This window comes from Vicia villosa, unplaced genomic scaffold (assembly GCF_029867415.1).
Source record: "Vicia villosa cultivar HV-30 ecotype Madison, WI unplaced genomic scaffold, Vvil1.0 ctg.000853F_1_1_1, whole genome shotgun sequence".
In the NCBI taxonomy this organism is placed as follows: Eukaryota; Viridiplantae; Streptophyta; class Magnoliopsida; order Fabales; family Fabaceae; genus Vicia; species Vicia villosa.
Genome location: NW_026705381.1, coordinates 81,565 through 153,653, shown reverse-complemented (window position 1 = coordinate 153,653; position 72,089 = coordinate 81,565). Strand labels below are relative to the sequence as shown.

At 36.1% G+C, this 72,089-nt stretch overlaps 2 protein-coding genes and 1 non-coding gene across 3 annotated transcripts; 1 reads left to right on the top strand and 2 right to left on the bottom strand.

The window, feature by feature from the left end:
- Nucleotides 1–46,796: 46,796 nt before the first annotated feature.
- LOC131631645 (uncharacterized) lies at nucleotides 46,797–48,176 on the bottom strand. The gene is made up of 4 exons (XM_058902418.1): nucleotides 47,780–48,176; nucleotides 47,516–47,698; nucleotides 47,291–47,368; nucleotides 46,797–47,149 (listed from the first exon to the last, which is right to left on the bottom strand). Exons 1-4 carry the CDS (start codon nucleotides 48,174–48,176, stop codon nucleotides 46,797–46,799), a joined length of 1,011 nt encoding a protein of 336 aa, XP_058758401.1.
- A 9,623-nt stretch (nucleotides 48,177–57,799) lies between these two features.
- Nucleotides 57,800–57,906, bottom strand: LOC131631646 (small nucleolar RNA R71). The gene has a single exon (XR_009292770.1). It is a non-coding gene; the product is annotated as a small nucleolar RNA R71 (small nucleolar RNA).
- Nucleotides 57,907–58,599: 693 nt separating this feature from the next.
- LOC131631644 (uncharacterized) lies at nucleotides 58,600–60,252 on the top strand. The gene has a single exon (XM_058902417.1). The coding sequence runs from the start codon at nucleotides 58,600–58,602 to the stop codon at nucleotides 60,250–60,252; it is 1,653 nt and encodes a 550-aa protein (XP_058758400.1).
- The last annotated feature ends 11,837 nt before the right edge of the window (nucleotides 60,253–72,089 follow it).

Sequence of the window (72,089 nt, the reverse complement as noted above, 5' to 3'; positions counted from 1 at the left end):
TAGGGTTACGTGTTGTAGCCTTTGGAGTTCATCTGAAGAAGCTCACTCCGTCTCCTCATTCATGCGAACGAACACCGCCGCTCTCCTCTCACGACGGCGCTCCGGCTTCACCTTCTCCGATCAGACCCTCGCCCTTTCCGATTGTTCTCTCTTCCTATCATACCAACCGGAGACAAATCTAATGCCTCTTTCAATTTGATGAAGATGAAGCGAAGTCCAGATGCTGTTCGAGAGCTCAGGTAAGGTTCGTCCGTTCCTCTTCGATCTACTCCCTCTATCTTCCGTGAATTCATCTTCTCCTCTTCTGATTCAATTTTCTTCTCTGCGTTATTGATGATTCACTCGCGGTGTGGTTGCTGCCGTTTGATGAAATTTGCGTTGTTATTGTTGAATGTTGTTCTTGCCGGTGAATTTGATGGAGAATTGAATATTGTAATGAAGATGATTGAGATTGGTGAGGATGATTGAAGAGCGAATCGAGGAAGAAGAGAATTTTGTATCGCACTGTTGAGGAGATTGGAGCGGTGGTGAACGATGCAGGTTTTCTTGAATTTTAGTGATGAAGGTGATGAAGATAGAAACTGATACGTGAAGCTTGTCACCGAGAAAGATGAAGATCATGAAGTATTCTGCAGATTGAAGGTATAGGATGAAGATGACTGTTGAATTGATAGAGGGCGATTGAAGAGATTCCCGAATGAATGTGGTGGAAATCGAGAGAATGAAAAAGGTCCTCTGAAAAAGTCTGTTCCCGATTCGTTTACAAGTTCCTGTTAGAGTTTGTTGAAGATTCCTCTGAGTGAATTCTGTTACGATTTTCTGCAGGTTATCAATGGAGAGTGAAGACTAACGAATCCACGATGATGATGATGTTGAAGGTTCAGTTTTGTCGATGAAGATTGGTTGGAGCTTGAAGAAGAAGATCGAGGGAGAGAAAAAAGTTTGTTACCATTTTTTTTCACTGATTTTTCTGTTACATTCTGTTATGCCCCTTCTTTCTGTTATGTTGATTCTTCTCTCCTTTCTGTTACATCTTTGTGAGAAGTTCTTCCTTCTAAACTCCTTGCTGAACCGGTTTTCTTGTTGGATGAAGGGTTGCTTCGACTTTTTCAGTTGCAGGACTTGTGAACCGGCTTGGATTATTGATGACCTGGTTCCTTTTCAAGTTGGATTCAATTTGTGCAGCAGGGCGGTTTTGGTTTAATGTGCAGGATTTTTGTGCTAAGCTGATTTTTGATGAAGACTTATCTTTTGTAATTTTTGTAATGGATATTTGAATAGGCTTCTGATTTGTCATGGGCTTTGTACTGAATTTGAATGTATATTTGCATGGATTTTGTACTTGGAATTTTTGTATCTTGTAACCATATGAATACACCTTCCATCCTTGTATGCCTAAAACTATTTTGATCCAATCTTGAATTGTGAAGTATTTTTGAATTTAAATCATCACTTGAACGAACTTCACTTTGATGCAATCCTAACTCGATCAATGACAAACAAAATCTTTGACTGCCATCTTACTTCAACATAGCAATAACGCCTTAATGATCCTTGAAGAAGATAAGAGTTGAGGCACCTAAGAACATCTCGACACTGAAATCCAATGAATCTCAGGGTGAATTAACGATTGCTGCCACCATGTATAAGAAGCTCTTTGTTATTTTCTTTGATTTTTGAACGACGAAATAAACGTCATCCATAACTTATAGCACGGAGAAAGAGGGCAAATTTTGGGGTGCAACAGTATGCCCCTTGTAGCGCGGTGGCTAGAAGAGTTGTGTGGAGAAGCTTGTTGGATAGGAAGACTAAAAGTGGGAACGAAGAAGGGTGTATTGGAGGAGGTTTTAATGAAGTTGTTTGCAGAGAAGAAAAAGTAGGTGAAAGGGATTTTCATAATAGAAGAGGCATGAAGGAGTTCAAATCTTTCATAGAGGACATGGGGTTGGTTGATATCCCATGTGTGGGAGGTAGATTCACTTGGTACAAAGGCAATGGCAAGGCTATGAGTAGACTTGATCGGTTCTTGGTATCAAGGAAGTTGATTGATGAATAGGGAGTGGTTGATCAAAGGGTAGGGTGTAGAGATATATCGTACCATACTCCAATTAGGCTCAAAATCGAGAAGGTCGATTGGGGTCCTAAGCCTTTTAGGTTTAACAATGTTTGGTTCAAACATGAAGGCTTCAATTCTTTTATTAAAGAGGACTGGGCAAAGTTGAAGATAGAGGGTATAGGAGACTTTATTTTGTATGAGAAGCTTAAAAGGTTGAAGTATTGATTAGAGAATGGAATCGTGATGTCTTTGGTCAGATAGACTTGAAAGTTAGTGAGAAGGTGGAAAATATTAACGAGTTAGATATGTTATTGGTGAAATTTTTTGAAGGTAATGTCGACCCTTTAGTTAGCCTTAGAAGGGAAGCTACCAAAGAGTTATGGAATTGGCTAAATGTAAAAGAAAGCATGCTTAGGTTGAAATCTAGACAACTTAGCTTGAAGGATGGAGATAAGAACACTCGTTTCTTTCATAATTCGATGAAGGAGAGATATAGACGGAACACTATCACTTTATTGGAAGGGGAGAACATAAGGGTGGAAGGAGTTGAAGAAATTAAGGATACGGTCAAGTTGCATTTTGACAGGGTTTTTTATTAAAGAAGACACTGGAAGAGCTTTACCTGAGGGTCTTGATTTCAAGTGCTTGAGCGAGAACGAAAGAGTGTGCATGGAGAGAGAGTTTTCGGAAGAGGAGGTGAAAAAGGCGGTTTGGTCGTGTGATGGTAACAAAAGTGCCGGCCCGGATGGATATTCTCTTGAGTTTTTTCAATGTAATTAGGAGGTTTTTAAGGAGGATGTGATTAGACTAGTGGTGGATTTTCATGATAAGGCTAGACTTGCGAAAGCGTGCACCTCCTCTTTTATCACCCTAATTCCAAAAATAAAAAATCCTCAGTATTTGTCTGATTATAGCTAAATTATTGGTAGCAAGGTTGAGAAGTGTCATAGGGAAGTTGGTAACGAATAGCCAAATGACTTTTGTCCCGGGTAGAAATATTGCGGATGGAGTTCTCGTGGTTAACGAAGTCTTGAACCTCGCCAAAAGAGAAAAAAGGAGTTGTGTAGTGCTTAAAGTATACTTTGAAAAAGCCTACGATTGTGTGAGTTGGAACTTTTTAAGGTATGTTTTAGTAAAGATGGGTTTTGGCGGAAGGTGGATGAACTGGATGGAAGGATGTATCTTTACTAGCAATATGTAACGGTAGCACTACGAAGGATTTCAAGGTGGAGAAAGGTCCCCGTCAAGGAGATCCTTTGTCTCCTTTCTTATTTGTGTTGGTCATGGAGGTTCTTACAACTCTAACGCGGAAATCTATGGCAATTGGAAATTTTTTGGGGTTCAAGATAAATAAAGATGAGGAAGTGAATATGTTCCAATTTGCAGATGACACGATTATCTTGGCGGCGGGAGACAGCGCGAATCTATGGAGTTGAAAGCAATCATGAGGGGTTTCGAAATGATGTCGGGTTTGAGGATAAATTTTCATAAAATCAAACTTTATGGTTTAAATGTGGGAGATTGGTTTCTTGATGCGGCGTCGTCCTTCCTTTCTTGCAAAGTTGATAGCCTTTCTTTCAAATTTCTAGGTGTCAAGGTGGGAGATAGCCCTCGAAATTATCAATGTGGAGGGATTTAATAATTCATTTGAAGAGGAGGTTGGCCGTGTAGAGAGGAAAACATCTCAACATTGCGGGTCGGGCGGTGATGTTAAATTCGGTTCTTAATTCAATTCTTGTTTATTCATTATCCTTCTACAAAGCACCGTCCAAAGTTTTAAATGAGATTCATACTATACAAAGCAATTTTCTGTGGAACGGTTGTGATCTCAAAAGGTCGATTCATTGGGTGTGTTGGGATATCGTTTGTAAATCCTATGAGGAAGGCGGCCTCGGGGTAAAAAATGTAGAGATTTTGAATGTGACTCTTCTTAGTAAATGGAAATGGAGGATTCTATCGGAGCACGACACAGTTTGGCACATCATTCTCTCATCAAGATATGGTAATTTGAAGCTAAAAGTTCTAATTGGTGAAAAAGTGTAGTGAACAATCGCGACTCTATTTGGGGAGGGATCTTTTGTTATCGGATAATTATGCAAATGTGTTGGAAAATCATTTTGTAGGGGTTGTCTCGTGTAGTGTTGGGAATGGCTTGGAAACTCCCTTTTGGTATTCTTGTTGGACAACCGTTGATGGAAGCTTTCCCCAAATTGTTCGCGCTCGCGGAAGATGATGCAATGATAGTGGCTTCCGCTGGTACGCATTCTGCTACTGGTTGGTCTTAGAACAGAAGCAAGCTGTTCGGTAACAACAACATTCCTCTGTTTTTGTGGCAGGAACTTTTGCCATTTTGCAACAGACGGCTACGACGATGCATGGTTCAGATACTTTCGAATGGAGCAAGAATCCAGATGGTTGTTTTACTGTCAAATCTTTCTATGAAAGATTTAAGGCTAAGTTATCCGACCCTCCACTCATTCTGAAAGTAGTAAACGCAATCAACCATCTTTTGAAGGTAAAAGCTCCGTCAAAAATCTTTTTTTTTGGATGGCGTCTATTACACAAAAGAATAGCTACAAAAGATCAATTGCACAAAAGAGGAATTTTGGTGGAGAGTAGAGATTTAACTTGCGTGTTGTTTTTGTTGAAGGAGGAAACTATATCGCATCTTTTAGGGGGTTGCGTCATTACAGCAAAAATTTGGAAAAAAATTTATGAGTGGATTGGTTACTTTGAAGAGCTTTATTTGGAGGAGTTTGGGGGATTCTTCGCTAATTATGATAAGGTGAAGGTTTTGTCAAAGAGGTCCATCATAGCGGTCATTTGGTTAGCTACGGCTTGGAGCATTTGGTTAAAGCGTAATGCGGGTGTTTCCAAGAATGAGGTGTTTAGTTTTACCGAGTGTATGACGGAGATTATCCTTAATTCTTGGAAGTGGATTTGTTCCGCTTACAAACTTGTAAACCATTGTAACTTTCATATTTGGAATATTCTATCGCTCTTTTGTTTTGAGCAGTAGAAGTTTTCTGTGTTGTTCTTGTCGCTACCGCGAAAAATAGATCAGAGTCGCCACTAATATATTTATCCCATAGAGGGAAAGGAATACCAGGGAACATAACTCGAATAAGAACAAGGTCTTTCGACCAGAGAGTAGGGTACGGGAGTCGGTTATGCAAGGGGAAGGTGCTAGCACCCCTCACGCCCATCGTACTCGATGGTATCCACCTATGTTTGTTTCTATCTAAAGGGTGTATCTATGTCTAAAAACTAAATGCGAATGAATGCAAAAGAAATACGGGGAAAAGAAGGAATTATTTACAAGTGTGCTCGCTTAGGTCCCGCGACCCAATGCCTACGTATCCTTTTCAGGAATCAGATCAACCGTAGTTCGGCTCAAAAATTTCCATTAGTTTTGTGTTTTTTAGTTGAACCGAGGTTAAGGTCGCAATCCACGATGCTCGACCTTTGGAGACTTACACACCTACTTTTGGAAAGGACTTAACTTGTTCTTAGGTGCCTAACAAGGCAAAAGAAAAGCAAGGACTTGGTTGGTGTGTTTTATGGTAATTCCATGATGACAAAACCCACTACAAGGCTTCGCATCACTTCCTTACTTTGTTTTAAATCTGAACATTTATTAAGTGTTTTATGTATTTTTGGTTTGGTGTTTTTTAAGGGAATTTATTTGTGACTTAGATCTTACCAAAAAAAGAGTTTTTTTTTTTAATATTTAGAGAATGCACATCAAGGCTTACACCTCAATCGTTTCTCTAAATAGCGGTTAAGAAATACACCGAGGCCTACGCCTCAATCATTTCTCTTCCGCTAAGTAGAAAAGAAATACACCGGGGCCTACGCCCCAATCATTTCTTTCCTACTACGAAAAATAGTTGTAGCGGTATGATCCTCGTCGGTATTTATTAGGTTTTTTTAAGATTGAAAAGAAAAAAGAATGAGAAAGGGGAACTAACCTATTTTCTAATCTAATTGTTATTGTTGTTTTGTACAAAGGGAATCTAAATCTAATGTTAGCATACTAATGGGATATATTCTAAAAGGAGCATACAAGTGATATCAACAAAATAGGCCAAAATATGGCCCAAAAACAAGCAACAAAATCACACAACATTTACACGAAAATAACATGAAAATGGTATAAAAAGAATTCAAGCACTTGTACAAAATTAACCTAAAAATACTACCATTTTTATGAGTTTTTTAATTGTTAAGGGAATTCTAATTCAAACCTAAATTGTACTAAAAATCTATTAAGCCTAAAACTATTATTTTTATTGTTTTCTATGTCATTTATTATCAACAAAACTAGAACAAAAATATGTCAAAATATCTAAATGCTAACAAGAAAAATAATACGTGTTTTTATTCTTTTAATCATGTAAAAATCTAACAAAACTATTGTGATTTTATGTCATTTTATTCACTAAAGAAAATATGCTCAAAAAACTAATTCTAACATGAGTTAAGATGGGCTCAGGGGGTTTTATGCTGAAATATGGTGCTGACTAGCAGTTTGGGCGCAGGGCCACTGGAATTAGGCCCAACAGCTATGTTTTGTTCAGAATTTGTGTCAAATGGCCAAAAACGTGTGATTGGGCTCTCAAAGGGGGGGGGTATGGTAGCAATCTGTGAGCCCAAGGAGATTCTATCCAAAACTATTCAGATTTCTAATCAGTTTTTTACTAAGCTTCAATTGAGTTTCAGTTAATTACCAGATTCCACTTAATTAACCATGTTCAGAATGTTAAACATGTAATTGAAATTGAAAAAGGGCTAGGGTTAGATTGTGACTCACGTTCACCTCTCTCCATGCTCATAAACTCGCGGCGGTACGTTGCAAACGGGTGAATGGCTGGTAGGAACAGAAGTGTTTGTCGCAGCAGGTATGATCAAGTGGCTTCAATGTGAATGACTTGTATGGGATATTATTGGTATAGTGTTGATTGTTTGGAATCACTCAAAATTCTTTTACATCACAGGTTTGGACGAGCTTGGTTGCAGGCTCGGAACTCAACTCATAGGCACTGGCAGGATGTGGTTTTCTTTTAGAACTGATTTGGAATTCAATTGTTAGGGTGGATTCAGTTTGAATTGAAGTGGTGTGGAAGGTTTAAACTTCTGTATGGTAAATGATTGCATGGTAATTGGCCACTGTTTGTATGCATGAATGAATTTCAAATTGAAGCATGGTTGGCCCACCTTAGGCATAGCTTGGATGAATCTCAAGAAGTACACATGGCTGGAATACCGAGATAGCATGAAGACAGTGTAGTTTAGTATTTTCAAAGCCAATAGTCCCGGATATGTTGATCAAAAGTCAATATTTTGGCTTTGACTTCCTTTTGCATTTCTAGCTTTTTTTTTTTTGTAATGAAATTTTGACTCTCGAAGTTGTAATGAAGTGTGAATATCTTATTTTTTCAACCAACATTTGAATCCTTTATTTCCCTTCATTTGCACTTAATTTGAATTTCCAATCTCTTCCATTTGCATCTTTGAAAATGATCTATGTTGTTCCAAGATTCCATTTTCCACACTCTGCGCTTTAATATTCCGAACAACATCAAACAATAACTTGCAACGGAAATGAGACCCTTTAATCACGACTTGTAGCACTATCCACTTAGACGAATTAAGTCAATAACATGTGAAGGAAGAAACCTCAAATTGATCCCTACTCCAGACCATAGTGCCATGAATGTCGTCTGGTGGTGAAGTGCATATGAAACCCACCAACCTTGATGTGAAAGAAGATCATGAAATTACCCGGTCACCAAAAGCCTCAGGGCATAAACCTTAATCCAAAGAATCTTGATCCAATAGAAATAGAGAAATACATTCTAGGTCAAGAAACCCATACACATATAAACCATATGATCAAATGCCTTTCAGAAAACCCGTACCAGTCACGTACTTGATTAAGTGTCAAACATCCTTTTTCTTTGAGGAAATGAATAACCTTTTGCCAAGATCTATGTGAAACTCCAGCTTGTTTCATGACCCTTGATCCCTTGCTAGATTATTGATTAATGAATGCATGAATTATGTTAAATGTCCTAATGGGAGGATGATGCATATGAAATGAGAAGTCTAAGCCAGTTAGGAATAAATATGTGGACAAATTTTGGGGTGCAACAGTTCTTCAGTTGGAGTATTTATTATACTCCTTTTCAATACATTTGCCTATTAAAAAATATATATAAGTTTTTGCTGCACTTTTAATTTGTTTCAAGAATTTCCTATTTTCATAGTCTAAATAATGATGAGAGGAGTATAGAGGAGAGAGAACGAAGAATATATAAATTTGTGCAGAAAATTGTAAGAAAAGGTAGCATAAAAAGATAATGTGTGGATGAATGTCATTTTTACACGAAAAATATATGGTGAAAATTTTGTGTCATTCTTTTTTCCTCTCTCTCATCTATCATTTATTTTAATAATGAAGGAGAGATAAAAAAAATAATGATACATAATCTCCACTATTTATTTTAAAATCTAATAATTCATATTTTAATAGAAAGAAAAAAAAGAGAACACCTATATATATACGCAGATAATTTTTTTTATAAATTTCTTCTCACTTGCCACTGTATCTTCTCCTTCGTTAAAAAACAGTACCCACTCCAGTGATATTCTGCAAATTAACCTAAAGTATTCATCATGAACTAATTAGCCCTTATTCATTACTAATTTATTAATAATGGTCTCATTGGTTTTTTTTTATTCCAGTGATATGCCCGTGGAAACAAAAGTCTAGAACATACACATATTATATACACTATCTTTCAACCCCTTTCATGATGGTAAAGATTTTCAAAATTTAATAATTGCAGAGACAAAGACAGAACTGTGTTTAGGAGAAAGAAATTCATACAAATTACAATAGTATTTTTAATTTGCCAACGATATGAAAAAACAATAAAAAGTAATTTTTATTTTTGGGTTTACTTTTCTAGTTCCATAACCATAAAATAATTTTCAATCGAAATAAAAAATTTATACTGTTAAATTTCACCATTGAAGATACCGCTTATAAAAATACAGTTGCATGTAAGAAGAAATTTATAAAAAAATTGTCTATGCATATATGTATGAGTTCTCCTTTTTATATCTATCAAATCTAATTAATCAAATAAATCTAATAGTATATTTTGTGTCGTTCACCCATGAGGCACTTTCTTGAACTCTCACTCTAACCCTCACTTATATTTTTTTTTAAGCAAGAATTTGATTAATGAGACAATTAAGGGTTCTCCAACCTTGATACACAAGAACGGAACAAGTTCGACAAAAACAACGATATTACAAACCAATTACAATTACGACATAAAAGATATAGAATCTTTACTAAAATCGTAAAAGTTACAATTGGGATAAGCAATATCGCCCAAGAAAGACCACCTCCATATCAAAATTTTGATATTCCAAACAATATTGTTAATATTCCAAACTTCGTTTCTAAAACAAAAGCCGTTCCTTGTCAACCAAATAATCCAACAAGTGGCTAGCCAAAACACCCCCAATTTGCCAACTTTGATGCCTTTTACCCGCCCCATGGAATACCATTCCATAAAGGAAGGAATACAATCTATCTCCTTCCATCTCGGGTAATCCACCCACACACCAATTTCTTCCAAACAATCTTAACCACTTCACACTTGAAAAAAATATGTTCCAAATCCTCCAAATGCGAGTCGCAAAAAACACAATTTAAGTTAGAAGTAGTAAAATTAATACCTCTATACACTAAAAGATCTTTAGTGGGGAGTCTATTCACAAAAAGTCTCCAAGCAAAAGCTTTAATTTTATAAGGAACCTCCATCTTCCAAATCAATTCCAAAACCTCCTCATTCTTATTCAAGGGACCCAAGGGAGTGCGTAATAAAGAATACCAATGATAACACGAAGACACCGTAAAACACTTTTCCGAATCAATAAGCCAACACACAGAGTCTTTGTCTTCTTTCACCCCTCCAAAACCCTCTAAAAGACCCCTCAAAACCGCTAATCTCGGAGACAAGTTCTTCTCCGCCGCCTCAACCACGGATATGCCTAAATCACCCCAAACCCACACCCCGTCTCGCCAACCTCCCATAGCCGCTACGGAAACTTTTTTCAAAGAAGATAAAGCAAAAAGATCCGGAAAATCTTCCAACAAACTAGAACTATTAATCCACCCAACTTATATATATATATATATATATATATATATATATATATATATATATATATATATATATATATATATATATATATATATATATATATATTAAGAAATGTGGTTGAGCCTAACTCAATCCTACAAAACCGGCTTGTAGGGTGAGGATTGCCCCCACTTATAAGGCCATGTTCAGACCATATATTATCCGATGTTGGACTCTTAACACACCCCCTCACGCCCAGGACTAGACAACTGGAGCATGGAAATAAACGGTGGGTGGCCCGATTGCGGAAACCATAGAAGGTGGCCCACCGGATCTTATACGAAGCTCTGATACCATGTTAAGAAATGTGGTTGAGCCTAACTCAACCCTACAAAACCGGCTTGTAGGGTGAAGATTGCCCCCACTTATAAGGACATGTTTCAGGCCATATATTATCCGATATATATATATATATATATATATATATATATATATATATATATATATATATATATATATATATATATATATATATATATATATATATATATATATATATATATATATATATATATATATATATATATATATATATAGGGAATGTATCAAGTAGGAGTATTTTTAAATAAGAGATAAGAGGATTTAATGCTAACCATTGGATTAATCAAGAGAGAGAAATAATAATTATGTTAATATTTTAATAAATAATTTAATTCTCTCTTGATTAATCCAATGATTAGATTTAAATACTCCTATCTCTTATTTAAAAATTCCTCCTACTTGATACATCCCCTATATATATATATATATATATATATATATATATATATATATATATATATATATATATATATATATATATATATATATATATATATATATATATATATATATATATGAATGAAATTATAAAGACAAATTCTCGAGAGTTTTTAGTTTTTTTAGTTAATTTTAATTGATTTAAAAATTTTATTTAAATAAATAAATATTAAAAAAAATAGTGTGGTATCTAATATCCTTATTTGATTATAGGAAAGATATCGATAACTAACTTAATTCAACGCGGCTAACAAAGTGTTCAAAATTTATGGAACTAAAAGAGAAAGATTGAAGAGAAGATACAAGTTCTCTTGTTTGGTATCTTTATTTCCCCATTCTTCTTTCTTCTTCTCTTTTATGTTTTTTTTCTAAATAAATAGTTTACTTCTCTCATCGCCACTCACCATGGCATTTGGATAGTCTCCGGCCTATTGCCTGTTTCGTTCAATTATGAAGTTCAAGCCTTAAATTTGATGGTTGTAAATCAAAATAAATGCAATTAATTGGAAGAGGGAGAAATCAAAATAAATATTGTGTGCGTGCGTGCGTGCACTCTGCGTGTGTTATGCTGAGGTATGCTAAATAATGACGTTTACTTTGGATCTGCCCGCCGCTTATAAAAAAATATTTAAATAAAGATATACATAAATATATGTTATAGTCAAACTAAAGCGTCGCTAATATGTGGATAAATAAAACAATAAAAAAATGAATAAATAGATTTACCATTGGTTATTGGCGACCCTTTATTTAAAGATCTAATAAAACACGTCTGCTTTAGAGGACATTAAGTCAACGTTACTAGCGTCATATTCACGCGACGGTAAAATTTGAAGTTAAAATGTGATTTTCTTGTAGTCTAGAACAAGGCAAATCACATAGTTACATAAATTTCTTGAATTATGCAAACAGAATCTCTGAATTCAAATGTCTCACATTTGTTCTTTAATATGCTTAGTGAGATGCTAGAAAGCTAAAATATGGCCCATATATGGCAGCATTTCTTACAAGATTCGTCTTATACCATTCAAGTGGCCTGAAAGAAAAATAAAAAATTATTTTTATAATAATCATATTAATTTTTTTAAAATATCTAGCAAAAATCACAAGATGTTTTACCATACTAAACCAAACCAAAGTTTTCTAGTACATAACAGATACAACAACTTTCAGAGTAAAATTCAACAACATAAAAACTTTGAATTATTTCAGCATGATCAATTTGATATAATTTAGTTTAATGTATGTACTATAACAAAAGCAAATTACTTATTAACTCAATTTTTAGTATATTATGTTTTCAATTATTGAATAAAAAGTATTAAAACTTTTAACCTTTTTTTCTTCATATTTCAACCACTTTAAGCTTTCTAATCTCATTCCCTTTATTTCTAAACTGTATATGTTTCACGTTTTCATAATAATATCAACTATAAATACCTTCAACTCTCTTCATAAATGATATCAGCCAATAACAACATGTCTTAACTTATGTGGTGTTAAAACTACTGTTTCATTCTCATTCTAGTTAACATAACTTTTTTTAAATATATAGTTTACTTCTCTGATCACCACTCACCATAGAATTTGGATAGTCTCCTGCCTATTTCATTCGGTCATATATATCTTGCCTTAAATTTGATGGTTGAAAACAAAAATAAATGCAATTAAATAAAACTGGGGCGACCCTTTATTTAAAGATCTAATAAAAAAGTCTGCTTTAGAGGACATTAAGTCGACGTTATTAGCGTCATATTCGCGCGATAGTTAAATTTGAAGTTAAAATGTGATTTTCTTGTAGTCTAGAACAAGGTAAATCACATAGTTACATAAATTTCTTGAATTATGCAAACAGAATCTCTGAATTCAAATGTCTCAAATTTGTTCTTTAATATGCTTAATGAGATGCTAGAAAGCTAAAATATGGCCCATATATGGCAGCATTTCTTACAAGATTCGTCTTATACCATTCAAGTGGCTTGAAAGAAAAATAAAAAATTATTTTTATAGTAATCATATTAATTATTTTAAAATATCTAGCCAAAATGACAAGATGTTATACCATACTAAACCAAAACAAAGTTTTCTAGTACATACCAGATACAACAACTTTCAGAGTAAAATTCAACAACATAAAAACTTTGAATTATTTCAGCATGATCAATTTGATATAATTGAGTTTAATGTATGTACGATAACAAAAGCAAATTACTTATTAACTCAATTTTTAGTATAATATGTTCTTAGTTATTGAATAAAAAGTATTAAAACTTTTAACCTTTTTTTCTTCATATTTAAATCACTTTAAGCTTTCTAATCTCATTCCCTTTATTCCTAAACTGTATATGTTTCACTTTTTCATAATAATATCAACTATAAATACGTTCAACTCTCTTCATAAATGATATCAGCCAATAACAACATGTCTTAACTATTATGGTGTTAAAACTACCGTTTCATTCTCATTCTAGTTAACACAACTTTTTTTAAATATATAGTTAACTTCTCTGAGCACCACTCACCATATAATTTGGATAGTCTCCTGCCTATTTCATTCGGTCATATATATCTTGCCTTATATTTGATGGTTGAAAATAAAAATAAATGCAATTAAATAAAACTGGGGCGACCCTTTATTTAAAGATCTAATAAAAAATGTCTGCTTTAGAGGATATTAAGTCAACGTTATTAGCGTCATATTCGCGCGACGGTTAAATTTGAAGTTAAAATGTGATTTTCTTATAGTCTAGAACAAGGAAAATCACATAGTTACATAAATTTCTTGAATTATGCAAACTGAATCTCTGAATTCAAATGTCTCAAATTTGTTCTTTAATATGCTTAATGAGATGCTAGAAAGCTAAAATATGGCCAATATATGGCATCATTTCTTACAAGATTCGTCTTATACCATTCAAGTGGTCTGAAAGAAAAATAAAAAATTATTTTTATAATAATCATATTAATTTTTTTTAAATATCTAGCAAAAATCACAAGATGTTTTACCATCCTAAACCAAACCAAAGTTTTCTAGTACATAACATATACAACAACTTTCAGAGTAAAATTCAACAACATAAAAACTTTGAATTATTTCAGCATTATCAATTTGATATAATTGAGTTTAATGTATGTACGATAACAAAAGCAAATTACTTATTAACTCAATTTTTAGTATATTATGTTTTCAGTTATTGAATAAAAAGTATTAAAACTTTTAACCTTTTTTTCTTCATATTTTAATCACTTTAAGTTTTCTAATCTCATTCCCTTTATTCCTAAACTGTATATGTTTCACTTTTTCATAATAATATCAACTATAAATACCTTCAACTCTCTTCATAAATGATATCAGCCAATAACAACATGTCTTAACTTATGTGGTGTTAAAACTATCGTTTCACTCTCATTCTAGTTAACACAACTTTTTTTAAATATATAGTTTACTTCTCTGATCACCACTCACCATAGAATTTGGATAGTCACCTGCCTATTTCATCCAGTTATATATATCTTGCCTTAAATTTGATGGTTAAAAACAAAAATAAATGCAATTAAATAAAACTGGGGCAAAACCAAAATATATATTATGTGGGTATGCATGCGCGTGCGTGTGCGTTATGTTGAGGCATGCTTTTATGGTCCACTAGCTCCATATTGATTACCGATTTGTGTAAGATTTTATAGTGTATTATTTTCTTTTACCTTGTATTGTTGTGTTAGTTTGTCTCTATCATTCATTATAAAAGACAACGTCAGCAGAGCTATTTGCATGAAAATTATATTAGGGATGTAGAAAAATAGAAAAATATTTATAGCAGAGCATGTTATTCCTGTCATTGTTTTTTTATTGAATATGAATGAGTCATATACTAGATATATGAATGAAATTATTTGAATGTATTTAGTGGTTAAATCTTGTTTATCTCATTATTCTGCTTCTTAAAAGTGTTTGTGATGTCTACAATGGTATATATGAGGATGCAAATAATATCATGCAACAATTCTATAAGTAAGATATGCGCTTGTAACTATTGCATTATCTTGATACTCAAAATTATATTAAGTTTAGTTTTATATTCCAAAACTTAGTTTAAACACTTACTGTTATTTATCAATATTTTAAATAACTAATTTCATATATTAACTATCATCTAATTAATCGCATTATAACACACAACTTACAAATAAAGCATCTAATCGCAATGCTTATTAATAATGCAATTCTACAGTTACTTCTTTCAACACTTTTTAAGAAGTATAAAACACTTTCTATATCACATTAATTTTTTCATAAGTAAAAAACACTTATTTCACACTTCATATTACACATTCTTCATTCTTCCTTTCTAAAATAGGAGATCTGAGTGGAAGTGATGAGTTTCACCTTTATACAAGTCAAAAAGTACAAGTGTGTATGTGTGTGTTTTCTCCCTGCAGGGGGAGATTCAGCGGTGAGAAGCCTTGTTCAGTGGTTTTTTGAGGATACTTAAATAATCAACTCATGTAGGGTGAGAGATCTCATAGACGACTGAAACTTTAGAGTTGCAGGCGGACGATTGGAGTTGTGGTTGACACTATTGTAACGCAGGCGGGCTGTTAGATTTCTTAAGTTTTTCTGTTTTGGAGAGTGTAATGCTCTTTCAATAATGGGATTTACGTGTGAGTGAGAATCTTGTTCCCTCCCCATAGGGAGAAGTATTAATATAGGCTCTCTTGGGTATGGGTAGTATAGTTAGCGGAAAGTTTACCTTAGAGCTTCATGACCAGGGAATATGGTCATGAGAGGACTTAGTCTCCTTGGATTGTGGGGAAAATGGTTTCTCCTTTTGACAAACTCTTTGTCAGTTAATTATTTTGAGCTCACATAATCATACATGTTTAGTGGATGTGTGGATTGTGGGAGCCTGTTTCAAGCGGCCACGCTTCCTCTTTCGTGCGACCAAATGGATTTTTCGGGCGGGACCTAACATTGCATCATAGCTTACCCCTTGCCGTGGCGCCTAGCCTTTGGTATGCCATAGGCTTTTTCGCATTATTCACCCCTCACCATTAGTAAGATGTCCCATCTTGGGGCCAAGTAAAAATATAATACTACGTAGTCTCTCAAGCATGAAGGCATGGTAAAGGGCAGAGTGGTTTGTAAGAGAGCTCTTATTCTAAAGACTCATTTATTCGGGTGTATGTCGTATGGTTTTTTCTTGATTAGGGCTTGCAACAAGCTCCTATGGTGAGATTTGAATAGTCAATCCCCTTACGAGAGACATCATGTTGAGTCTTTTAGGCAAGACTTTATGTCAAGTCTCTTAGGCGAGACATTATGTCGAGTCTCTTAGGCAAAATTTATAGTCGAGACATCATGTTGATTTTATTTGATTTCGATATTATTTAATTTCTTTATCACTTTATTTTTTTGTTAATTTAACATAAGAAAAAAATAATAAATAGGAATTTTATGGGGGAAAAGGAATTTTTTCACCAATAATTAGTATAACATCGGCCAAAACGTCGTTAATATTTAATAAAATAAACACATAAAACAATAAAAAAAAAGGAGGCAAATAAAAATTTGGGGCAAAAATTAAACTATTTTCACAACAACAATAGCGTCGGATCTGCTTGTCGCTAAGATAAAAAAAATTAATATTTAAATAATTAAATACTTAAATACATGTTTGTGTCAAACTACAATTTCACTAATATGTTGATAAATAAATAAATAAATAAATAAATAAAGATATTTACCATTGGTTGTTGGGACGCTTTATTTAAAAATCAAATTAAAAATTAAAACAATATGATTAAGCCTGTTAGCGTCTTTTTATGGGACATTAAATCAACATTATTAGCATCGCTAAATATTTGAAGATAAAACGTAATTTTCTTATAGTCTAGAACAAGGCAAATTACATAGTTACATAAAGTCTTGAATTATGCAAACAAAACCTCTTAATTAAAATGTCCCTAATTCGTTATTTTATATGCTCAATAGAAAATTAGAATATGTCCCATATATGGATCATATTTCTTACAATATCGTCTTATAGCATTCAAGTAGCCTGAAAGAAAAAGTTAAAAATTATTTTTATAATTATCATATTAAAAAAATAAACATCTAACTAAAATCACCAGAGGTTTTACCATGCTAAACCAAACCAAAGTTTTCGAGTAAATAACAGATACTACAACTTTCAGACAACACAATAACTTTGAATTATTTCAACTTCATCAAATTGATATATTTGAGTTTAATGTATGTACCATAGGAAAAGAAAATTAGTTAATAACTCAAGTTTAAGTATAACTAGTGTCTTACCCGTGCGTTCGCACGGGTACCCGTCGTTTTCGCGCATTGTGATTGAGAAAAATAAAAGATATTAGTAAAAGATTAAGTTTTGGGTAAAATTGAAAAAGTTATAAAAATAGTAATATTTTATTTAACAAATTATAATGAAGGAAAAGTTTTAAAATCGCAAATTCACGAATTATAATGAAGAAATATTCAATCAAATTATATAATTCAATTAGTGATAACTATTAGCCCAATCTCAAACTATCAGCTAAGGAGAATCGATTATTTTTTGCTAGCTAAGGAGAAAATTAATTATTTTGGCTCAATTATAACTACAAACTATCAGCCAAATCTCAAACTATCAGCTCTGTCTTGTAGGCCAATGAGAAACCACTACAAACTCAAATTATAATAATGATTCATTCAAAATGCATAATTAATAGAAAAATACTTTGACCATTTACTTCATGTTCCCGTTAATATTCATTATTTTGATAAGTAACTTCGTATTCCCGTTAATATTTCAAATTTCTTCCCGTTAATTTTCAAAATTTTAATTAGTAACTTCATGTTCTTGTTAATATTCATTATTTTGATCAGTAACTTCTTGTTCCCGTTAATATTCATTATTTTGATCAATAAGTTCGTGTTCCCGTTAATATTCCAAATTCGTTTCCGTTAATATTCAAAAAAATTATCAGTAACTTAATGTTCCTGTTAATATTCAATATTTTGTCAATAACTCCGTGTTCCCGTCAACATTTATTATTTTGATTAGTAACTTTGTGTTCCCGTTAATATTCAAAATTTGTTCCTGTTAATTTTTAAAATTTGGATAGTAACTTAATGTTTTCGATAATATTCAAAATTTTGATCATTAACTTTGTGCTCCCGTTAATATTTAATATTTTAATCAATAACTCCGTACTCCCGTTAATATTCAATATTTTGATCAGTAACTCCGTGTTCCCACTAATATTCAATATTTTGATCAATAAACTTCATTTCCCATTAATATTCAATATTTTGACCAGTAACTTCATGTTCCCCTTAATATTTAATATTTTGATCAGTAACTTTGTGTTCTCGTTGATATTCAATATTTTGTTCAGTAACTCCATGTTCCCGTTAAAATTCAATATTTTGATCAATAACTTCAAGTTCCCATTAATATTCATTATTTTGATCACTAACTTCGTGTTTCTGTTAATGTTTCAAATTTGTTCCTGTTAATATTCAATAGTTTGATTAATAACGCCATGTTTCCGTTATTATTCAATATTTTTAGCAGTAACTCCATGTTCCCGTTAATATTATATACTTTGCTCTGTAATTTAATACTCACGTTAATATTCAATATTTTTATTACTAACTTCATGTTTTCTCGTTAATATTCAATATTTTGATTAATAACTTCATGTTCCCGTTAATATTCAATATAGTTTGATCAATAACTTTGTTTTCCCGTTAATATTCAATAGTTTGATCAATAACTCCGTGTTCTCCTTAATATTCAATATTTTGATCAGTAACTTTATGCTCTCGTTAACATGCCATTTTTTATCAGTAACTTCATGTTTCCGTTAATATTCAATACATTTAATATTTTGATCAGTAATTTAATCTTATCTTTAATATTCAATATTTTGATTAGTAACTTCATGTACCCATTAATATTAAAAAAAATTCTATTAATATTCAATATTTTGATTAATAACTACATGTTCCCGTTAATATTCAAGTTTTTTATCAGTAACTTCATGTTTCTATTAATATTCAATATTTTGATGATATTTTTGAAACAAAAATAAATTAATTTTAACATTGTTACTAAAAAAAAATCCAAAACACATATTAGGACAATATTTAAATTGTTACTAAAAAAAATAGAAAATAGGGATTGGAAACAACCCATATAAAAAACAAATCATATACTATGGAGTGACGCCAATTGACGCCAATTGGTACTTCAGAATGATACATTACAAATTCAACCTGCAAATAACATGAAACGCCAATTAGTACTTCAGAATGATACACTACAATTTCAACCTGCAAATAACATGAAAGATTTTTTCTATCAAGAAAAGAAAGAAAAAAATGTTAAATTTCGGTTTGTCCATGAATAGTCGTGGGAATGGCTGTAATTGCAAAAATAGTATAAACCAAAATTTTCCACATGAATAGTCGTGGGAATGGTTGTAATTGCAAAAATAGTATAAACCAAAATTTTCCACGATTAGGTTTGATGAATATGATAGATACTGTGAAAGTATGATGGTTATATATAGTAATGATAAAAGTGTTTTGGAACGTGGAAGGTGGAGGGCTGGGAAGGCAGAAGGGGCTTGGAAGGCAGAAGCATTATATGAGGTCATTAGTGCTGTAAGCAGTTGTGAATGTGAATGGCCAGAGAAAGTAAATAATTTGTAACTGCGAGATCATGAGAGGTTGGAGGTTTAAAGTTCAATCCTACAATGGGAAAGGAATGATGTGGAATTTTGTGAGAAGAGAGGCTGATGTGGCATAGCTAAGAGATGAGGAAATGGTAGACTTTTCTTATATGATAGATATGTTTTCAGTTGTCGAATAAAATGTATTAATACTTTTAATCTTTTTTTCTTCACATTTCAATCAATTTCAGCTTTCTAATCTCATTTCTTTTATTCCTAAACTCTATAAGCTTCAATTTTTCATAATAATATCAACTATAAATACCTTCAATTCTCTTCATAAATGATATCATCCAATAACAATTCTCTTCATAAATGATATCAGCCAATAACAATGTTTCTTAACTTATGTGTTGTTCAAACTATCTTTTCATTCTCATTCTAGTTACTTCTGTCATCTCGGAATTTGGATAGTCTCCCTCCAATCTCATTCAGTTATATATATATATATATATATATATATATATATATATATATATATATATATATATATATATATATATATATTGCCTTAAATTTTATGGTTGAAACAAATATAAATGCAATTAATTAGAAGAAGGAGAAAACCAAAATATATATGGGTATGCGTGCGCGCGCTTGTTATGTTGAAGCATGCTTTAGTGGCACACTAACTCCATATGGGTTACCGATTTATGTTAGGTTTTATAGTTTATTAATTTCTTTTACCTTGTCTTTTTTGTTTTAGTTTGTCTCTATCGTTCATTATAAAATACAATGTCAGCAGAGCTATTTACATGAAAATTATACCACGGATGTAGAAAAAGATAGAAACTTTTATAGTAAAGCCTATAATTCTTATTGGTTTCTTATTTAATATGAATCAGTCATATACCTGAAATATGAATGACTTTGTTTGAATGTATTTAGTGGTTAAATCCTGTTCATATCCTTACTGTGCTTCTTAAAAGTGTTTGTGATGTCCACATTGGTATATATAAGGATGCAAATAATATCGTGCAACAATTCTATAAGTACTGTAACAATTTCATTACTCTTTTTATATTAAAGTTAGTTTATATATTTCATAACTTAATTTAAATACTTTTTATTATTTATCATTATGTTAAATAAATAATTTTGTACATTAAGTATCATTTAACTAATTGCATTAGAACACACAACTTACAAAAAAGCATCTCATTGCAATGCTTATGAATAATGCAATTCAACAGTTCCTTCTTTCAACACTTTTTAAGAAGTACAAAACACTTTCTATACTATTGTACCCCAATTTCTGACCCTAAGATTCCACCTCATTTTGAGAATAGTATGATCATCATCATTATCATTATTATCATTATCATTATTCATACATCCTTTGCTAACCAAAATATACAAAAAGATTGTGCTTGCTTGTTGCTTATTTCTCAAAGTAGGTGAGTGATCAAGAGACTCAGGAAAATTAAGATTTTGTGGCTCACAAGGTGGCTCAAGTATTCTCATGTGCTCAAGTGTTCCCCTTCAACAAAATCCAAGCCCAAGTATGGTTCAACTCAAAGTCAACAACTTTCAATTTCATCTGGTCCACAATTAGGGTTTTGACCTAATTCATCTGGGAAGTTGACTTTTTGTCAAAGCATGATTCCATGGCTCAAATCATTATTCAAGAATCTCCAATGCCTCATTATAATCCACTCACATCATTCATTTGGTTGTGAGAGCCTGATTCAATTGATACTTAGAAAATGTAATTCATTTGGAAAATGTCAATTGTGCAAGATCACCTTTGACTTTTGAGGAATATGGTTAACCATGGACTTTTAATGATCAAAATCATGAATATATGTTTATTAAAGTCATTTGATCAATAAAAATCAAGAATCAAAAAGTCAACAATTAGGGTTTTAACTTTTTCATGAAGAAAAATATGTTTTTTACTCAACTTTGAAGGGCCATAACTTCTTCAATACTTGGCCAAATTTTGTGCTCTAAAACCTCATTTGAAGAGAAAATCAAGATCTACAACTTTGTAAATGTGAGCATTTTTCCATAAATCAATGGTTTTTAAGTTATTAAGCTTCAATGTTGTTGACTTTTTACTTAGAAAATTTTACAAAGAGGCATTTTTGTTCTTCAAAAGTAAGCATCTTTGAGGTCACTTTCCAACAAGATCCTTTGAGAATATGAAGAAACACCAAACATGAAAGTTGTAGAGGATGTTTAGGGCTTTCCAAAAATTTTTAGAACTCCTATATATCATTTGTGAGCTAGGAGTTTTGAAGGGATGAAGTTGGGCTTCCATTCTTGAATTACAAGTCATTTTTTATGAAGAACCAAGTCACAAACTCATCCTAATATGCAATATCTTTGTGTTGAAGACCACATAACTTTTAAATCTCCCCCTAATAAGAAGATTACACACTCTTTTGAGCCATTATCCAAGTGTTTTGATCATTTCTCATTGAGTCATTCCATTTTAAGCATAAAGTCATGACTTCTATTTTGGAAAAGTGACTTTAATCACCAACAACTCTTGCATTGAGCCTCTACATTGTTTGATCTGCACCGAAAGTAACACAAGTCCAACAAGCAACACCATAATTTGCAAGGGAGCCTCCCTAAGTTTTAAATCTCCCCCTAATCAGAAGATTACACACTCTTTTGAGCCATTATCCAAGTGTTTTGATCATTGCCCATTGAGTCATTCCATTTTAAGCATAAAGCCATGACTTCTATTTTGGAAAAGTGACTTTAATCACCAACAACTCTTGCATTGAGCCTCTACATTGTTTGATCTGCATCGAAAGAAACACAAGTCCAACAAGTAACACCATAATCTGCAAGGGAGCCTCCCTAAGTTGTGATTAAAGTTTGCCAAAGTACCATTGAGACTATAACTTTCTCATTTCTTTAAAAACAAGAAAAGTGACACAACTTGAGCACGAGGACCTCAAATGATCTGATTCCCCCCCCCCCCCCCCCCCCCCCCCCGCAAAACCCAAATTGAGCCTATAAATAGAGGACTTTGGTTTTGAAACAAAACACACCGAAAATCTCCAATTCACTACCTCACTTGAAAGCTCTAAAATTGTCACTTGCACAAAGTTGTGAATTTTAAGTTTCAAGTAACTTATGTGTCAAAAAACCATCCAAACACCTTCCATACACTTCATAGAAGTTGTTCAATCCATCACATTGCATCTGTAACACCTCCTACACCTTTCCCCATTTTCAACTTTTGCCAGTTACAAGTGGATTCAGGTAGGGCAATTTAAGCTACTTCAAAGTGTTCCAAGTGTAACACCCTTCTACCCCACATAGAATTTCGCATATAATTTTAACGAAAAACAAAACAAACATCCACAAGGGTGTCGCATCTTCATAATAACCTCATTTAACAAATAAACCTATTTCGTAACACTGGTTGCAAAAACATGAAATCTAGATAACTTATTTAGTATCATCGAATAGATTACTTGAAAGCTTTACAGCAGAATAAACAATTCAAACATCTTCATCATAAATAACCAATACCATGACAGATAGTTCAACATCAACAAAATCACCTTAATTCAGGTTAAGTCTTCATGATAATAAAGGTAATACAAAATTCTCAAATATAACAAGGAATAGTCATCATTTTCAAATCAATCGATCCTAACCCAGATGTTATATATCTGAGCAAGACCCATAGACTCGACATAACTAAAGTAAACGCACTCTGAAGCTATCGTCTAGACTTTAGTGGACTACTACTAATTACCTGTGTGTTACTCACGTGGAGGAAACATTCAAACAGAAAGGGTGAGTAAATTAAAATCATTATAAAAGCATAAGTAAGGATATAGTAGTCATAGCATGGAAACAACACAACATGGCATCATCTATTACATCCACAGTATATCGCAGCCTCAAAGTCTTCGCATCAACCATCACAACCCAAAAGCCAATCACATACATCATATAATTGAAATATTGTGCAAAGCCACAAATAATAAAATGCAATATCATTAGACTCATGCATATGGTACTAAACGTCATTGATTACTTAGTCATCGTTAATCTCCAAAGATTCCCACCATAGGATCGATTTCCACTTGGAACCGGAGCATATCATAATTTGCACTTAATCCACACAATGGGATTAAGGCCGTCACTGAACCAATTTTCCTACAACTTGACTGGATCATCATCCTGCAAAACTACACTGGACTATTTGTCTGACAAATGCTATTAATGCATGATGCGTAACAATCACACAATACCACCACGACTAGTTAACAATACGTCCACATTCATCGGATAAATCATATTCATCATCACATGCTTCAAAATATACATATCATCATAGTAAGAACCAAAATATAGTACGTAAGTCAAGTAACACAAGACATACTTAAATTAACTTCACAATAACAAGCATTACTTACTATTATTCATCACAAGGCATCATCATCTCATCATAAAATAAGTACTACAAAACTATATCCTACAATTTATCTTAGTTCATCGGGTTGTAGATTGTTTTATTAGCTCTCTAACGCTTCGAACGGCATGTAGAACGGAGTCCGAAAACTCAAGTTATGGCCCTTACAATTTTTCTGGTTCAAGAATCCCTCACCCGACGAGCACCCTCTTTCGCCCAGCGACTCAAGGAAGTAGCCAACCCACATAATTTTACCATCTCTCCCTTGTTCTAACATCAATATTATTATACTTATCTAATTAGAATAGTCCCAACTAATTATTCTAACTATTCTAAAATACATCTAATTCTCAATAAATCTCACAACACCTATGCCCCACCAAAATTCATCGAAACATCACATAAATCACAAAAACATCATATCATCGTCATTAAAACATCACGACTACTCAAGGACTCATATATTAATGTCAAATTTTTTAAATAACTAATAAAATAATTAATCTAGATTTTAAGTGTGTTACAACTCTCCCCCACTTAAAGAATTTTTGCCCTAGAAAATTACCTTACGGAAACAAGATCGGATAAGACTCTCTCATATGATTCTCGCATTCCTAAGTCAAACTCTCACCAGTCGGTCCACCCCATAACACTTTTCTAAGGCAATCCCTTTACCTTGTAGTTGTTTCATTTCCCGACCTTCTTTCCGCATGGGAAGTGCTTCCATAGTCAAGTTATCTCTCACTTGCAAATGATCCATCTGAATCACATGTGAAGAATCCGAAATGTATTTTCTCAATTAAGATACATGAAACACGTCATGAAACACTTATTTGAAAGTAAGGGTGGTAATGCAATCCGATAAGCCACCTCACCGATCTTCTCTGAAATCTGATGCGGGCCAATAAAATGCGACGTAAGCTTTCTCGATTTAAGAGCTCTACCGACACCTGTTACCAGAGTAACCCTTTAGAACACATGGTCGTCCACTTGAAACTCAAGTGCTTTCCTCCTCATATCATGGCATCTCTTCTGATGACTTTGAGAAGTTTTCATCCTCTCTCGGATCATATTTATCTTATCATTCTTCTCTTGCACGATCTCAGGTCCGAGCACAACACTGTTACCTTATTCAAACCAATACAACGGAGTTCTACACCTCATACCATACAACACTTCATACGGTGCCATACTGATACTCGTAGGAAAACTATTGTTGTACGTAAACTCAATCAATGGCAAATGGTTATCCCAAGCTCCTTCTTGGTCTAACACGCAAGCTCTCAAAAATATACCAATGACTGAATAGTCCTCTCGGTCTGTCCATCCGTCTGTGGATGATACACCGGTCTTAACCTCAACGTAGTATCTAAAGCATCTTACAAGCTCTTCCAAAATCTTGATCTAAATCCAGGATCTCTATCCGACACAATACTTGAAGGTATTCCGTTCAATTTCATAGTTTCCTCGATATACATCTCAGCCAATTTAGAAATAGGATGATTAATCTTCATTGGCAAGAAATGAGCCGACTTTGTCAACCTATCCACAATTACCCAAATAGAATCATTGCCCTTGGCAGCCTTCGGTAAACCCATCACAAAATCCATGGAAATACTATCCCATTTTCACTTTGGAATGCTCAACGGTTGCATTAATCTAGAAGGTCTCTAATGTTCAAACTTCAAATTCTGACAAGTTAAGCAAGCGTAAACAAACTAAACAACATCTTTCTTCATACTCGACCACCAAAATAATCTCTTTAAGTCTTGATACATCTTCGTAGCACCCGGATGAATACTCAAACCACTTTTATGGCCTTCTTCAAGATTACTCTTCTAATGTTCCGAAATGTCTGAAATACACACTCTATTCCTAAATCTAATCGCACCATTTTTATCGACTCGGATCTCACATCTTTACCTTGGTTAATCAATATTAATTGCTCAACCAACTTTAAGTCGGACTTCTGTCCCTCTCGAATTTTGTTAAGAATACCACTCGTCAATCTTAACATTCCCAACTTCACGCTATCAGAAGTTTCTTCACATACCAAACTCATATCTCTAAATTGTTCCACCAATTCCAACTCATGCCTCATCATCATCGACATATGCAATGACTTCCCACTTAATGCATCAACCACCACATTTGCTTTACCCGGATGGTAACTCAAATCAAAATCATAATCATTTAACAACTCAAGCCATCTCCTTTGTCTCATAACTCCTTCTAATCAAATAAGTACTTAAAACTCTTGTGATCGCTAGACACTTCAAACTTAGAGCCAAAAAGATAATGTCTGCAAATTTTTAGCACAAACACCACGGCGGCCAACTCTAAATCGTGCGTAGGATAATTCCTTTCATAAACATTAAGTTGTCTAGAAGCATAAGTAAGCATGGCAACGGGTCAGGTTGGGTGCGGGTTTCACACTTCCCAAACCTGCACCAGAACCTAAAGGCCATTCGGGTGGCAAAATAACACCCACGCCCACACCCGATGGGTTCGTATTTTTTCACCCAAACCGAACCCGCAACAAAATACATAAAATACATTTTTCCTACAACTTTCCCAATATATATATATATAATATATTACGAGGAGGGATATATTTACTCCAAGAGTAAGTGTTGAAAAATTACTCCAAATTTTAATCGTTGATCATCATTAGTCTAACTGTTTTAATTACTTTTTCTATAGAAAATTATTTCCAAAACTAATTAAATTAAATTATCAATTAAAACCGTTAGATTAATGAAAATCAATGGTTAAGATTTGGAGTAAGTCTTCTACACTTACTCTTGGAGTAAATATATCCTTCCTCATATAACATATATTATATTATATATATATATATATATATATATATATATATATATATATGTATATATTATCGGATGTGATTTCGGGCGCCAGTTTCACACTACCGAAACCTGCACCCGAATCCGAACCCAGTCACCTCGGTTTTTTACCCGTTGACTCGGGTTCGGGTGCGGGTCTGCTTGCCATCCCTAAGCATAAGCAACAACTTATCCATTATGCATTAGCACACTACCTAATCCCATCTTAGATGAATCACAATACACCACAAAAGATTCGGTCGGGTTAGGCAAAACTAACACGGAGCAGTCGTTAACTTCCTGTTCATTTCTACAAAACTTTCTTCGCACGCAACATCCCATACATAAGCTTCACCATTTCGAGTCAATTGCGTCAATGGCAACACCAACTTGGAAAATCCTTCAATGAATCTCCGATAGTCACCGACTAACCCAAGAAAACTTCAAATCTCAGCCGCAGACTTCAGAGTCTCCTATTGCAACACAACATTAACTTTAGAAGGATCTACGGAAATTCCACCACTAGAAATCACATGCCCAAGAAAACTTACCTCCTTCAACCAAAACTCACACTTTGACATCTTGGCGTACAACTTCATCTCTTTCAACACTTGCAACACCACTCACAAATGCTCAGCATGTTCCTCTTCCGATTTGGAGTAAACCAAAATATCGTCAATGAACACCACCACAAATTTATCCAAATATGATGAAAAGTCCGATTCATATATTCCATAAAAACACATGGAGCGTTTGACACACTGAAAGGCATCACAATCTATTCATAATGTATATACCTCGTTCGGAAGGTAGTCTTCGAAACATTACTTGGTTTAATGGGAATCTGATGATAACCCGACCTTAAATTAATCTTACTAAAAACCTTAGCACCCACCAACTGATCCATCAAATCGTCAATCCTCGGGAGTGGATACTTTTTCTTAATCTTCACTTTATTCAACTGTCTCTAATCTACACACAACCCCATACGCCCATCCTTCTTCTTAACCAGTAACACATGCGCACCCCGCGGAGAAACACTCGGTCGAACAAACTTCTTCTCGAGCATCTCTTCCAACAGTTTCTTCAATTCACTCAGCTCAGAAGTCGACATTCTATAAGGAGTCATCGATATGGAACTCATACCTAGAACTAACTCTATAGAAAAATCTACTTCACGTTCTGAAGGTAAATCACCTATCTCATCTGGAAACACCTCCAGAAATTTACTCACAACGAAATGTTTGATACTTGTAGCTCCATGATCACATTGCAACGAAGCAAATATCACAAACATCACAACTTCATCTCTAAGGCATTCATTCACTTGCTTGGCAGTCCCAAACATCAGTTCTCCTCAATCACCAAACTTCAGAAATCTCAACGTCTTATTATAGAAATTGATATGAACATAGTTGAACTCCAACCAGTTCATCCCAAGAATCACATCAATTTGGTGCAAGGCTAAACACACCAAATCCATCACAAAACTCTTATCAAATATAGTCAAAGGACATCCTTTACAAACAAAAGTAGTAGTAACAGAACCATTCGCAGGAGTATCTATTATCATACTATAATCCATTGAAGACAATTGCAATCCCAACATAGTAGCACAATCAAGCGAAAGAAATGAATGAGTAGCGCCAGTATCAATAATGGCATTTATTTCGACGTTGTTAATAAAATAAGTACCTTAAATCAAGTTTTCCTTCTTGGAGTCCTCGGTTCCACTCTTAGCAGCATCAGCATCTTTCTTCGGCTTCTGACACTGGTATTGATATGACCCTGTTCACCATAACTGAAACAAGTCGAACCATCATCCTTACAATCAGGAGCACGATGACCGATCTTACCACACTTGTAATATCTCAGCACCTTGTTCTCCCATTCATTAGCACTAGGGGTGGAAATAGGCCAGGCCGATAGCAGGGGCCTACAGGCTAGCCTTTATAGGCTCAGGCTAGGCCATACATTATTTTTAAATAGAAAAGGCCTAGGCTTCTTTATAAGTCTATTTAGTTAAAAAGGCTAGACCTCAGACCCTGTAAAAAGTCTTCTAAGCATATCAGGCCGGCCTATTTAAATAAATATGAATACTTTTTTATGATTGTTATGTTATGTTTTGTACTTTGAATTAAAATGCATAAATAAAACTTTGTTATCTTGAAGAACTTGTGAATATAAGATGAAAACACTACATGAACATTATTTTCATAAGTGTTCTTAAACGAATAGTCTCCTAAAACTTATGCTGATAGGTAAGTTAAAATAAGTTAGTCTATGTAAACATTATTTGAATTGCTTATTTACATATGTCTAAAACAAATAGGATTTTATGTAGGCTAACACGCTAACCAGGCCTTCGAAAAGGCCATACTCAGGCCTAAAAAATAAGCCTACGACAGACTACAGACATGGCTTAGGCTTCAGTTTTTTTGATAGGCCAGGCTTAGGCTTGGCAAAGCTTAGCTCGGCCCACCCTATTTCCACCCTAATTAGCACGATGACTTGGTTCGCCACATCTATAACATCAGACAGAAGCGGGAGCTCCTCCCCCACTTGACTTTTTCCCATAAAAAAAATTTTGCTTTCCCCTATCAGCATGAGCATCATAAGGCTTCTTACGATCATGATACGGTTTCCCCTTCTTCTTAAGACTCTTATAATGACCCAATTGAGCAATGCTATCTTCCTCATAAATCCGACAATTATTAACCAATTATGCAAACCTACGAATCTGCTAATATCCAATCGCCTGTTTGATCTCCGAACGTAGCCCATTCTCAAACTTGATACACTTGTAAAACTCTGTCGTCACCGTGCTATATTGTGGATAAAACTTCACAAGCTCCATAAACTTAATAGCATACTCAATAACAGTCAACTTCCCTTGTTTTAGGGCAAGGAACTTCATCTATTTCTTTCTCCTAACATCTTCAGGAAAATACTTTCTCAGGAATTCCCTCGTGAATACAACCCAAGTCATCACTTCACCAATAGTCTCCAACCTCTGACAAGTACCAACCCACCAGTCATCAACATCCCCAGCCAACATATGAGTACCATAGCGTACCTTTTGCGCTGCAGAACAATCCATCACCTGGAAGATCCTCTCGATCTCCTTAAGCCATTCTTGCGCTCCACATGGATCGTACTTACCCTTGAAGGTAGGATGATTCTCTCTCTGGAACGTACTCAAACTTTGGGACTCATCAATCACTATGGAATTTGGTTGGTTCTGCATAGCCTAGGCTATAGCCTCCAAGGCAGCAGTACTCACAGCATCGTTTCTTCCAGCAATAATCTGTTCACACCAAAGTTAACATTAAGGTTAGAATATCTATCGAGAGTATTCAACTGTCACACTGTAGACTCAATAACTTGGTCGTACGGACCGACCTACTTTGATATCACTAATGTAACACCCTTCTACCCCACATAGAATTTCAAATATAATTTTAACGAAAAACAAAACAAACATCCACGAGGGTGTCACGTCTTCATAATAACCTCAGTTAACAAATAGCCTTGCTCCGTAACACGGGTTGCAAAAACATGAAATCTAGATAAAAATTTTAGTATCATCGAATAGATTACTTCAAAGCTTTGCAGCAAAATAAATAAATGAAACATCTTCGTCATAAATAACCAATACCATGTCGGGTAATTCGACATCAACAAAATCACCTTAACTCTTGTTAAGTCTTCATGATTATAAAGGTAATACAAAATTCTCAAAAATAACAGGGAATAATCATTGTTCTCAAATCAATTGATCCCAACTGAGATGTTATATATCAGAGCAAGGCCCATAGACTCGACGGAACTAAAGTAAATGCACTACGAAGCTATCATCTAGACTTTAGTGGACTACTCCTGATTACCTGCATGTTACCCACCTGAATGCAACATTCAAACTGAAAGGGTGAGTAAATCAAAATCATTATAAAAAGGATAAGTAATATATATAGTAGTCAAAGCATGGAAACAACAAAACATGGCATCATTGATTACATCCACAGCATAATCGCAGCCTCCAAGTCTTCGCATCAACCATCACAACCCAAAAGTAAATCACATATATCATATATTTCAAATATTATGCAATGCCACAAATAATAAAATGCAACATTATTAGACTCATGCATGTGATACCAAATGTCACTGATGACTTAGTCATCGTTAATCTCCAAAGATCCCTACCATGGGATCGATTCCCACTTGGTACTGGAGCACATCACAATGTGCACTTGATCTACACAATGGGATTAAGGCCGTCACCGGACCAATTTTCCTACAACTTCATTGGATCATCATCCTGCAAAACTTCACCGGACTACTTTTCCGACAAATTTTATGAATGCATGATGTGTAACAATCACACAATACGACCACAGCTAGTCAATAACACATCATCATTCATCACACTAATCATATTCTTCATCACAATCTTCATAATACACATATCATCATTAATAGAACCAAAACATCATAGTACGCAAGTCAAGTAACACAAGACATAGTTGAATCAACTTCACAATAACAAGCATTACTTACTATTATTCATCACAAGGCATTATCATCTCATCATAAAAATAAATACTACAAAAATATATCTTACAACTCACTTTAGTTCACCGGGATGTAGATTATTTTAATATATCTCTAACGCTTCGAACAATGCGTAGAACGGAGTCCGGAAACTCAAATTATGGCCTTTACAATTTTTCTGGTTCAGGGATCCCTCGTCCGGCGAACACCCTATTTTTCTTGGCAACTCAAGGAAGTATCCAACCCTTTTAGTTTCTTAGGTATTTGCCTAGCGTGTACTAGAAAAATACAGACGACTCGCTAGGCGAGCCCTCCTTCGCTCAGCAGAGTTATGCAATCTAGAATCTCCTGATGTGATTTCCTATATAATTCAATCCAAATTCCTGCAATTCCTTCACATTACAGACCCTAAATTATCATCTAAACTCAAGTTTTCATCATACAATTACAAATTCATATATCTCACATTATAGGCATCATTCAATTACAACTTAACACATCTAATGCATCAAAACTCATTTCATCACCCTCTATTCAACAAACCTTAAAGCCCCTAACCTATCCCACAATTATCAATCACTTAGGCCAATTATAATAACCAGGATAGACTCCCCTTACCTCATATTGAAGCTTGATTCTAATTCCTCATCGCGTTTCTGCAAAACTTTGAGAGTTCTCAAATTCCCTATCTCTCCTCTCTTTCACGTTCTCCCAAACTTTCACGTTCGAATGAAAACCCCTTTTTCCTTCTTTTCTCTTTTTGTTCCACTTATCCCTCTTGATTTTACCATCTCGCTCTTATTATTTCTAACATCAATATTATTCTACTTATCTAATTAGAATAGTCCCAAATGATTACTCTAATTATTTTAAAATACATCTAATCCTCAATAATTCTCACAACACCTATGCCCCACCAAAATTTATCGAAACATCACATAAATCACCAAAACATCATATTATCATCATTAAAACATCACGACTTCACAAGGACTCATATAATAATGCCAAATTAATTAAATATTTAATCTATATTTTTGGGGTGTTACACCAAGCATTCAAACAGGTTCACCTAGGTCCAAGGAAGCTATCAAGATCATCATTTCACCTCTAGCCCAAAGGCTCAATGCTTCTCACTGTTGAAACTCTTCAGAAAATTTTTTCATCGATTAGGTCTAATATCAAAAAATAGAGTGTTCAATCCTTGGGAAAAGGGTACTATGAGTTCACTTTTGCCAATGTTGAGGATATGGTAAGAGTCAAAGCTTCTAGTTCAATCAATTTAAGCCATGGTTCTCTAAAACTCTTCGCTTGGTCTAAGGATTTTAATCCTGCTTCGCAAAAAAACACACCTGCTTGGGTTTGGGGTAAGATTCTTTAGCTTATCTTTTTGCAACTGTCAGTTGCGTTGGATCTCCAATCTGTATTGACATTGTTTCATCTAAAGCTAGGGTTAAAAGAACCTTCAGCCAATTTGTGCGTGTTCTAATAAATATGGACCTAACACAATCTATCAACTATAATATCCTAGTGGAACGAAAAGGATTTGCATTATTCTCTAATATTGAATATGAAAACCTTCCGAAGTTTTGTTCTCATTATAAGAAATCTGGTCATGATGTGCAAAGGTGCAGGTTTCTAATGAAGTCCTCTGCACAACAGCTTCCTAAAGCTAAGGCAGCCTATGTGCGAAAGCCTCCTTCCTAACCGTTGGTTGACCCACTGGCTCCTTGCAATGGTGATGTTAACCTTTCGGAACCTGTTAATGCTGATGTTAACCACACTTCCAACTCTTGGGATGGTGGTCTTGTTTTAGAAATGGTTAATATTCTGAATCCTACCCTGGTTCCTGAGAAGATTATAAATAATCCTTTAAATCATCTATCATCCGACAGAAGCACCTAATTCTCAACTATCTTCTTTTGTTGAGTCCTCTCTTATATCAAATGAAAAGGTTCATGATAAAAAGGCAGAAACCACTGCTGCCCCTCTGCGAATGTGATTTTCCTTAACAGTTCATGGGCTAACTTAGCAGAGTTACGGGAGGAACCAATACCTGTAGAGGGTATATTCACTTTTCAGTACCAAAACTTAATAAGAAGCAATTGGTTAATAAAAAACAGCAATATACTACTCGGTCTCAAGCAGGACTAAAAAACTCTTCCTTATGAAGTGTCTTTATTGGAATATTAGGGGGTTGGCTAATGCTCCTTCTAGATTAGCCTTGAAAAGACTCATCAATTTGCATCATCCTGATTTCATTTTCATTGCGGAGCCAAAAATTAATTTCGTTAATCTTCTGAATAACTGGTTTCATCATTTAGGTTTTAAGCTATTTTCTTCCAACATAAAGCCTCAGTCCTCTCTATTGTGCATGTGCACTATGAATCTGTCCCCTATTTTAATTTCTTCTTCATATCAGTTTGTGGCTTTCTCCTTCATTATGAATAATCGTGTTTTGGCTTGTGCCGGAGTGTATGCCTCTAACAATCTCATTCAAAGGCGTATTCTTTGGGCGGACCTTAAAATCTTCTTTCTTTACATCTTCTTTTGTGGGCTTTTATATGGGATCTTAATGCGATTATTGGCGCCCATGAGCATCGTGGAAGACATAGCCCGACTAGAAAACCTATGTCTGATTTCAAAAACTAGCATAATACCAATAACCTTATTCATTTTCCCACTTATGGGGCTATATTCACGTGGTCAAACAAGAGGGATTCTTATATGTATGTGGAGAGACGACTCGACAGGACTATTGGTAATTTGCTCTGGCTTGAAATCTGTACTAAGATATCGGTCTCCACTTTTAATAAAAGTTCTTTGGATCATTACCCGCTACTTTTCAAATTCCATACCAATGAATTTAAGGTGGTGCCCAATTCAAAATCCTTAAAACTTGCTCCCTTCATAGCGTTTGTAGAAGGCTTATTGAATCGATTTGGGCTAAAGAGGTTGTCGGTTGCCGTATGTTTGTTCTGACCAAAAGATTGCACATGCTGCAATGAGCGTTTAGAGATTGGAACCGCAACATCTTTGGAAATGTGTCAAACAATGTTAAGTGTGTGGAAGAGGCTTAAGGGAAAATTCAATGTCAAATTCAATCTGATGGAGGTGATGCCCAGCTTCGGCAATAGGAAATTTCGGCTCAAATTGCTCTTGAGGTTGCGTTAGACATGGAGGAGTGTTTTTGGAAGGAAAAAGCTAGAGTGAAATGGCACTTAGAAGGTGATCAAAACACTTTAACTTTTATCGTGTCACCAAAATTAAGCACAGGTTGAAACCGCTTTCCTTGTTGAAGCACGAGAAAAAGGCGATTACTGATCCCCAAGAGATTGCAGCCCGCACTATTAATTATTTCCATAATCTTTTTTCTTCTAACTCTGTTGTTGTGCATGATTTTAGCTTAGTGGGTGATATCATCCCTTTGGTGGTCGACGAAAATATGAACGATATTCTCACAAGGCTTCCTTCTATGGAGGAGATTTCTACTGCAATTTTTTCTTCGAACAGGGATAGTGCTCCTGGCCCGGACAGTTTTTTTGGGGGGGAGGGGGGTTCTTTCAAACCTACTGGGATATTATTAAAGTGGACTTTTTGAGCGTTGTTTTGGACTTTTTTCTTAATGGTTGGATCCTAGGAGTTTTTAATTCCTTGGAGCAGTTTCGCCCGATCGCCATTTTGAATTTCAAGTTCAAGATTAATGTATAGAAGATCATTGCAGACAAGCTTGCTTGTGTGATGCCTTTTTTAGTTCGCGGGAACAGGGGGTTTCATTCATGGTAGGAATATTCAGGATTGTATAGGCTTGGCTTTGGAAGCGGTTAATCTTTTGGATTCTAAGAGTTGGTGTGGCAATATTGCTTTAAAAGTGGATATCAAGAAAGCTTTCGATACTTTTAACTGGAATTTACTTCTAAGAGTCCCAAGCTCTCTTGGTTTTAACATGAATTTTCATTCGTGGATCTCCTATATTCTTCATTCGGCATTTCTCACCTCAATATCCAAGCTCTCACTTTGGTTTTCACTGATTATGCGAATCTTTCGGGTCAAGTTGTAAACTGTGGAAAATCTTTTATTTACGGTGGTTCCATGTCGCTGTCTCACCTCAATATTCTTACTAACCATTCAAGCTTCCAAAAGGGATTTGTCCCTTTCATCTACATGGGGTTGCCGATTTTTAAAAGGAAACTTAAGAGGGTTTTTTACGGCCTATTACCGACAGAATCATCAACAAGCAGGGTGCTAGGAAAGGTTCGATTTTATCTTATGCTAGAAGAGTTAAATTAGTTAAATCCACCATATATGGTATGCGGAATCATAGCATGTCAGTATATTATTTGTCGGCGCCTCTTCTTTATGATATTGAGAGGGCGGTTCGGAGGTTCATTTGGAGTGGGGAAATTATCCAAAAATAAAACAGTGAGAGTGGCTTGGAGGAATATTTGCAAACCCAAAGCTGAAGGAGGGCTTGGTATTAGACCGCTCTTCAACCTCAATGATGCTTTATGTAACAGCCCGGGCCCCTCGCAAGGCGCTCCCGGCACTATTACCTCACGTTTTTGCCTTTCATGGGAATCGAACCATGTACCCTGTAGTTCAAGTACATATTCAATCCATTCCCACTACCAATTGAATTTGCAACACCCTAGAGTGCTTTCGGGATGATCGAATGACCCCACAAACCAACACAAGTCTTTTCAGCGTGCTTTGACCTCACTCGCACGCTTTCTGGTAAACTTCCCAGAAGGTCACCCATCCCAGAATTGCTTCAAGTTAAGCACGCTTAACTGTGGAGTTCTTATGGAACGAGCTACCGAGAAGAAGATGCATCTTGTTTGTATAGGTAGTACCTATCAATCCTTATAAGCTTCCTTTCAACCATGCAGTCCCATACCTGCACAGCCTTAGAATCCCTCTCATTCCAATGTGGCGACCACCCTTGCCCTCTTCGTACTCAAGTGTTCCTTACAGTCCAACTACCCTCGCCTTTTTCGGTCTCGGGTGTTACATGCCCACCAGCTTCCGCATGGTTCGTCCTCGAACCACATCGTATTGGGAGATGTCTGGATCTAATACCATTTGCAACGCCCTAGACTGCTTTCGAGATGATCGACTGACCCCACAAACCAACACGAGTCTTTTCAGCGTGCTTTGACCTCACTCGCACGCTTTCCAAGAATCTTCCCAAAAGGTCCCCATCCCATAATTGCTCCAAGTTAAGAACGCTTAACTATGGAGTTCTTACTGAACGGGCTACCGAAAAGAAGATGCATCTTGTTTGTATAGGTAGTACCTATCAATCCTTATAAGCTTCCTTTCAACCATGCAGTCCCATACCTACGCAGCCTTAGAATCCCTCTCATTCAGATGTGGCGACCACCCTTTCCCTCTTCGGCCTCAGGCGTTCCATGCGGTGCAACCACCCCTCGCCTTTTTCGGTCTCGGGTATTACACTTTCAACTTGAAAAGAGCTTGGGCCATTTTTATTTTCTCCACGGAGTCAAGTTTTTTTGCAAGAACAATTTCATCAATCATCACTTTTACTCCTCCTTATGGTCCAGCACCAAGCATGAGATGGGCAACGTGTTGGAAAATTATTCTTGGTGTCTCGGGAATGGTAGCTCGATTAATCTTGGCACGATAAATGGGATGGCTTTCCATTATGTCTCGAGGATGATGCTCCAGCGGTTATTGATGTCATACCGGTTAGCAATATTATTGTTGATATCAGTTTGGATTTTTCTTTATCCTCCACCATCATTCCGCCCTCTATTCAGGCCCGAATTAGCACTTCTCACATTCCTTGTGATGCTCGGACAAATACTCGAATTTGGCATCATTATATTAGCGGTGATTTATCTCTTAATTTGGCTTACAACTTTAAACATCATAAAGGTATTATTTTGGATATTTGGCGGTGTATTTGGAATAAGTTCATTCCTACGGCTATGTCTTTCTTGGTGTGTCGGGTGATTCATAATAAACTTTTGACGATCTTTGAAAAAAGCGCAGTTTCTATTTCCCTTCCAAATGTGACCTTTGTTGGTTAGATGAGGAAACAGTTTCTCACCTTTTTTTTCGCGTGCTCTTTTGCCTACAAGCTTTGGTTGTGGCTTAAGAGCATGCTTAACACCACTCATGGTTTCTTGGGCTGGCCGAATATTTGGAGTTTTCATGGGACGGCTGGTTCGGAGCATAGTAAGGTAATCTCCAAAGTCACCATCATTTTTTACTTTCAACTCAATTTGGAAGGCTCACAATTCTGTAAGATTTAATGATACCCTTACTATTTCTCTTCCTCTATTTCTTTTATTATGGCAGCGGTCTCCATTATCAGGAATGCCATTGCTATTGATTCGCATATTTCTATGCATGATTTTGAGATTCTTAAAAGGTTTAAAATTATCATTCGTCCGCCTTGTGCCCCGAATATTCAGGAGGTTCTGTGGCAGCCTCTCGGAGAATTGGACTAAGTTAAAATGTAACGGTGCCTCCTTATCTTCGAGTGTCTCTGCTTGTGGGGTTATTGCTAGAGATAATCAAGGTTATTTTTGGGGTTATATTTCTTCTCCTTTAGGTGATTCTAACTCTCTCATTGCCAAACTCTAAGGTGCAATGTTTGCCGTAGAATTCGCTCATGAGAGGAATTAGAAATTTGTTTGGTTGGAATCAGGCTCGAAAGCGGTAGTTAGAGCTTTTAGTCCCTCGTATAGTGTGGCTTATTTGATTAGAAACCATTGGCTTCATTGTATCAACTTTGTTTCGAAGATGAAATTTTCTGTTTCTCATATTTATAGAGAAGGGAATAACTGTGCAGATTCCCTTGCTAACTTAGGTTTAGCTTTGACCAATACTACTCACTTTTCCTCTATACCTTCATGTATTATAGCACATTTTTTAAAGAATAGGCTAGGTTTTCCATTCTTTAGGTTCTCTTATTCTTGAGAGGGTCTTGGTATAGTCCCCCCTCTCTTTTTCTATTCCGTTTTATTTTTATATATATCTTATTAAACACCCAATGAATAGGAAACAATCAAAATCTAGGATTGACTCTCTTAGGTTGTCCCTAGTAGAGTCGCCATTTGTTGCTACCACGAAAAATAATAGAGTCTCCACTGAACATATTTATCCCACCGGGGGAAAGGAATATCAGTAAACCTCAAACGATCAAGAACAAGGTCTCGCGATCAGAGAAATGGGTATGAAAGTCAGTTACGCGGGGGGAGGTATTAGCACCCCTCACGTATATGGTACTCCACATGATCCACTCTTGTTTATCTCTAATCAAAGGGTGTATCTACAATACTACTTACTTGCTAAAAGGGAAATGTAATGCATGAATAAACAAAGGTTTTTAATAATTATGCTCACTAGAGTTTCTTGAACTCTATGCCTACGTACCTCCACTATGCAATGGAGAAGTCAGAGCGTCATAGTTCTGCTGAAATTTTTTTTGTTTTTTGTTTGTTGTGTGTTTTTAGTGGACAATCGTCCTTATAACTTGCCATTGATTGGTGTTTTTGTTAGGAGAATAATCTCAAGTGCTTCCCTTAAACAAGCGAGACTTGAACCTTTCCTCCTTTATTATGAACGTGTTTAACCATTGTTAGGTGTTTTATGATTTTCTTAGGAAAAGAGATTTTAGTCTTATTATATTCACATGCGGAACATAAAAGCTAAAGGGATCTCATTCCTAATTGTTGTCATGCAATGATGTACCTAAAGTTGAAATATCAAAGGGTTATCTAACTTAGTGTTGTCATGCAATAGTGGCCCTAAGGTCAAGAATAAGGGAATCCTACTTATATGATCATGCTTGGATACAACTCTTAAGTCTATTTTATTCTTCTTAATCAAGATCCTAAGGGAGCATGGCAATCACAAAGCAAAAGAAGAGAATTAAGACATAGTCTCAAGTGTTTAACCAAACACCTAAGCACAAGTAAAACAAACTTAGAGGTTTCGACATCATCACAAAAGCTAAGAAAAAACTAACAAGTCCGAAGGAACAAAAGGTAAGGTAACATACCATGGAAGCAACCACACAAGTGAACATGATTAACAATCAACAACCCTAGTAAGAACAAAAGTTTTACACATCATCACAAACATGATATGGGTTTTGCATTCCCTTAATCAAGGCACCACAAGTGTTACATGGAAAGACAAGTATGATTAATCAATCAAACAACTTTTCACATGCAAATTTCATCCCCTAAACATGTATCTAATTCCATCTTAACATCGAAGTGTTACATACAAAGAGGAGGTAGTATGCCTAAGCTATCAACACAATTAGCACTCTCTATGAATTCAAGGCGAATTGCATTCTAAAAGAGTTCCTAAATACAATTTTAAATGATCATTCAACAAACATGTCAATACAATAAACAAATATCCCAAATGAGATCAAGACATCATACCCTTCATCAAGATATTCAAGTCATACAAGTGGTTCCACAACCAACATCAAGTTTCAAACCAACAAGCTAAAGGCTCGAGTATGTTCATGTTATCAAACCAAACATTTATACAATGAAGAAATAATGACATGTCATGTGATATGTATCAAAAGTAGCTTCATATAATCATGGTTCACTTATACAAGTTCAAGCAAGCAAACATTGAGAAACTAGTCAAAGAGTATACATACTTCATCAAGTCATGGAAGGAGTAAGTTTTAATATGTGAAGGAATATAAACTTGTTGTACAAGCTAAGAACAAGCTACATAAGATATATATCCATATAGGGTAGTAGCAAACCCAACACAAGAGTACTTTATTCAATGTTCAACATTTAAAGCGTTCACAAAAGGAGAACATGTAATTCATCAACAAACTAGACATGCGTTCCCCCTTAAACTAGGACAATGAGTTCAATTAGCATATGACCCAAATTTGTTCAAGGAATCAGGGAACATAAGTACATAATCATGTCAAAGGATAGCCTACCACATCAATTGAACATCATTCAAGGCATCAAAGCATTTTCATGAGAAACAAGTCAAAGATTGGTTCAAAGTTGATGAAGTCATTGAGAAAAGTTATTACAAGAGTAAAATTCACACAAGGGATAGAGAAGTTTCAAAGTGTCTATCTAAATAGACTTCCCTAAATCTTAGGGGTCATGATCTTCAAGGTTTGGGCACTAAGCTTCTTAACCTCACACAAGCAATCACAAAATAGTGGAGAAGAGACAAGTAGTCATGCATATTCAAGTTGACAAACAATTAGCACCTAAGAGGTGTCACAAATAATTAAAATGGATGAGAGTAGACCTTGGGGGGTAGAAAAACATGTGTTTGCATCCTATTAGAATTCACAAATAAATTCTAAGCATTTGAAGTTACACATATCAAGCATTGAGTGCATACATGGATCAAGTAGCAAAGTTATCTCTTAACTTGGTTCATTTGAAGGGAAAAGAGATTAAGGAATAAAGATTCCAAGAAATTAAATACAATGATAACCAAACAATTCAAATTATAGGTCAAAAGACCTCGTGCTATTTCATGTCATCAAAGTGACTCATAACATAGCAATGAACATACAAAGGTGTCATGTCTTGGCCTACCAATCTTACATCAAAAGAAAAGTCTATTAGGAGGCAGACTTATCATGGTAAGGTTCAAGAAATCATGCAAATAAGGAGATATAAAAGGTCTTAGAAATCCTAAAATATCACATTATGTGTCCACAAACACTCATGTCATTACAAACAAGTATAGGCCACAAGGATAGGCAATCATTTAACATTAGGCATGGCAAATATTTAACTTGAACAAGGCAATGATGATGATAAAAAAATTCAAGTTAGAGGTCATGTATACCCTCTTAAAGACCTCACAATCATGTCAAACAAATACTCCCTTATGGTTGTATAAATTCATTTCCTAAGAGTCACAACAAGCAAACATGTGTATGTACATATAAGGAGGGAATCAGGTCTTAAAACTTCAAATCAAAGAGCACTTAAAAAAACACTTAGGCTATGTTTGGGAGTTTGGAGGGGAGGGGAGGGGAAGGCTTCCAAAAATGAAATTTTAAAAAATTATAGAAAAATATTTGACATTTTTTGAAAAAATGACTTTGTTTAGAATGATAAAAGAGCCATTATCATTACTAAATTTTTAATTTTCAGAATACTATAACAACCTAAAAGATAATTGGAAAATTTATGTAAGCCCTTCAAAACCCTCCAAAACCCTCCTTCAATACAATTTTTGAGTTCCCCCATTTTATGGGGTTTTTGGTGTTATGAATAAACTCAAACCCTCCAAAACCCTCCTTCCCAAAATCTTTTTATCCTTTTCACCCAATTCTTCTTATTTTTCAAAACCCTCCCCTCCCTTCCCCTCCAAACTCCCAAACATAGCCTTAAAGATCCTAACTTGAAAACTTCATATCACCTTTAAGATGTTTAAACATGGCCAAAAAATTGGCTGCATGCCATTTAATTTGGTAATTTAAGGCTTACTTGAAAACATATCCAAACAAACATACATGCCAATCAAACCCTTGGAAAAAATACTAAAACAATTAAAAAAATTGACAAAAATACAATCAATTATCCTATCATATTAAAGAGTCTTGAATATATTTTTATGCATTTTTTATTCCATCTATAATTGATTTACCAATAAAAAATTATGAAGGAAACAAAATAACTAAAATCTGCCTATGGGGGGTGTTCAAGTAAAAGCCTGGAACTGAATTCTCTACTATGGCGCTATTGGGCTCATCATATGAGGGTGTCAAAAGCGTATTTGCTTGGCCCAATGAAAAAACCAAGTCCATCAACGCCATCTCTCATATTGATCCAACGAAAAAAAAGAAAAAGTTTGAATTCATATAAAGGGTGCTGAGATGGCAAAGCTCTAAAGCTGCGCCCAGTTATAAAATGCCACGCGTTCTGGTTAACCCAAACAAAAGCCAATGCCGTAGCCCTAGCTCCGGTTATCTCTTCCGTTTGCCCCTTCGACGGAGCTACAAAGAACGCCCATAAAACTCTACAAAGATCATTCTCTCACTCGTAATTGCGAGGTGAGTTCGAATCCGGCCTCAAAAGTGCAATTAGAGGCTTATAACATACAGAACGAAGACGCACAACATTTGAAAGTAATGTGATAAATCAAGTTTATGCAACTATGCTACTCCAGCAAACATAGCCTCTTCGAGGAGGACTTCCAGATGCAACTACGCTATATGGTTCTAGCAAGTTCAATCCTAAGAATGGTACAGAAAGAGCGTAAAAGAGTTGCGAGCGATTTTGATTATAGTTGTTTAATTATATTTAATTAATATAATTATACAGTAATTAAATTTAATTGATAAATTAAATAATAATAATAATAATAATAATAATAATAATAAAAATAAAAATAAAAATAAAATACTAATTAATGCAATATTTTTTAATTCAATAAATTACAATAAACAACTTTTAGCAACGATTTTGGTCGGGTCGTGGCAAATGATGGGTGGGGTTCCACTTTTTTTTTTAATAAGCAATTGAATATAAGATATCGCACTACGGGTGCAACCCTTACATCGAGAACACACTAGGAAGTTTTGTTACAAAGTAATGGTAATTTATACCAATCATAAAAATTGATCCTACTCAGAGATTCCTTATTACTAACCCATCTCCATGAAAAATACAAGATGTTTGATATCACCTCATCGAAACTAAAAATACCGTTATAAAAATGATTGTATTTCTCATATTCCAAGTACATCAAACTAAAGCTATCCATATTGTGTTTATATTAGCTTTAATGTTGGTGTTTTTCACCTTTTCTTGTATACTCCCAAAGGTCTTGAATTCCTCATGAGAAAGATTAACATCATTACCCAACCACATATAAATTCTATTCCAAACCGCCTTTGTGACATGGCATTGGTAGAAAAGATAATCCAAAGATTTCGGGTGGTTAGAACAAAAAGGACAATCTATGGAAGTAAGATTAGACACACCTCTATTGACAAGTTGAACTTTTAACGGTAGTCTATTGATGAGGAATCTCCAAGAAAAAATCTTGATCTTTGCCGGAATGTTTGTCTTCCAAATGACATCCAACAACTTGATAGTGGGTGTTGGCCAAGCTAGATCCTTTGCATTAGACACCAAGTGCGAAACACTAGACACCGAGAAATCTCCGTTTGAGGTTAGGTTCCAATGGAATTCGTCCGTTGCCAATATGTCCGACACTACCCCTTGAAGAATCGTTTTCAAGTCCCTAAATTCTTCGCCAATAACCGTGCCCGTTGCGGATAAGATGGTGGAAGGAGCGGTCGGAACCGGAGAATTCAAAACGTCCACACCAAAGATGGCTTCCAAGTTCCACGTAATGTCACCATGGTTAAAAATAAGGAGATCACTCACCATGCATAATTTGTTGGTTGTACAATGAAACAAATGCGCAAAAGAAACACGGAGCAGTTGATCGTCCAACCAACAACTATGCCAAAAAATAATATTATTACCTTTTTTGAACTCACATTTAACCCAATCGGTGAACCCTTCACCCAAATCATCCTCTTTGAAATCATTAAGAACAATGTCTCTCCACCATCGAGAATCATCCCGATTTAAAAGATCCTTGCTAGAAGCTAACTCTTTTATTTTCGGGTTATGATATCTCAAAAGTAAAAATCTACTCCATATTGCCTTATCCTCCTTTAAAATTCTCCACTTCCATTTAAGAAGAAGATATTTGTTCATCTCTCCCACACCTCTAATACCTAACCCTCCTTTCCCTTTGGGCTTTGCAAACATTCTCCCACTTAACCCAATGGATGCATCTTGATTTCACATTCCCACACCACAAAAAATTGCTAAGAAGACTTCTTATCGCTTGAATAATTTTACTCGAAGCTTTATAAAAAGAAAGAGTAAAAATAGGGATAGCATTGAGAACGGATCCAATAAGAGCCACCCTCCCGCCAATGGATATATTTCTTCCCTTCCACTTAGTGAGTCTTGATTTTATGTTGTCAATCACCTCTTGCCACACCTTTTTCTTATACACACCTTCACCCACCCAAATACCAATGCCAACTTATTTGGTGTGTTTGTAAACTGAAATACAAACTACAAGATGAAAGTTAACGAAGCGGTTTTAACTATACATAGCACACAACAAACATGCACACAACATATGTATTGATGTTTTATAGGGGTAATAATGAAAAGAAAATAGGCCAGCCCTAAAATCTACGTATACACTTAATATATAGTTATAGAAAATGATAAATGCACCATGCGATACGATGAGTTCTTATTTATATTTTAGATTTTAGATAATGTTCAGTAATCAATATCAAACTCTTACATGCAGCCTCGCGACATCCTTTTCGAGCAAGATACAATATTGCTCGAAATTTCAAAAATAACATGATGATGGCAAAATCTAAGTTGCCTAATCCAACTACCTGTAGACGTTGCAACGCAAGACTGTTTCACCACGAATCACGTGACACATGTTCTTCTGGTGGGAAGGTATCATTTCCAATGGTTGATGCTCCTAAAGAATTGCAAGAACTATTTTCGGATGGTTCAGCAGAGGGAAAACATTTTAGGCAGCATATTCGAAGTTACAACCATGTCTTCTCTTTCACTTCGATTGGTGTTCACGTCGATGAAAAAATTCTTGCGTCTGGTCGTGGTATATATACATTTCGTGCTCAAGGAGCTTTTTACCATAACATCGGAGGTTTCTATCCAAATGAGGGTGATAGGCCGCGCTTCCTACAGTTATACATCTATGACACAGATAACGAGCTACATTATAGAATGCGGGAAAATCCACAACTACACCAGACAGTGGTTCAAAAACTACAACAATTGCTCCATCAGTATAATCCTTTTGTAATTAGGTTCGGACAATTGTCCTTACTTCCAAATATCAATGACTGTAGCCTCATACTCAAAGAGCGTCCAAGTAATCACCTTCAATATAATCTTCCATCTACGGAACAAGTCGCTGCAATTATTGTTGGAGGTGATACTGAATCTATGGCATACGGAAGGGATATTAATGTCATTCGCCATGATGGCAATCTAAAGAAAGTACAAGAAACAAAAGGATATTATGATCCCTTGTAGTATCCTATATTGTTTCCATTTGGGACGCATGGTTGGGATGTTAACATGACAAATTGTAGTGGACGAAGAGTGTCATGTCGAGTGTATTACAGCTACATGCTTCAGGTACATTTGAGTTATTTTTTACTACATCTATAACAATATATAAAGAGGATACAACCTTTTGGACTGGCTCTTTTTCTATACCTATTATACCCTCTGTCACTAAGTTAATTACAATAAGTAAACACTTTTTTAATTTATTTTTTATTGAAAAATTAAAATAAATAAAAACAAGTTGTATACTCACAAAACATTTGATAACCGCAAAAAAAAACAAAACCGCTGCAAGTTATTGGGTGGTTTATTTTCCATCACACTTATAACTAATTGTTAAATTCATCCACAATTCCGTAATCAAAATCACGCCATCTATTGATATAATTACATTCAATTTCTAAATTTGTTCTCCTACTGCAATGGCAATTTGTATCACGTGTCTTACCATTATGGGCAAATTGCAACGATAATTGTATCGGTTATATCTACAAAATTTTATATTTCAATAGCAATTTGTTTCAAGTTGTATAATTGCTTTCTACATATATCACACAACCAAAATTTTAATTAAGGCCATCAAATTTTCAATTTTAATTCTATTTTTTTTATTTTCTATTCTAGATTTATTGCGGAAGTGTAAGAGAGGTATTTTATTTGTGAGAGAGATAGAGATAGAGAAAGATATTATAGTATTTTAGACAACATGCATTTATTTTTATCTTAATTTTATTTAATTTTAACAATTGTGTCTAAATAGAATTATTTTTAATAGAAGGTTAAAAAAATTAATAAAAATATACATGCGTTAGCGAAATAACATCGTCGGATATCAATATGAAATGCAAAATCAACGGATTATAGTTATACTGTATAGAAATACATATCACAAATTTTTTTCTATAAAATAAATAATAAATTATATTAAACATTTTAAGAAAAAAAACATTTTATAATGAAAAGAAATGAAAAGGAGTGGTTGAAGATGGAGGCAGAGTCGTGATTCGTTTTACCCGCTAACATCTTTGCAATGATCTTATAAATACTCCCCACTAAACATATGGGCCGATATTCAAACAAGTCTTACGGATTCTTCTTTTTAGGAATAAGATCAAGGAAAGAGGAAGTAATGAATTTAACAAGGGTACCTTTATGATAGAAGTCATTGCAACACTTCATGACGTCTTCTTTAATGAGAGACCAATACCTTTTGTAAAACTCCAAAGAGAAACCATCCGGCCCCGGACTCTTGCTACCATCACACGACCAAATAGCTCCCTTCACTTCATCTTCCTCGAAAGGTTTCTCTAAGCCCGACGAGTCTTCCGAAGATAAAGTGTTAAAATTGGTCCCTCTAAGCTCCGGCCTTAAAAGACATTCTTCTTTAAAAAAACTTTCATAATGCATGAAAGTGAACTCTTTAATTTCTTCAACCCCTTCCAATCTTCCCGCCAATGTGTCAATGGAGCAAATAACATTTCTTCTTCTTCTTCTTTATTTTAGAGAATTGTGGAAATAGAGAGTGTTGTCATCACATTCGGAAAGCCAAAGTTGTCTCGACTTTAACCTAAGGATACCTTCTCTCTTGTTAATGTTATCCCAAAATTCCTCCGCCACTTTTATTCTTTTCACAACCACATCTTCCGGAACGTTACCTGTAAAATGAACAAACATGTTATCTAAAGAGTGCAACTCTTTCCCATCTTTGTTGATTTTGAGGTCTATCCACCCATAGACATTCTTGTTCCACCAAGCTATCCGGTTTTTGAGAGTTTTCAACGTTTCGACCAAGCAATAATCACCTCTTCCTTTGACCACAATCTTATTCCACTCCTCCACGAAGATATCAAAATCCTCATGTTTGAACCACATATTATTGAACTTAAAAGGTTTAGGACCCCAATCCTTTCTATTATCTTTCAACCAAATAGGCGCATGATCGGACACATCCCTCTCGCCAATATATTGGCACTCCACCTTCCAATCTTCAACAAAACAATCCTATAGAAGGAATCTATCTATCCTACTCATAGACTTGCCATTACTTTTAATCCAAGTAAAATTGCCTCCTATAGTAGGAAGATCCACCAACTCCATATCCTCTATGAACTCTTTAAAAAAAATTATCTCCCTCCTATAGCTACGGCTTGACGTCCCAATTCTTTCTTCTAAAGAAGTGATAGAATTAAAATCTCCACCTATGCACCAAGAGCCTTTAATGTTGTTGTTTTTGAACTCACATAACCTATCCCAACACCTTTTCCTCGTAGATATGTCACAAGAAGCATACACATTCACAAAATAAATAAGTTTACCTTCCTTCTCCATACAAAGACCTAAGAAACCCTCTCCTCTGAAACTAAAGTTTAGATTGAAGAGATCCTTTTTCCACATCGTAAGAATGCCTCCCGACGCCCCGTTGGCATCCAAATGCGACCACTCCACTTGATTGTCACCCCACATTTCTTTCACTACATTAAACTCTATGCCACTTAACTTTGTCTCTTGAATAAAGAAAATATCAACATCTCCTTTTTGAATGTGATAGACGACTCTCTTCCTCTTGGCCCGACTTCCTCCACCTCTTAAGTTTACGGAAAAATAATCATGGGGGTGGTTGATTATTGATCCCCGTCGTCGCCACATCCCCTTTGGTATCCCTAGATTCCATTTCCTTTACTTTTGATATTGGATCAAATTTGTCAGATATGTTCTTGATGCCCAGATTATTCATTGAATTCCACAGCCCCTCTGCCTCCTTGTTCAGCACTCCATTAAATATTCTTTTATTACAGTTTGTGATATCGGCACTAGAAATTGAATCACAAGTTAATGGTAGGCCTCCTGACAAATAATTCGACTTTAAGAAAAGATTGTTCTGGTTGGATTGAGGAGAGGCTCCCAACAAAGAAGAATCCTTCTCTTCTTGAAGACGATTCTCTACAGGGTAGATAAAATTATCTGCTTGATCCCCTAAGTCCAAAACCTCTCTAATTTTCTTCCTTGACTTTTTGCAATTTTTCACTCTTTGACAATGATCATCAAAGCATAAATTCTGTTTTCCTTTGTTGTTAACTTTCTTCTTCTTGAAGTTTTTAACAGCTTTCTTGATAGGCGCAGCGAAATTCTTCGAAACTTTTGAGTTGTTTTTGACATTTTTATTCCGCACTTGCTTGCATGCGTTCTCTATAAAATTCTGGGCGTCACACACACCTTGGCCCACTTTAAAATGTAATTCGTGCACCCCTTGGCCCACTTGAATAGGTAAATCACATATACCTTGGCCCACTTGAGTAAGTGAATGGCCCACCTCTTCTACATTAACTTTTAAAACTGGTTCCTCCTTTTTTGTCATTTTTCTCACAACTATGGGGTCCACTTTATTATTTTTCTCCACAAAATAATCCTTATCTCTCTCCTTGACCTCTTCCTTAGAATTTGTCACTGCCACCTCATCAAAGCTATGAAACGTTTTGTTAAATTTATTATTTAAAATAAATAAACCACCTGAGCCCACCATCTATATTTTCTTGTTTAAAGGACTCTTCACCCCAGTCTCTTGGTTCACCTCTTTCACTCAGCTTAGAGTCTTCATTGAAATAGCATCTGAGGTACTGTGTCCATCTGAAAAGCTAGCAAGTTTATCCCTTAATAGCTCTTTGCAATTAATGGTTTCTGCCAATCCGCTCCTTTTCTGAGATCCGTTGTTTTTCTTTTGTAGATAATCCGCTCCTATGTCAACGTCACAATTAATGTTGCGGTTAAGATTCCCAGGCTTTGTGGGGCTTTGATTCAAATGGTGCCGTGCCGTTTCTTCTTCTCCTCCATGCGATCCTTGGTAAGAGGCAGAGACTTCCCCGTCCGATGAGGTGTTGGTAATGGAGTTATTATCTTCCGCTTCCCCCGATTCCCAGATCGGATCTTCAATGATGAGGATGTTGAACCATACTCCATCAACACAAGCCCTAAATCTGCTTCTAATGGATTCCAGGTGATTTGTATAAATCATAACACTGATTACATCCATTATCTTACACTTTTGCTTCAGTATTTGAGGATTCATCATCTTCCTGAAATCTGCTAACAAAATGTTCATGAATCTGTCGTTTCTGATGAAGCAGGGTACTCCATAGATGGACACGTAGGCTAATCTTGCACATTCAGCATCTGTTATCTTCCACTCCCTAAAATCTTCAAACCAGAATTTTAACCAATCTCCCCCTTCATGAATCAAGGTATCAAGATCTCCTTCAGCACTCTCCTCTTGGAGACAAAAACTAGGACCCATAGCTGTTGCAGATATGGTGAAAATGCCTTCCTCCAACAAACTATTTGCCACTGCGAACGCATCTCCCACCCTTCTTGTGACACCTACCTTGGCTTTGGTGAATCTCACTCTTCTTCACTGGATGTAAAGAATAACGATTGGCAAGCCTCCTTTGCCTCCTCTGAAATCGTCACCTTGTCTCCTTTGGTAATTTCTGCATAAGTTTTTGAAGGACCCACTCCTCCCCCAACCTTAGTGACCATAGGACTGTTTCTTGCTGCGTTAACAGGAAAAAACACCCGTTTAAATATTGCGTTCTTCTCTTGAAACTCTGATTTAATAGAGTTAATGTTGTTCTGCAATTCCTTCCTTTTAATCCTTGAAGTGTTGGCACTCAGCTTAGAACCATCTAGCCAAACGTTATCCATTTTAGTCTCCAAATTCTTCTCGTCTGCCACATTTATGTATCTTACAAACCCGAATCTATGACCTCGCCAATCTCTTTTAGGGGGAATCACAATTTCTTCAATCAGCCCCAAATCCTTGAACTCTAAGAACAGATCCCTAGCACACCAATTATCCCCAAAATCTGTAATGAAAATAGTTAGCACCTCCCTCCTAGTCGCCTCTACTTCCTTCCTCAGAATGTCCCATACTGGCCTTTCTTCAATTCTGTTCTTCCTCCTTTTAGCGCTGCGCCACTCTCCTTCCATATTAAAGCCGATAGAAAAGAATGTAAACTCAAAGAAAACAGAAGCTTGGTGGAACTCTCACACACTCTCTCTCTTGTTTCTCTCTCATCTTCCGATAGTTCTAATATTGTTTTTTCCGCATACTTCCTCCATCACTTCACTATCAAAAAATCTGGGTGGGGTTCCACATGAAGAACCGTAAATTACCATAATTAAATTTGGTTCCCTCGTTATTTCAGTTTCCATCGCACTGTAAATTGCCTCTTAATTCTTCTGATTTTTTCACCGTATATCTCAGTCTAATCAACATATCAAGTGTCTTTGATAATGTTCGAAGGCTTGTGTGCTGCAGAGTTTGATCTTCATCAGAGTTTATTGTAGAAAAATAAGTTGATCATCTCTTATAATGAGTTAAAACGTTGAAAGCGTAATTGAAGACATATTTAAGATTGAAACTAAGAGATGAGTGGTAACTTAGTATCAAATAAGAAATCATTGCTAAAAAATAAAAGGCTCCGCCCAATTACAGTGACAGAACTTAAACAAGTTAAAAATTAGTTATTAAAATATATATTTATTTATATATATTTATTTATATATATTTATTATAATTAAAATCTAATATATATATATATATATATGTTTATTTATTATTAATAATAATATTTATTTTGATATATATATATATATATATATTATTTTACTCTTTATTTTATTATACAAAAATATTTGATATTATTTTTAATATTTATTTATTTTAAATATCAAATTAAATAATGAAAAAGCACTGCTCCGTAGTTCCAATGGACGGAAGCTTCATAATATTAAGAGGGTCCGCCCATTTAATGGGCGGAGGTTCGTACCTTACCTTTTTTTTTTCTTCTTGAAAATATGTTATTTTGGTATTTAGTGTGCATGTGGATGGTATATTGGAATTTCTTTTTTATTAAAGTGATATATTGGTAAATCCTCCATGGTGCATCATTTAATCCAATTTTGATGTCGATGCCAAGAGAACGTGAAAGGGAGGAATTTTGGTGTTAAACTCATTAAAATGAAGCCTTAAGTACCATGAACGTCACTTTTAGAACGCACACCTTTGCTATTGACCCCTTTTTATTTATTATAGCAATTCTTGACCAATTCTCCCAAAATACTGAAATGTGTATGACACCAATTTTGACCAAATTTCTGAAAAGTTAACTACTGACTTTGTGTACCAGATGAATTTCTTAATCCATTGCACACAATTTTGACTTCAATCACTATATAACCATTGAGACTAATTAAATGGAATAGGATAGACTTGTAGGCTCCTCATGATATGTCCTGACTCATGGAAATAAGTCTTGATCAGAAAGTCAACCCTTAGTTGACTTTGTTCAAGAAACCCTAGTTTGAGGCCAGATGATTGTGTAATGCTTGTATTTGAATCTATGGTCTTGAAGGCCTTAAGAGTGATCCACTAGATACTTGAGAGGATATGGGAGAGTCTTAAAAAAGAATCTAACTTCTATGCTTGTGTTCAACTTTTTCTTCTTATCTTTGGAAGAGTCTTAAAAAAGAATCTAACTTCTACTTAGAGCTGTCACAACTCCTTAACTTTTTATTAGCGGTCTTTCCACTAATGTCAGAGGTAGAGGTGGAAATAGGTCAGGCCTGACCTTAAAAGACCTGAGTTTGGCCTACGATAAATTTATAAGGCCCGGGGCTGTCTTATAACATATTGTAGGATTTTTTTTCGCATGGTCTTAAATAAGTTTTGTTATATATCTTATTCCCAAGTTAAAGAATCCTCATGAGTTGAATGAGTACCATCCAATTTGCTTGGTATGGAGCCTTTATAAAATTATAGCAAAAGTATTGGCCGCTAGAATCAAGAAGGTGATTGGCAACTTGGTGTTTCCTAATCAAACCGCCTTTGTCCCGGGAAGGAACATGATGGATGGGGTTTTGTTGGTGAATGAAATTCTCGGTTGGTCCAAAAGATACAAGAAGAGTTGTTTTTTGCTCAAGGTTGACTTTGAAAAGGCATACGACTACGTTTCTTGGGAATACCTTAAATATGTTTTGAAGAACATGGGGTTTGGGGATAAATGGAACATGTGGTTCGAAGAGTGCGTCTTCTAGAGTCATATGTCAATATTGGTGAACAGTAGACCAACGAAAGATTTTATGGTTCACAAGGGATTGAGGCAAGGGGACCCTCTATCCCCGTTCCTTTTTGTTTTAGCTATGGAAGGATTGACCGCCTTAGTGAGAAAATCGGTGGCTTTGGGTGACTTCAAACCTTTCAAGTGTGGAGAAGAGGAGAAAGTGGATATTTTACAATTCGTGGATGACACCATCATTCTTGGAGAACCTTCAAGCGACAACCTATGGAGTTTGAAAGTGTTGTTGAGAGGGTTCGAGATTGTCTCGGGCTTGAGAATCAATTTTACAAAAAGCAATGTCTTCGGTGTCAATGTGGGAGAGTGGTTTTAGAATTCGGCTACTTATTTCCTTGGTTACAAAAGAGGTTTAGTTCCGTTCTCTTTTTTAGGTATTGTGGTGGGTGTAAATCCTAGAAGGAGGAAAGTGTGGTTGAAAGTTCTCAACAACATCAAAAGTAAACTATCGTCATGGAAGTAGAGAAATATCTCTATAGGAGGTAGAGTAACGCTCATAAACGCGGTACTTAACGCAATTCCCTCATTTTTGCTTTCTTTCTTCAAAGCGCCAGATATGGTCATTAAGGAAATAAGAAGCATTATTAGCAACTTCTTATGGTGTGGTAACGTGAATAGGCGATGCATTCATTGGGTTGATTGGGATACGATTTGTAAACCAAAAGAAAAGGGTGGATTGGGACACTGTCCTCAAGACGTAATGGGACCTGTTAAGCTCACTGCTGGCAGCAGTCAACCCTCACAGCGGCACGGTGGACGCATTTGAATGGAGTCCGAACAACAGCGACATTTTTTCCATGGCTAGCGTTTCAGATATGGTATCCAGTTTTAAGAATAGTGCTTGGCTGTGATCACACTGAATCACACTATGTTTCTAGCTTGAATATCACATGTTTTCCTTAGTTTTTATTATCATTATCTCGTATTATGCTTGTATTTCCTTTGTTTTAAGGATTCTTGACCTTTCGGAGCCTTTAGTGAAGAAACGAGCCAAAACGCCAGGAAATTAGGGCTTTTCAAGGAGATTTACACTTATGGCGTCCTGCACCGCGCCAGCCATATAGAACGCCGTGACATGGCCCACTCCTTCATGAAGCCAACTGCCACGATCACACGATCCCATCAGTTACTCATCACCGCGCCCGCGCCGCGCCCGCGACCTTCACAAAAAGGTTCCCGCTCAAAAGGAGTTGAGGGGCACTCCTGTCCTTATGCTGATCCAGAATCCACTATATATAGTTTAGTTTTTCATTTTCGGTTTTTTGATCCAAGCTTAGTACAAACTTAAGCCATATACTATCAGTTTCTGTAAAGTAGTAACCTCTTCACATCGGGGAGTTACTACGGTGTAGATTGAGTTGTAATCGAGTTTTGGAGCACTTTGGTTGAAGTTTATCACACCATCCTTCACTTTGTATCAAGATTCAAATCTCCGATCGGAGTAAGGTTCAATTTACTTGCTTTATGATTGCGACTTTGCATGTCTATTAGTCGGGATAACTGTAAGTGCACAGTCGTGTCGTGTAGTTTTAAAAGATAACGAATCCACAGGGACTATAAATCGACCTACCGTTATCTAAAGTTACTATGTAAAGCTAAGGCTAATGATATTTGGGTTTTTTTATAAATGGGGAAACTAAAATCCTAAATCTAAATAAAATATAAATGCGCGGATATCGGTATGTAGTTCGTCTAACTTAGATGATCTGAAGTTCCATTGGCCAAATTCTAACTAAATCAAAAATCTTTACTAACTATGTTATTTAAAATTCCTCCTCTCAAACTCTCTCACTATTGATTCAGACTACGAACCTAACTCATAATGTACGCTCTCGCCATCCCACCAGATTTAGAAACGCTTTTTGAAAACATCATATTTAATAAAATGCTCGGTTCATGAAGACGTTACCTACTTAAATCTCCTAGTCTCAAACTCTCGCTCTGTTGACTCGGATCATGCTAGTATTTCCTAACGTACGCTCTCGCCATCCCGCGTCGGGTTTAAAAACACTTTTTGAAAGTAAATAAATTCTAATCAGTTTTAATACGCTTTCGCCATCCTTAAAACTAATGTCCTATGTCTACTATCCAGTTAAAGATCTCAAACTCTCACTCTGTTGACCTTAACCTTTATTAGTTCTAAAACCTCAAACTCTCGCTCTATTGATTTTAGAACTTTAACAACTTAAATTAGACACAAAACCAGAAACGAGTGATTTTTAATAAAACATATTTAAGCCAACTTATTTCGGATCCCCACGGTTAAATTACTTAACATACCGACATCTAACTAAATTAGCCAGACATATTGATACGGTTAAACATGCATAAATCGGTTCGGTTCATAATAAAAGGCATATTAAATGGCATACAATATATCATACAAATAAATATAAATAAAGGCGGTAAATAATAAACCTGAATAATATAATCTGAATTAATTAAACTTGGAATCTTGGAGTACTTGAACTTCAACCATAGGTTGGTTGGATTGTTCTTCAAATATTATTCAGCGGGAATTAAAACAAGGAAATAAAAACTAAACCTAACGTAATCCGTTAAAGGTTCACAAAAATTTTCGGTGTAGAAATTTTTGTGAGAAAATATGAACGAAAGTAGAAATAAAAGCTGGAATTAAAAATGCTGGAATGAAAGGAAAATAATACTGAACTAAAAACAGTGGCTGGGACTAAGCATGGTCCTACCACGTTTACATGAATACTCCCCTCTTTATATAAGGGGAATTATTGGAAGTTATCACGTGTAGTGGAGATAGTGGGAAGTTGAGAAAATCATGGGTGAGTGGACTTAGTGACTTCATTTGGTGGTTGAGAAAATGTTCATGTGCGAGGAAAAATAGGGAGCATTTGAATAAGTCTGGAGGTGGGCGTCTTGGGTGAGAAAAAGGTGGAGAAGGACGTCTCAAGTGGCTGACGTGGCCTTTGGACGTGGGTGAACTTGGGAGACGGACGTCTCCTTTGATGACGTGGCCCTTGGACTTTGGAGACGGACGTCTCCATGCTATTGGGCCCCAAGACTGGCGTCTCAGCTTCTTCATAATGGGAGCTTCAGCTCCTTCGTGGGCTGGGCTTCCACACTTGGTCCATCTTATTTACACCCCTCATATTTGATTCATTCTATTTGCATATCCACTTATAATATTTGCCTATTTTCTTCCTTCTTTGATTTTTTAAGTTGATTTTATCTACATTTCATCTTCTTTTGACAAATAGTCCTCAACACGAACATAATACCTGAAACAATAGAAATACCAGCATAATACCGTAATAAAATATAATTGTAATAAAATAATGAAACAATTTATGTTATAATCGAGCCTAATATACAATATATTTACGTGTTATCACTTTATTTATTTTCTTGCTCTTACCATAGTCTACAAGTTTTATAGACTCTAAATGCTCTTACCATAGTCTACAAGTTTTATAGACTCTAAATGCTCTTACCATAGTCTACATGTGTTATAGAATCTAAATGCTCTTACTATAGTCTACAAGTTTTATAGACTCACACCCTTTTTATTACTCGCACTTACCATAGTCTACATGTGTTATAGACTCGCAATTACTATGTCTGGCTAAATTATAAAGGTTTGAATGTAATGATTGTGATCATGTCTGTGTTCTAATTGTCATGTTAGTGAAAATACTCTGGGGATGTTTTACTTTTAACTTAAGTCAAATTGTGCTTAAATGTTTATTGGGTAAGATCGAAAGTCGTCCATATCAAAGATAGGACTTGATTATTATTTAACCAAACAAAAGAAGCGAAAGCGATTTGGTTGGTTAAATAGGAATCATTAACCCTTTTTAGAAAACAATTTTGAAACTATTTTCGGACGCGTTTATAGGTTTGAAATCTGACTCTTGGTCAAAAGCCAAGAGTCTCTTTAAGTTAATCTTTCCAGGTAAAATCACTTTTTTGTTAAGTCAAAACTATCAATTTCTTAAAAATAGGTTTACTGCTTTAACGCGGAAGGCACCCTTTATATGTGACAATAAAGGAAGTTAAATTAAAGAGTAAATTCGGTTCTTGGTAGCCAAAAGCTACAAGTTTCCGTTAAATTGATTCTTTGCTACAAATAGAAAATAATGCCCCATTAGTCGTTTCACTTATGCATGTCTGGATCATAGTCTGGTTTCATGATTTACATTCCGACCTGTCGCTTTAAACTGTTATTAACTCCGCTCAATTACCTTGTTACACTGCACTCACAACAATATTCCTGTTTCACCTTAGATAAGCACCTTAAAAATAGTGTTGATAGATTGACAATTGGTCTCTGTGGTTCGATAATCTTATATATTACTTCGATAGGCTGTGCACTTGCAGTACTATATTTAGGCTATACGTTGCAGACCTATCAAGTTTTTGGCGCCGTTGCCGGGGACCAACTTCGTCAAATTTTGTACCCTATTGTTATCCCTTTTAGACTAAGGCTATTCTACCCGGTAGATGCGTAGAAATCGTAGCACTGGTAACCTATTAAACCCTTTAGTGGAACCCGAACGTTACGCCCGAGCACGTCTATTTATCCTTAAATTAAGGAAAGCTCTTGCTGAAGACCGTAACTAAAGACCGCTTAAAGAGTTTGCTCAACCATCTAATGAGGAGCCCAGTTCTAGTATCGTAAACCCCGCTATAACAACCAACAATTTTGAACTTAAGCCCTCATTACTTCAACTAGTTCAACCAAACCAATTCGCTAGTCTCGCTACAGAGAACCCGAATCAACACCTAAAAGTGTTTATCCAGTTAGCTGACACCCTTAAGGCGAATGGAGCCACACCCGAAGCCATCCGCTTAAGATTGTTTCCTTTCTCCCTTAGACGTAAAGCCCATGACTGGTTAGACGCCCTTCCAGCCAACTCAATAACAACTTGGGAAGACCTTAGGAGAGCCTTTCTTGCCAGATATTTCCCACCTAGTAAGACCGATGTCCTTAGGAACCTGATCACTAGTTTCACTCAAAACCAAGGCGAATCACTCTTTGATGCCTGGGAAAGATATAAAGAACTTTTGAGAGCTTGTCCGCACCAAGGCCTAGAGCAATGGTTAATTATACACACCTTCTATAATGGACTCCATTACAACACAAAAATGTCTATTGACGCTGCCGCTGGCGGAGCGTTAATGAACAAACCTTATCCCGACGCTTGTGCCCTGATAGAGCACATGGCCCAAAACAACGCCCAATGGGGATAGAACGAGCAACGGTAGAGAAAAAGGAGAGCCATGAAGGAAAGCATGAGATAAGTTGCATGGACATGATGAATGCTAAGATGGACGCTCTGGCCTTGAAAGTCGAAATCATGTCTAAAAACCCTACCACAGTGGTAGCAATCCAATCAGAATGCGAGCTCTGTGGAACTTAAGGACATCAAACCATTGACTATAACCTTCTGAACGATTATGGCTCAGACCAAGTTAACTATACCCAAGGAAATCCTTTCTCGAATACCTACAACCCCGGATGGAGGAATCACCCTAATTTCTCTTACAAGAACAACAACCCCATCCAAAAATCCGGATCTTCAAGACCCCAATGATTCCAAACACAAAAACAAAACCAACCTATGCAAGTTGTTCCACCAAGACCGAACCTTAAAGAAATCATAGACACCTTTATCTAGAGTCAAACTCAGCAAAATAAGGAGTTTATGAACCAACACATTCACACAAACGAGTTAGTTACTCAACTGGCAACCAAGTTTGACCAGATGAAGACCTACACCAAAATGCTTGAAACCCAAATTTCACAAGTAGCTCAAACCACCTCTGCACAAGTTGTACTTGGAGGACAATTCCCTGGACAAACCCAACATAATCCCAAAGGAACAGCAAATTCTATCACCCTAAGAAGTGGAACCGCTTATGAAGGACCTAAAAATCCTAACCTAAGCACGCCGGAAAAACCTAAGGAAGATGCTGAACCTAAAGACCAGGTAGAGGAACCAGAGAAACCCGAAAAGCAATCAAAACTGGAGGTAGAGAACCGCACACCACAACCTTACAAGCCACCCATTCCATTTCCACAAAGATTGAAAAATACCAAAACAGAAAACCAATTCCAAAAGTTCATTAAGGTAATAGAGAAACTCCACATAGAAATCCCTTTTACCGAAGCAATAACCCAAATACCATCATATGCTAAGTTCTTGAAGGATATTTTTTCCAACAAACGACGACTCGACGATCCCAAACCTTTAGAATGTCATACTATATCCGAGAATAAACTTTCCAAGAAAGATAAAGATCCTAGAAGTTTTTCTATCCCTTGCGTCCTAGGAATTCATATGATAGACAAAGCATTTTTGGACCTAGGAGCAAGCGTAAGTCTGATGCCCTTAGCTGTCTGTAAGAGGTTAAAATTAGGAGAGCTTCAACCTACAAAGATGTCGTTACAACTAGCCGATAGATCTGTTAAATACCCCATGGGTATTTTGGAGGACATACCTGTCAAGTTTGGTCAGTTATACATTCCGACTGATTTCGTAGTTATGGATATCAAAGAAGATGATGACATCCCAATCCTCCTAGGTAGACCATTCTTATCGACCGCTGGAGCTATAATAGATGTTAAGAAAGGGAAGCTGACTTTTGAGGTAGGAGATGAAAAGATCGAGTTCATTCTATCAAAATTTCTAATGGCACCAGTGATAGGAGATGCGTGTTATGCCATCAACGTCATCGATGAGTGTGTAAATGAGCTCAATGATTCCTTAATCAGATTACCTTCTACCCCCATTTTAGAGGATGACGAATTTAAGATTATGGAACCTTACATCGACGACAACCTTTTTGAATGCTTAGCACTTACCCCCGACCCTATGCCGTGCACCAAGAAACCTGCCATAGAACTTAATGAATTACCCAAAAATCTAAGATATGAGTTTTTGGATGAGGAGATGAATCGACCTATCATAATAAGCGTTACTCTGAACCAAATCAAAACAAACGAACTCTTAGATACCTTGCGAAAATATCCCTCAGCTTTAGGATACAAAGTCTCTGATTTAAAAGGAATAAGCCCATTCGTATGCATGCATCGGATTTTGCTAGAAGAGAATTCGAAACCCTCGAGAGAGCATCAGAGAAGAATAAACCATATCATGAGCGATGTAGTAAAGAAAGAGGTCCTTAAGTTATTAGAAGCTGGCATCATTTACCAGATTTCGGATAGTGAGTGGGTAAGTCTCGTCCATGTTGTACCAAAGAAAGGAGGTATCACTGTAGTGGAAAATGAGAAAGGTGAGTGTGTAGCAAAACGAACCGAAGGAGGATGGCGCATGTGTATAGATTACAGAAAGTTGAACAAGGCGACTAGGAAAGACTATTTCCCTCTTCCATTTATAGATCAGATGCTTGAGCGTCTAGCTAGACATTCGTAATTATGTTATCTTGATGGATACTCTGGTTTTTTCCAAATCCCTATTCACCTGGAGGACCAAGATAAAACCACATTTACTTGCCCTTATGGAACATTCGCCTACAGACGAATGCCCTTTGGGCTCTATAATGCGCCCGCCACTTTCCAACGCTGTATGATGTCGATTTTCGCAGACTACCTCGATGGAATTATGGAGGTATTTATGGACTATTTTTCGGTGTGTGGATTTGACTTTAACAACTGCCTATCGAATTTAGAGAAAATCTTAGAAAGATGTGTGGAAGTAAACCTTGTGCTGAATTGGGAGAAGTGTCATTTCATGGTGAACAAAGGGATAGTTTTAGGACACATCATCTCCGAGAGAGGCATAGAAGTTGACAATGTAACACCCCTCTAATAACCCACGGCAATTAAACAATTATTTAATCAGAGTAACATGTATAGAGGCGTCACAATTCATAAATAAAGAAAACACACGTCGGTACATGTCATGCATTCACTATAACACCTGAAATTATAACTCATTAATCAAAATCATGTTTTACACAGTGGAATTAATTCATCGAGTCAACATTCATCATTAATGTATCAGACTCAAACAGCACAAACAAAAGAGTTATAATTAAAACTCCAAAACAACGCGTTCCCAATGTTACATCTATCAGAGCATGACACCGACACTTTAGCTAAAAACCGACTTATGAGCTAATCCTCACCAAGTCGCGCCGCTATCCTCAATCTGAAATGACAACAAGTAAGGGTGAGTCTCATCACAGTTAACCAATGTTATTGCATCATAAATAATAACATATCATAGTTATATCATTCACCCAATTGTTTCATATTCATACAATCATCAATACACATCCACAGATAAACAGACAGTCATCACATAACATATATAATCATGTTATAGAACAATCATGCCCATGTATGAAACTGATACTATGCATGTGGTACCAACATCACCAGTGGAAAATCCACCGACCGATCTATCATCTTCCAAATAGGCAGATACGGCCCTGCCAGCACAGATTCCACACGATGGGAATCTTGCCCTTCACTGAATCCTCTCATCTTTAGGATACAGCCCTCAACAATGATTATGAATGCATGCAAACACACACATATATATATATATATATATATATATATATATATATATATATATATATATATATATATATATATATATATATATATAACATACCAACATCATCATCTCACTATGAGTAGCATCATCTATACTCATACATCATCATTCATCATCATCATCATTAACAAGTATGTTCATATATATATACAATTGCATCATTCAAATAAAATCATATAACAATAAATCATACAGACTCGTCAGTTCGAAAGTTACACGCCATTAACCTTCAAAAATCACAAAACAGCAAAAATCTGCAAGTCACGCTGGCCATACGCGTACCATACGCGTACCAGCAGAGATGAAATTTCACAACACACGCATCATACGCGTATCATACGCGTATGGACAGATCCATTTTTCCACACAAAACACATGCATACGCGTATCAGCCTGCCATACGCGTATCTGCTAGACACCATACGCGTACCATACGCGTATGAGCAGAAGGTGCAACCTGATGCACACTTGGGGAGCGTATCATACGCGTATCATCCCCTCCATACGCGTACCGTACGCGTATCATACGCAAATGGGCAGCAGTTCACAGAATCTGCAACTTACCCATTCGTCTTCCTCGCGATTTCACCTGCACAGTCTGCGATTTGGGTCTAAAAACCAGAAAATTCACATCTTAACAGCATACGAATTCATCCAACAATCACAGTATATGATTCTATAATCGATTTCATTCATCATACCCTAAATCTACTCAGTTATTAGGGATTTAACAGTTATAGATTCAATCTAAATGATGAACACAAACAAAAATCCTGAACAGAGAATCAATAGATCCAACAATACCCCTAATCCATACTATCACCTACAATACGATGATAAAGATTAAATGGAGAGTCTCCCCTTACCTTAGACAAGAGTTCTTGATCCTTGGTCTCTCCCTCTACAGTTCTCCTTCACGTTCCTCGTTCCCAAAACTTCTGTTCTTTCACGTTCTTTCTTTGTTTCCCAAGTCTCAATTGTTTTATGAAAATAATAATAAAATTAGTAAAAGGTTTATTAAATCACCCCCCTTCTTTTACTATTTCCTCACATGGCCCAAATGCCATAAACCATTATTTATCCATTATTTTCACAAAATCCTTAATAATTCTAACTATTAATTCAATATTCCAATTAAATTAATATTAAAATTATACGGGTGTTACAACTCTCCCCCACTAAAAGAGTTTTCGTCCTCGAAAACATACCTCAGGTAAAGAGTTCTGGGTAAGAGTCCTTCATCTGACTCTCTAGCTCCCAGGTAACGTTTCCTTCAGCAGGTCCTCCTCAAGCCACTCTGACCAAAGCTATTTCCTTGCCACGCAATTGCTTCAGTCTTCGGTCTTCAATCCTCACAGGTAAAGTCTCAACCGTCAAGTTGTCTTTCACCTGTACATCATCTACTTGAATCACGTGGGACGGATCCGAAATGTATTTCCTCAACTGAGACACATGAAATACATCATGCAAGTTTGCAAGCATCGGCGCTAAAGCGATACGATAAGCCACTTCTCCCACTCTTTAAGAAATTTGGAATGGTCCAATAAAACACGGAGTCAACTTCTTTGACTTCAATGCTCGACCAATACCCGTCATAGGAGTAACTCTCATAAACACATGATCTCCCTCTTGAAACTCAAGTGTTTTTCTCCTCTTGTCATGATAACTCTTCTGACAACTCTGAGAAGCTTTCATCTTCTCTTGAATCATCTTAATCTTCTCTGTAGTCTGTTGTACAATTTTGGGTCCAATCACAACGCTCTCACCGGATTCGTACCAACACAACGGCGTCCTACATCTCCTACCATACAAAGCCTCAAATGGAGCCATACCAATACTCGAATGATAACTGTTGTTGTAGGTAAACTCACTCAAAGGCAGATAACTATCCTAAGTACCTCCTTTTTCTAACACACAAGCCCGCAACAAATCCTCTAACGACTGAATTGTCCTCTCAGTCTGTCCATCAGTCTACGGATGATAAGCAGAACTCAATCTCAGTTTAGTACCCAAAGCTTTCTGCAAACCTTCCCAGAACTTAGACGTAAACCTTGGATCTCTGTCTGACACGATACTTGAAGGGATACCATGTAGACTCACTATCTTCTCAATATACAATTGAGCCAGCTTCTCCATCGGATAATCCATTCTTACCGGTATAAAATGTGCAGACTTCGTTAACCTGTCTACCACGACCCAGATAGCCTCACAATTTCTGACAGTTCTCGGCAAACCCGACACAAAATCCATTGATATGCTATCCCACTTCCACTCAGGAATAAACATCGGTTGCATCAACCCAGATGGTTTCTGATGCTCAATCTTTGATTTCTGACACGTCAAACAAGAGTACACAAACTCAGCAATTTCTTTCTTCATTCTCGGCCACCAAAACAACTTTTTTAAATCATGGTACATCTTGGTAGCACCAGGATGAATGCTTAACCCACTACAGTGTCCTTCTTCCAAAATACGTTTTCGAAGTTCAGCAATATCAGGAACACAAACCCGGTCACCAAACCTCAGTACACCGTTCTCGTCAACCCTGAATTCACCACTCTTGCCTTAATTAATTAAAGTCAATTTATCGATCAATTCGACGTCAGCTTTCTAACCTTCTCTGATTTCTTCAAGAATACCACTAGTCATCTTTTGCATTCCCAGTTTAACACTAGTAGGAGTACCTTCACACACCAAACTCAAGTCTCTGAATTGTTCAATCAAGTCCAATTCCTTCACCATGAGCATAGACATATGCAAAGTCTTTCTACTCAATGCATCAGCCACAACGTTTGCTTTACCCGGATGGTAATTCAGACCAAAATCATAATCTTTCAGAAATTCTAACCACCTTCTCTGCCTCATATTCAGCTCTTTCTAATCAAAGAGATACTTCAGGCTCTTATGATCACTGAATACTTCAAATCTCGAACCATATAAATAGTGTCGCCACTGTTAGAACAAGAATTGTTCTGATCAATAATCTTAGTTTTGATGATAACAATGTATATGAATTTTGCTCAAGATAATGTGGTACTCTAATCCTATGCAATTTCCTTTTCAGGAAATATATAAAGAGTATGCACAAATCAGCGCTAAGAAGCTTTGACTCAGAAGGTTCAGTATGCAACTTCAGCACATGGTCTGGCAAGACATCAGAAGATGGTCAAGCAGAATCAGAACATGGTCTATTAGAAGCATCAGAAGAACTTGAGTTCAGAAGCAGAAGCACTGAAGTCATGGAATCACGCTCAGAAGCATATCAAGATCAGAAGATCAGAAGATGCTCTGCACCAAGCTGTTTGTACTCTAATGATATTCAACATAGTATTTACAAAGAACAAATCAGAATCAAGTACTAGATGGCAAGCTACGCTGACTGACAAAAGGAACGTTAGAAGCTATTAACTGCAACGTCAGTAGTCACAGCAAACGCAAGGCTCGAGGTAGTTGACAAAAGAGTGAAACATTAAATGCAATGCTGTACGGAATACGCAAAGCATTAAATGCTCCCAACGGTCATCTTCTCAAAACGCCTATAAATATGAAGTTCTGATGAGAAGCAAGGTTACGAATTTTGAACGCACTTTGAACGAATTCTGAACTATTTCTGATACTATCGTGCTGTTCACTTCAAAAGCTATCAAACTTCATCTTCAACCTCACTACATTACTGTTGTAATACTTTAGTGAGTCTAAGCTTAAATCTGTAAGAGAAATATCACAGTTTGTGATTATCGCTTTTAAGAAGCAATTGTAATACTTTTAGAATTTGTTTACATTAAATTGTAAAGGACTAGAGTGATCGGGTTGTGATCAGTATACTCTAGAGAAGTCTTAGAAGGTCTCTAAGCAGTTGTTCCTAGAGTGATCAAGTTGTGATCAGGATACTCTAGAAGACTTAGTCGTGGGCTAAGTGGAAAACCATTGTAATCTGTTGCGATTAGTGGATTAAATCCTCAGGTGAGGTAAATCACTCCGTGGGGGTGGACTGGAGTAGTTTAGTTAACAACGAACCAGGATAAAAATAACTGTGCAAATTGTTTTTATCGTTCAAGTTTTTAGACTACACTTATTCAAACCCCCCCTTTCTAAGTGTTTTTCTATCCTTCAGCCACAACTTCAAAACAAAAACCACAGCTGCTAACTCCAAATCATGAGTCGGATAATTCCTTTCATGCACTTTGAGTTGTCTCGACGCATAAGCGACTACTTGTTGATTCTGCATCAATACACCACCTAAACCCATCAGTGATGCATCACAATAAACCACAAATGATTCTGTCGGATTCGGCAAAATCAAGATAGGAGCACTAGTCAACCTCCTCTTCAGCTCTTGGAATCCTTCTTCACACTTTGCATCCCAAATAAAAGCTTGTCCCTTCCTGGTTAGTTTAGTTAACGGCAATGCTAACTTTGAAAATCCTTCAATGAACTTTCTGTAGTAACCTGCAAGACCAAGAAAACTACGAATCTCTGACACTGACTTCGGAGCTTCCAACTGGGATACTGCTTCTATCTTTGTAGGATCAACAATAATACCATTCTTAGAAATTACATGTCCAAGAAAAATGACTTCCTCTAACCAGAATTCACACTTCGACAGTTTGGCAAAAAGTCGCTTCCCTTTCAACAGCTCTAACACAGTTCTGAGATGTTCCGCATGTTCTTCCTCACTCTTAGAATATATCAGGATATCATCTATAAATACCACTACAAACTTGTCGAGATAAGGATGAAAGATCCTGTTCATATATTCCATAAAGACACCAGGTGTATTAGTAACTCCAAACGGTATTACATAATACTCGTAATGTCCATACCTTGTTCTAAAAGCAGTCTTCTGAATGTCGTCATCTTTCACACGAATTTGGTGATACCCAGACCTCAAATCAATCTTACTAAATACACATGCTCCAACCAGTTGATCCATCAAATCATCAATCCTCGACAATGGATACCCAGACTTGTTGTTATTAAGAGGTGTTTCCAACATATCTAATCTGTTGTGCGAGTTTTGCGGGAATCATCCGGAAACCTTGTTTTATTTGTTCTTTCTTTGTCAAGTCTCTAAGAAGGTGCGGGATGGGATTTTCTTGTGGTTGGGGGAAGAGCTTTCTTTTACGATTGAGGAGTTCAAGGACTTCGGTGTTTTACAAGATAAGGTAAAAATACCTAATGTTAGGTTGAAGATCAATACTATTTGGATTGCTACAATTTGAAGTTTATGGATTATGCGTAATTCTATCATATTCGAGCAAGTACCGTATAGTTTTGATGTGGTGTTTTATAATGTTATGTACTTCTCTTGGAGTTGGTTAACTAGAAACAAAATGTATTCTTCTTCCTCTAGCTTTTATGAGTGGTACAAGTTACCGCTAGGATGTTTTATGGCTTTGTAGTTTGTTGTGAGCGTTACACCCATAATGCGATTTCTTAATTCAATTGCTTATTTAAAAAAAAAATTATGCTATATATCTCTTTAGACATACCTAATCTATTTCCGTCCTCCCTAGTTAGAAGCAATAAGAGTATTTTCGTCAAGTTAGAAGCCATAGGAGGAAGATGCCTCGAAGGAAATCAAATAAGTTCATGAATATTGTGGTCCCATGCTTATTACACCAACAACATTATGTCAATAAATTTTACAACATGATCATTCATTTACTTTGGTTGGATTTAATAAGAGCACTAATTTAATGGACGAAAAAATTTAAGGAAATATTATTCAAAAGATTTTTTTAAAGAAAAAAACCAAATATTGAAATAGTTAGAGAAATAAAAAAGATTTTACTTTGAATTTTTATTAACGGTGCCTCAATTGTTAATTTTTTTATGTTTAAAAAGTTTTGGTTTAATTATTATGCTGGTCCCAACTATTTAGATATTTTTAAATAGATATATCAGAAGTGATACTTGGAACGTTTGAAATATCGTTTGGAATGTGAAGGTGTTAGTTTGGAAGTGAACTTTTATAGAAAAAATTGTGCAATCCAATTATAACTTTTATGAATTTAGTAGAAATCTTTTTACTTTATTCATCTTAGTTCGCAATTGGCGTGTAATTTTCCTTCTCGAACTCTGGCTCTTTTTTTGTATTTTTCTTTGAGAACTTAGGTTCTCCTTTCAATAGATTCTCACTTATAGAAAAAAATAAATATATTTGAATTAAACAAAAAATTGTAACTAAATTCATGAATTTGTTAGTAATTTATGATTACTTCTTAAACAAATTTTTTTTAATTAATTAGTATTAAACTTTGAAATGGTTTGTAATCATCTTTCTAAATTTAGGATTCAAATAGGAAAACAAAGTCAACAACCATAATACACGTACCATGATTCCAACTGCCTTTTACTTATAGCAACAACCCTAAAATCAAGCCATTATCATACATATGTACCATCATTCCAAATCCCGTTTACTCGGCAACAACGGAATCAACGGATGCTCAAAACACCACAACCACTTTTCTCGTTAGATCTCGTGGCTGAAATCCTATAGTCAATATTTCTAAATATTCATATATTTAAATCGTTTGCTATAACTGATATATCTAGTTTGGGTTACGTCTTCTACAAAAGTACCAGAGGTTCATGCTCCTCTCAAATTAATTTTTGACCTCGTAGATGGGTGACAATGAGAGAAGAACAAAAGTGATTATTACAAGGTAACAACAACTTAATATAATTTAATTGATTTTCATTTGAATGTTACTTATGGATAGAATAGAAGTTAATGTATAATTGTGAAAAAAAAATTTAAATAACCAGGTTTAATAAAAAAAATACAGAAAAAACCATGTTTTCGGTGTATTTACCAAACTGTCTAGGTTTGGGATTTCCGTTAGCTGAATGCGCCAAATGAAATGGCGTATAGGTGTTAATTAGGGATGCATGCGCCAAATGAAATGGCTAACCCTAAAATTCCTAAAGCATGCGCCAAATGGAATGGCTCATAAGTCTAGGGTTTTGCCCTAGATGCCAAACCATTTGGCGCCTAAGTGCAATCCTTTTTCTTTTTTTTTTTTCATTTTTTTTAATTTATTTTAGTTAATATTTATGAAAATATTTACTTTTAAAAATCCTATTTTATTTTTATTTGTTAAGATATATACGTAAATAAATTTGGAAAATATTTTTTCGTCCTAAAAATGTAAAGCAGAAAACGAAAATCGAACTTGTAACATTGATTACAATATAATTTAAAAACTAAACATCGGTTACAATTAATTTCAGAAACGATAGCAAAGATTAATGAAAAATACAACAAAATGATCAGTGACGTCCATCACCAAGATAGCCATCTGTTCCGCAACCTGGTCTTGTAATGACACGTTTACCGCGATCGTTGATTCCGCCGCGAATATTGACACCGCCTCTTGCCCTAGCTCTACCCCCACCCCTTCCCCTTTGTGCTTCTTGTTGGGTTTGTGTCACGGGGGCTGGTACTGGGATGTCGCGTGGATCGCTGTCTATGAATTCGTCGACGCCCCCATAATTATCCGGAAAACCGCTGTTGTAAAGTCGGCTACCCATTCCCTCAAATGTGCTTATTCGTGGTGGTGGAGTGGGGTGGGAAAAGACTTCCGGCGCATAGCATCCCGTAGCACTAGAACTACCTTGGTTAAAGCCGAATTGGTTTGTAGGTGTTGCGTAGCCGGAGGGGGCGCCACGGTAAGAGGATTCACCATGAGGACCATCGTCGGGACTAAGATGAAGGCTAGATGAACCGGGAGTTAGGTTTTGGCCGAATCCCCTTGAGGACCCAGCAAATGTTGTAAATCCGAATGGTTGTGAGTGGGTCTGATATTGGTCCGAGGAAGGATGGTGGTCTTCATACCCTTGTAATGGTTGAGATTGGGATTGGAACATATTTGATTGGCGGATGTTGCGTGCGGAACGGGAAGGAGTACTGAAAATATTTTGTTGTTGTTGCTGGAGTTGTTGTTGTTGCTGGAGTTGTTGTTGTTGTTGCTGTTGTATGTGTTGTTGTTGGCGTTGTTGTAGGCGTTGTTGTTGTCGTTGCTGTTGTCGTTGTTGTTGCCGGAGTTGTTGTTGTTGTTCGTGTTGTTGTTGTTGTTGTTCCTCTTTCGGTTGTTGTTGTTGTGGCAAGATGTAGTTCTGTGCACGGGGATCAATTAAATAGAACGGAGCTGCAAGAAACAAGTTAGGGGATGTGGCTGTATGATACCAACTCATGTATTCAGGAGAAGGTTTCATTTCATGGTCACTAACGGGGAAGTTTAGGACATACTGGCGACGGTTCTTCCACATCTGGCGCTGATCGGGTGCAAAATCCTTCCAGTGTTGGTGTGTCCATTGATGGTTAACTCTTTTTAGGTGCCACACTCCCAAGTCAACAGGAGGGTCGGGTATCCGTTGACGCATCCCAAACTGAAGCATCACCCGGTCACTTTGATGCATTTCTATTATGTTGTACCGGATTAAGCAGCATTTTGTCGTCCAAATTTCTGCATCCTGAGCTCTAGGCTCATACTCGCACTCGAGATACGGTCGCCATATGAACTGCATGCATGAGAGTTATACATTACTTCGGGAAAAAATATTTAAGGAAAATACTTAAAATAAAAGAAGAAAATAATTAGAGATAATACCTGATGTTGTCCAAGGTGATCAATTAGCATGCGGTACATTGTGATATTTGACCGCGGATTAAGTGTGAAGTCCATTTTTTTCACACAAAATCTACAACGAAAATATAATGATTTAGTTAGAATGGAGTAGAATGTGTAAGGAGAAAATGGTATACTAAAAACTTACCTCAAGGCATACGGAAAGTCCCAACTTCCGTTGTTAACCGGGGCCAGTATGGGCATCCTCCACCACCCCCACACCTGCACCAACAGGGCGCATCCATAGAATGTGCAGGACTCAGCAACCGCGTTTTTGCATAGTGACTGGTACAGGGTAGCCAGAACCGCAGACCCCCAGCTGTACAGACCAACTCTACTAAAATCCATTAGCAAACGAAGATACATAAAGTTAACCGTGTTACCAGTGCTATCTGGGAACAAAACGTTTCCAATAAGCAACAGTATGTAACACCTAGTTTTCTGCAGTATGGTCTCTTGGGGAGACGCATCATTCAAGTGAAAATTTTTATAATAATCCTTTAACCTCTTGAGGTTAACACCTTGCCCCCTAGCACCAACGGCTCCTTCTATCAAGTCTATTCTAATTGCCTCTTGGCATAAGCTATTCGCCTGCATAACACAACCATTAATTGCCTTACCATCAACAGGAAGGCCGAGTAGCATATGAACGTCTTCAAGGGTGATGGTGCACTCCCCTGTTGGAAGATGGAAGGTGTGTGTCTCGGGCCTCCAGCGTTCTAGCAAAGCAAGAACAAACTTGTGGTCAATAGAAGACTCGGCGATCCTGCTAATCGGACCGAAACCAGCAATGTTCAGGTATGGTATAATGCGGTCGTCCGGAGCGATGGTATGTTTACTATGAGTGCGAAAACGTTGAACGTTCTGAAAAGAGTAAGCATGCCCAAAAAAATCAGTTAGTTTATCAGGGACAGTTGCATGAATATAAAGTAATACTGATACACTTACGAAGGTTGCGATGTTCTGGGGGGTTCCTCTGTGTGTTTCGCCCATGGTTAGGAGAGACATGGTTGAAGGCTGAAAATTCGTAAGCTGATTGCAAAAGGATTGTTCTAAGAGTAGATGAGTGATAATGGTGATGTATTTCCAGAATCCCAAGTGCTTTATATATTGATGAGGAAAAAAACGGTAACATCATGCATGCTTGACATGTCAACACAGCCATAAGTGTTTGGTGTTGCTTCTGCAGGATGTGTTGGCATGCATGCAGTCAAACTATCGGTGACAAGGCATGGTGGGATGCATGCAGCTCAGGTCTAGGTGACAGATCGGGTAGCATGCATGCAGGAGTAGGAGGAATCCTGGCAGGAAGCTGATCAGGAATCTTATCAGAAATTTTTGCAGTCGCATGCTTGTTAACAGTAACTCCATTGCTGGTTTACAGTAACTCCTGGAATCGTTTCAGAACATGCAGGTGGGACCATGTGGGACCAGGTGGGCCCCTGGGGGGTCCACACATAATACATATGCGCCAAATGATTTGGCTTATTCTCCTAAAATTCCTTCTTATGCGCCAAACCATTTGGCGACTTGCAGTTAAATTTTTTAACTAATGCGCCATTCCATTTGGCGCATTAGAAGGCCCTTTTTTTTTTTTCAAAATTAGGGTTTACGTGTATGCCTTGTATACGAAACCCTAATTGTGATCCAGACCTATGGCAAGACTTCAGACCCTCTATAAATTAGGGTTTACTGTGTGCATTAGTACACACAAGCAAAAAATGAGATCTCGAATAAGGCCAGATAGCTCGCACCGGACTACAGAGCCTCCACCCCCTGTGAGGCGTTTCGACTATCAACCGGACTATCGTCGAAGGACTGGATACGTCATTTTCTCTGCCGTCAAACCTCCTATGCAGGTGTTGTTTTGGAACATTCAAACCATGGACCAGCTTAAGAGAACCCTCTTAAGGTTTTTGGACGGAGAGTGGAGTCCAGGCGAACAAATCAGATCTATCAAGAGACTTAGAACAAGGGGCGGTGTTTTTCTTGAAAGACAGCGTTGGTGGGAGACTATGGAGGACGACATTCAATGCACTCGAATGATGG

Coding starts and splice junctions, on each gene's coding strand:
- LOC131631645 (XM_058902418.1), bottom strand. CDS start 48,176: ATGTGGGGTGACAATCAAGTGGAGTGGTCGCATTTGGATGCCAACGGG. Junction 47,699..47,779: donor GGATCTTCCTACTATAGGAG/GCAATTTTACTT, acceptor GTTTTGTTGAAG/ATTGGAAGGTGGAGTGCCAA. Junction 47,369..47,515: donor GATTGTGGTCAAAGGAAGAG/GTGATTATTGCT, acceptor TTCATTTTACAG/GTAACGTTCCGGAAGATGTG.
- LOC131631644 (XM_058902417.1), top strand. CDS start 58,600: ATGCTTGAAACCCAAATTTCACAAGTAGCTCAAACCACCTCTGCACAA.